At 42.2% G+C, this 70709-nt stretch overlaps 3 protein-coding genes across 4 annotated transcripts in view; 1 reads left to right on the top strand and 2 right to left on the bottom strand.

Moving 5' to 3' along the window:
* The window catches only part of LOC133568762 (guanine nucleotide exchange factor VAV3-like), a 121873-nt gene extending 119769 nt beyond the window's left edge, over positions 1-2104 (bottom strand). For both annotated transcript variants that reach the window (XM_061920890.1, XM_061920891.1), the window contains exon 1: positions 1767-2104. In XM_061920890.1, coding sequence (XP_061776874.1) covers positions 1767-1970 — 204 coding nt within the window. In that variant the 5' untranslated portion in view covers positions 1971-2104. The remainder of the gene's footprint in view (positions 1-1766) is intronic.
* Positions 2105-18378: 16274 nt separating this feature from the next.
* Positions 18379-39491, top strand: dcaf8 (DDB1 and CUL4 associated factor 8). The gene is made up of 13 exons (XM_061920893.1): positions 18379-18675; positions 20321-20392; positions 20464-20520; positions 25490-26145; positions 30334-30474; positions 30538-30632; positions 32674-32784; positions 32854-32984; positions 33054-33161; positions 33224-33354; positions 36615-36734; positions 37902-38018; positions 38134-39491. Exons 2-13 carry the CDS (start codon positions 20356-20358, stop codon positions 38239-38241), a joined length of 1812 nt encoding a protein of 603 aa, XP_061776877.1. The 5' UTR covers positions 18379-18675; positions 20321-20355; the 3' UTR covers positions 38242-39491.
* A 4197-nt stretch (positions 39492-43688) lies between these two features.
* ndc1 (NDC1 transmembrane nucleoporin) lies at positions 43689-70431 on the bottom strand. Its single transcript, XM_061920892.1, is given in 19 exon segments — positions 43689-43887; positions 43954-44114; positions 44189-44289; positions 45533-45596; positions 45675-45725; positions 49186-49298; positions 52752-53018; positions 53319-53447; positions 53450-53479; positions 55393-55474; positions 55552-55644; positions 57946-58078; positions 58157-58208; positions 62671-62779; positions 62864-62990; positions 63055-63229; positions 65586-65687; positions 65779-65899; positions 70256-70431. Coding segments are annotated over 19 exon segments (2010 nt in total). The 5' UTR covers positions 70292-70431; the 3' UTR covers positions 43689-43823.
* Between the last annotated feature and the right edge of the window lie 278 nt (positions 70432-70709).

The following is a 70709-nucleotide window of genomic DNA, read 5'->3' as shown; positions in this document are numbered from 1 at the left end:
TTGGGGCTGTTTTTCTGCTAAGGGGACAGGACGATTGATCCGTGTTAGGAAAGAATGAATGGGGCCATGTATCGTGAGATTTGGAGCCAAAACCTCCGTCCATCAGTGAGAGCTTTGAATGGTTGACCAAATACTTATTTTCCACCATAATTTGCAAATGAATGAATGAATGATATTTTTTTATATAGCGCATTTTCTCTAGTGACTCAAAGCGCTTTACATAGTGAAACCCAATATCTAAGTTACATTTAAACCAGTAGGTGGGTAAAGTGCCTTGCCCAAGGACACAACGCCAGTGACTAGGTTGGCGGAAGCAGGAATCGAACCTGCAACCCTCAAGTTGCTGGCACGGACGCTCTACCAACCGAGCTATACCGCCAAAATCAACAGGAAGTTGGCAATTACCCCTTCAAATCAAAAGTTTTGTAAAAACCCATCACCTTTTTTTAAACATTGTCTCCTCTGAGCGCGTTTGTTGTGTCGGCTTCAAATTAGCACAGGAGAGAGATTGAACCCTTCTGATTAAAAGTTGAGAAAAGAGTTATAATAACTGCTCCAGTTTTGATTTTACGAGCCTTCAAAGAACTGCTGCGCTGACGCTGCAGCTGTCTCAAGATGGCCGCTTAAAAGCAGGAAGCACCAGCGTGACCACAAAATGCAGAGAAGGTAGGTAATGTGCAGGTAAAGATATGTTGAATGGGTGAAAGAAGGAGGCAACAGCTTGACACCAGGATAAATAGAAGGTAGGTAATGTGCAGGTAAAGATATGTTGTTTGGGTCATGGCAGGAAGTACCAGCATGTATGGGTGAAAGAAAGAAGCACCAGTGTGATACCAGGATGCAGGGAAGGTAGGTAATGTGCAGGTAAAGATATGTTGAATGGGTAAAGGCAGGAAACACCAGCAAAAGTCGGTCTCGTCCATTAAATTTTCATAAATTAAATTTGTTTATGAAATTGTTATATCTACAATTCTTCCTAACAATATAAGCTTTTTAGCATTAAAGGAAACAACACGCCAGTCTTTCCTCGTCACCGTGGTTACAGTGAAACCAAGTGCTACATACGCTTTATCATAGTCTGGTACAGCAAAATAAAAATAAAAAACACATTCTTTGAGGTCACAAGAGCGCCCCTCAGCTATTTGAGAAGGACTGACTTAGTGGAAGAACTCTCAACATTGGCTGTATAATATATGATCACTGTGAGATTAAAAACAAACAAAACTAACTCTGAAAAAGAAACAAGCATTTTGTGATGATGTGTTTAAAAAGCTGCACAGTGATATGTTATTATCAACTCCTGGAATTTTTAGCAATCTAATAGAATCTAGGGTTGTAGGGTATATCGCAGGGGTCCGCAACCCGCGGCTCTTTGATCACTCTGATGTGGCTTAGCTGCATACTTGCCATTCTCTCCATGAGCTTCAACAGGTAATCACCTGAATTGGTTTTAACTTCAAAGGTGTGCTTGAAGCTCATCCTGAGAATGCCAAGAGTAAATAAATAAAGAAATTCTTTAAAATTACTACAATGTGAATTCCTGGATTTTTTTTTTACATTCTGTCTCTCACAGTTGAAGTGTACCTATGATGAACATTACAGACCTCTGTCATCATTTTAAGTGGGAGAACTTGCACAATCGCTGGCTGACTAAATACTTTTTTGCCCCACTGTATGCCATTCTTTAAAAGAGTACATAAACAAACTCGCATCTATTTGGAGGAGTTCTACATTCACACGTGTGGTGTTCTGGGTGCTGTTGGTACCTGGGACATCTGCGGCCGGAGGTTGATGGCCTTCAGGTCGAGGCTGCGGGCCCTCAGGTTGTTGAGCAGCTGACACAGCAGCACGCCGTCCCGCAGAGTCTGCGCCAGGTCGAAGGCGTGCGCCGAGTCCGCCGTGAGGCGATGGTTGACTGGCAACACCTTGCAGCCGATCAGCCACAGGGCGCACTGCCTCCAGTATTCCATGACGGTCCAGAAAACTAAATAACAAATCAAAAAAAAAAAAGTTTACAGTCCAGAATGTGGTGTCCACAACATGCTGAGAGCTTGGTGTCTTTGAAGGCAGCAGCAGCAGCGTTAATGCGGGGGGAGGAGGTGCACTTGTGCTTGATGTGGGTCAAAAGTGGGTAAAGCTTCCTGTGGCTGCTCAGTGCTTGGACCTCCCCCTTCTTCCTTTTGGTGACAGTTCAACACGTATGGTCCTCCCTCTCAAATGTGCTCTTCATAGCCATAACCAAATAGGTTTTCATTTGGAATTCTATTATTATTATCATCATTACTAGTAGAGGCGTCGCTGCTGAAATATTGATATTGGTACGATATCAGCAAAGTATCGGAAAACATGATTTTGCATGTACAAACCCTGTTTCCATATGAGTTGGGAAATTGTGTTAGATGTAAATATAAACAGAATACAATGATTTGCAAATCATTTTCAACCCATATTCAGTTGAATATTTGATGTTCAAACTCATAAACTTTTTTTTTTTTTGCAAATAATAATTAACCTAGAATGTCATGGCTGCAATACGTGCCAAAGTAGTTGGGTTTGGTTGGGTTGGGTTCGGTGTTGCTGTGTGAAAGGACACAGTTACGGCAATATCTCGCCTACGCTGGGTTCTGTGTGAAAAGATCAAAAGTGGACCATTTTTGTCGATATAAAGAGATGGCATCATCATGCATTGATTCAAGCAATTGCGGGATTCGGTGTTGCTGTATAAAAGGGCACAGTTACGGCAATATCTCGCCTACGCTGGGTTCTGTGTGAAAAGATCAAAAGTGGACCATTTTTGTCGCTATAAAGAGATGGCATCATCATGCATTGATTCAACCAATTGCGGGATTCGGTGTTGCTGTGTGAAAAGGCACAGTTACGGCAATCTCTCGCCTACGCTGGGTTCTGTGTGAAAAGATCAAAAGTGGACCATTTTTGTCGCTATAAAGAGATGGCCTCATCATGCATTGATTCAACCAATTACGGGATTCGGTGTTGCTGTGTGAAAGGGCACAGTTGCGGCAATATCTCGCCTACGCTGGGTTCTGTGTGAAAAGATCAAAAGTGGACCATTTTTGTCGCTATAAAGAGATGGCCTCATCATGCATTGATTCAACCAATTGCGGGATTTGGTGTTGCTGTGTAAAAGGGCACAGTTACGGCAATATCTCGCCTACGCTGGGTTCTGTGTGAAAAGATCAAAAGTGGACCATTTTTGTCGCTATAAAGAGATGGCATCATCATGCATTGATTCAACCAATTGCGGGATTCGGTGTTGCTGTGTAAAAGGGCACAGTTACGGCAATATCTCGCCTACGCTGGGTTCTGTGTGAAAAGATCAAAAGTGGACCATTTTTGTCGCTATAAAGAGATGGCATCATCATGCATTGATTCAAGCAATTGCGGGATTTGGTGTTGCTGTGTAAAAGGGCACAGTTACGGCAATATCTCGCCTACGCTGTGTTCTGTGTGAAAAGATCAAAAGTGGACCATTTTTGTCGCTATAAAGAGATGGCATCATCATGCATTGATTCAACCAATTGCGGGATTCGGTGTTGCTGTGTAAAAGGGCACAGTTACGGCAATATCTCGCCTACGCTGGGTTCTGTGTGAAAAGATCAAAAGTGGACCATTTTTGTCGCTATAAAGAGATGGCATCATCATGCATTGATTCAAGCAATTGCGGGATTTGGTGTTGCTGTGTAAAAGGGCACAGTTACGGCAATATCTCGCCTACGCTGTGTTCTGTGTGAAAAGATCAAAAGTGGACCATTTTTGTCGCTATAAAGAGATGGCATCATCATGCATTGATTCAACCAATTGCGGGATTCGGTGTTGCTGTGTAAAAGGGCACAGTTACGGCAATATCTCGCCTACGCTGGGTTCTGTGTGAAAAGATCAAAAGTGGACCATTTTTGTCGCTATAAAGAGATGGCATCATCATGCATTGATTCAACCAATTGCGGGATTCGGTGTTGCTGTGTAAAAGGGCACAGTTACGGCAATATCTCGCCTACGCTGGGTTCTGTGTGAAAAGATCAAAAGTGGACCATTTTTGTCGCTATAAAGAGATGGCATCATCATGCATTGATTCAACCAATTGCGGGATTTGGTGTTGCTGTGTAAAAGGGCACAGTTACGGCAATATCTCGCCTACGCTGGGTTCTGTGTGAAAAGATCAAAAGTGGACCATTTTTGTCGCTATAAAGAGATGGCATCATCATGCATTGATTCAAGCAATTGCGGGATTCGGTGTTGCTGTGTAAAAGGGCACAGTTACGGCAATCTCTCGCCTACGCTGGGTTCTGTGTGAAAAGATCAGAAGTGGACCATTTTTGTTGCTATAAAGAGATGGCATCATCATGCATTGATTCAACCAATTGCGGGATTCGGTGTTGCTGTGTGAAAGGGCACAGTTACGGCAATATCCCGCCTACGCTGGGTTCTGTGTGAAAAGATCAAAAGTGGACCATTTTTGTCGCTATAAAGAGATGGCATCATCATGCATTGATTCAAGCAATTGCGGGATTCGGTGTTGCTGTGTAAAAGGGCACAGTTACGGCAATCTCTCGCTTACGCTGGGTTCTGTGTGAAAAGATCAAAAGTGGACCATTTTTGTCGCTATAAAGAGATGGCATCATCATGCATTGATTCAACCAATTGCGGGATTCGGTGTTGCTGTGTAAAAGGGCACAGTTACGGCAATATCTCGCCTACGCTGGGTTCTGTGTGAAAAGATCAAAAGTGGAACATTTTTGTCGCTATAAAGAGATGGCATCATCATGCATTGATTCAACCAATTGCGGGATTCGGTGTTGCTGTGTAAAAGGACACAGTTACGGCAATATCCCGCCTACGCTCGGTTCTGTGTGAAAAGATCAAAAGTGGACCATTTTTGTCGCTATAAAGAGATGGCATCATCATGAATTGATTCAACCAATTGCGGGATTCGGTGTTGCTGTGTAAAAGGACACAGTTACGGCAATATCTCGCCTACGCTGGGTTCTGTGTAAAAAGATCAAAAGTGGACCATTTTTGTCGCTATAAAGAGATGGCATCATCATGCATTGATTCAACCAATTGCGGGATTCGGTGTTGCTGTGTGAAAGGGCACAGTTACGGCAATATCTCGCCTACGCTGGGTTCTGTGTGAAAAGATCAAAAGTGGACCATTTTTGTCGCTATAAAGAGATGGCATCATCATGCATTGATTCAACCAATTGCGGGATTTGGTGTTGCTGTGTAAAAGGGCACAGTTACGGCAATATCTCGCCTACGCTGGGTTCTGTGTGAAAAGATCAAAAGTGGACCATTTTTGTCGCTATAAAGAGATGGCATCATCATGCATTGATTCAACCAATTGCGGGATTCGGTGTCGCTGTGTAAAAGGGCACAGTTACGGCAATATCTCGCCTACGCTGGGTTCTGTGTGAAAAGATCAAAAGTGGACCATTTTTGTCGCTATAAAGAGATGGCATCATCATGCATTGATTCAACCAATTGCGGGATTCGGTGTTGCTGTGTGAAAGGGCACAGTTACGGCAATATCCCGCCTACGCTGGGTTCTGTGTGAAAAGATCAAAAGTGGACCATTTTTGTCGCTATAAAGAGATGGCATCATCATGCATTGATTCAACCAATTGCGGGATTCGGTGTTGCTGTGTGAAAGGGCACAGTTATGGCAATATCCCGCCTACGCTGGGTTCTGTGTGAAAAGATCAAAAGTGGACCATTTTTGTCGCTATAAAGAGATGGCATCATCATGCATTGATTCAACCAATTGCGGGATTCGGTGTTGCTGTGTAAAAGGGCACAGTTACGGCAATCTCTCGCTTACGCTGGGTTCTGTGTGAAAAGATCAAAAGTGGACCATTTTTGTCGCTATAAAGAGATGGCATCATCATGCATTGATTCAACCAATTGCGGGATTCGGTGTTGCTGTGTAAAAGGGCACAGTTACGGCAATATCTCGCCTACGCTGGGTTCTGTGTGAAAAGATCAAAAGTGGAACATTTTTGTCGCTATAAAGAGATGGCATCATCATGCATTGATTCAAGCAATTGCGGGATTCGGTGTTGCTGTGTAAAAGGACACAGTTACGGCAATATCCCGCCTACGCTCGGTTCTGTGTGAAAAGATCAAAAGTGGACCATTTTGTCGCTATAAAGAGATGGCCTCATCATGCATTGATTCAACCAATTGCGGGATTCGGTGTTGCTGTGTGAAAGGGAACGGTTACGGCAATATCTCGCCTACGCTGGGTTCTGTGTGAAAAGATCAAAAGTGGACCATTTTTGTCGCTATAAAGAGATGGCATCATCATGCATTGATTCAACCAATTGCGGGATTCGGTGTTGCTGTGTAAAAGGGCACAGTTACGGCAATATCTCGCCTACGCTGGGTTCTGTGTGAAAAGATCAAAAGTGGACCATTTTTGTCGCTATAAAGAGATGGCATCATCATGCATTGATTCAACCAATTGCGGGATTTGGTGTTGCTGTGTAAAAGGGCACAGTTACGGCAATATCTCGCCTACGCTGGGTTCTGTGTGAAAAGATCAAAAGTGGACCATTTTTGTCGCTATAAAGAGATGGCATCATCATGCATTGATTCAACCAATTGCGGGATTCGGTGTCGCTGTGTAAAAGGGCACAGTTACGGCAATATCTCGCCTACGCTGGGTTCTGTGTGAAAAGATCAAAAGTGGACCATTTTTGTCGCTATAAAGAGATGGCATCATCATGCATTGATTCAACCAATTGCGGGATTCGGTGTTGCTGTGTGAAAGGGCACAGTTACGGCAATATCCCGCCTACGCTGGGTTCTGTGTGAAAAGATCAAAAGTGGACCATTTTTGTCGCTATAAAGAGATGGCATCATCATGCATTGATTCAACCAATTGCGGGATTCGGTGTTGCTGTGTGAAAGGGCAGAGTTACGGCAATATCCCGCCTACGCTGGGTTCTGTGTGAAAAGATCAAAAGTGGACCATTTTTGTCGCTATAAAGAGATGGCATCATCATGCATTGATTCAACCAATTGCGGGATTCGGTGTTGCTGTGTAAAAGGACACAGTTACGGCAATATCTCACCTACGCTGGGTTCTGTGTGAAAAGATCAAAAGTGGACCATTTTTGTCGCTATAAAGAGATGGCATCATCATGCATTGATTCAACCAATTGCGGGATTCGGTGTTGCTGTGTAAAAGGGCACAGTTACGGCAATATCTCGCCTACGCTGGGTTCTGTGTGAAAAGATCAAAAGTGGACCATTTTTGTCGCTATAAAGAGATGGCATCATCATGCATTGATTCAAGCAATTGCGGGATTCGGTGTTGCTGTGTAAAAGGGCACAGTTACGGAAATCTCTCGCCTACGCTGGGTTCTGTGTGAAAAGATCAGAAGTGGACCATTTTTGTCGCTATAAAGAGATGGCATCATCATGCATTGATTCAACCAATTGCGGGATTCGGTGTTGCTGTGTAAAAGGGCACAGTTACGGCAATATCTCGCCTACGCTGGGTTCTGTGTGAAAAGATCAAAAGTGGACCATTTTTGTCGCTATAAAGAGATGGCATCATCATGCATTGATTCAACCAATTGCGGGATTTGGTGTTGCTGTGTAAAAGGGCACAGTTACGGCAATATCTCGCCTACGCTGGGTTCTGTGTGAAAAGATCAAAAGTGGACCATTTTTGTCGCTATAAAGAGATGGCATCATCATGCATTGATTCAAGCAATTGCGGGATTCGGTGTTGCTGTGTAAAAGGGCACAGTTACGGCAATCTCTCGCCTACGCTGGGTTCTGTGTGAAAAGATCAGAAGTGGACCATTTTTGTCGCTATAAAGAGATGGCATCATCATGCATTGATTCAACCAATTGCGGGATTCGGTGTTGCTGTGTAAAAGGGCACAGTTACGGCAATATCCCGCCTACGCTGGGTTCTGTGTGAAAAGATCAAAAGTGGACCATTTTTGTCGCTATAAAGAGATGGCATCATCATGCATTGATTCAAGCAATTGCGGGATTCGGTGTTGCTGTGTAAAAGGGCACAGTTACGGCAATCTCTCGCTTACGCTGGGTTCTGTGTGAAAAGATCAAAAGTGGACCATTTTTGTCGCTATAAAGAGATGGCATCATCATGCATTGATTCAACCAATTGCGGGATTCGGTGTTGCTGTGTAAAAGGGCACAGTTACGGCAATATCTCGCCTACGCTGGGTTCTGTGTGAAAAGATCAAAAGTGGAACATTTTTGTCGCTATAAAGAGATGGCATCATCATGCATTGATTCAACCAATTGCGGGATTCGGTGTTGCTGTGTAAAAGGACACAGTTACGGCAATATCCCGCCTACGCTCGGTTCTGTGTGAAAAGATCAAAAGTGGACCATTTTTGTCGCTATAAAGAGATGGCATCATCATGAATTGATTCAACCAATTGCGGGATTCGGTGTTGCTGTGTAAAAGGACACAGTTACGGCAATATCTCGCCTACGCTGGGTTCTGTGTAAAAAGATCAAAAGTGGACCATTTTTGTCGCTATAAAGAGATGGCATCATATTGCATTGATTCAACCAATTGCGGGATTCGGTGTTGCTGTGTGAAAGGGCACAGTTACGGCAATATCTCGCCTACGCTGGGTTCTGTGTGAAAAGATCAAAAGTGGACCATTTTTGTCGCTATAAAGAGATGGCATCATCATGCATTGATTCAACCAATTGCGGGATTTGGTGTTGCTGTGTAAAAGGGCACAGTTACGGCAATATCTCGCCTACGCTGGGTTCTGTGTGAAAAGATCAAAAGTGGACCATTTTTGTCGCTATAAAGAGATGGCATCATCATGCATTGATTCAACCAATTGCGGGATTCGGTGTCGCTGTGTAAAAGGGCACAGTTACGGCAATATCTCGCCTACGCTGGGTTCTGTGTGAAAAGATCAAAAGTGGACCATTTTTGTCGCTATAAAGAGATGGCATCATCATGCATTGATTCAACCAATTGCGGGATTCGGTGTTGCTGTGTGAAAGGGCACAGTTACGGCAATATCCCGCCTACGCTGGGTTCTGTGTGAAAAGATCAAAAGTGGACCATTTTTGTCGCTATAAAGAGATGGCATCATCATGCATTGATTCAACCAATTGCGGGATTCGGTGTTGCTGTGTGAAAGGGCACAGTTACGGCAATATCCCGCCTACGCTGGGTTCTGTGTGAAAAGATCAAAAGTGGACCATTTTTGTCGCTATAAAGAGATGGCATCATCATGCATTGATTCAACCAATTGCGGGATTCGGTGTTGCTGTGTAAAAGGGCACAGTTACGGCAATCTCTCGCTTACGCTGGGTTCTGTGTGAAAAGATCAAAAGTGGACCATTTTTGTCGCTATAAAGAGATGGCATCATCATGCATTGATTCAACCAATTGCGGGATTCGGTGTTGCTGTGTAAAAGGGCACAGTTACGGCAATATCTCGCCTACGCTGGGTTCTGTGTGAAAAGATCAAAAGTGGAACATTTTTGTCGCTATAAAGAGATGGCATCATCATGCATTGATTCAACCAATTGCGGGATTCGGTGTTGCTGTGTAAGAGGGCACAGTTACGGCAATATCCCGCCTACGCTCGGTTCTGTGTGAAAAGATCAAAAGTGGACCATTTTGTCGCTATAAAGAGATGGCATCATCATGAATTGATTCAACCAATTGCGGGATTCGGTGTTGCTGTGTAAAAGGACACAGTTACGGCAATATCTCGCCTACGCTGGGTTCTGTGTAAAAAGATCAAAAGTGGACCATTTTTGTCGCTATAAAGAGATGGCATCATCATGCATTGATTCAACCAATTGCGGGATTCGGTGTTGCTGTGTGAAAGGGCACAGTTACGGCAATATCTCGCCTACGCTGGGTTCTGTGTGAAAAGATCAAAAGTGGACCATTTTTGTCGCTATAAAGAGATGGCATCATCATGCATTGATTCAACCAATTGCGGGATTTGGTGTTGCTGTGTAAAAGGGCACAGTTACGGCAATATCTCGCCTACGCTGGGTTCTGTGTGAAAAGATCAAAAGTGGACCATTTTTGTCGCTATAAAGAGATGGCATCATCATGCATTGATTCAACCAATTGCGGGATTCGGTGTCGCTGTGTAAAAGGGCACAGTTACGGCAATATCTCGCCTACGATGGGTTCTGTGTGAAAAGATCAAAAGTGGACCATTTTTGTCGCTATAAAGAGATGGCATCATCATGCATTGATTCAACCAATTGCGGGATTCGGTGTTGCTGTGTGAAAGGGCACAGTTACGGCAATATCCCGCCTACGCTGGGTTCTGTGTGAAAAGATCAAAAGTGGACCATTTTTGTCGCTATAAAGAGATGGCATCATCATGCATTGATTCAACCAATTGCGGGATTCGGTGTTGCTGTGTGAAAGGGCAGAGTTACGGCAATATCCCGCCTACGCTGGGTTCTGTGTGAAAAGATCAAAAGTGGACCATTTTTGTCGCTATAAAGAGATGGCATCATCATGCATTGATTCAACCAATTGCGGGATTCGGTGTTGCTGTGTAAAAGGACACAGTTACGGCAATATCTCACCTACGCTGGGTTCTGTGTGAAAAGATCAAAAGTGGACCATTTTTGTCGCTATAAAGAGATGGCATCATCATGCATTGATTCAACCAATTGCGGGATTCGGTGTTGCTGTGTAAAAGGGCACAGTTACGGCAATATCTCGCCTACGCTGGGTTCTGTGTGAAAAGATCAAAAGTGGACCATTTTTGTCGCTATAAAGAGATGGCATCATCATGCATTGATTCAACCAATTGCGAGATTCGGTGTTGCTGTGTGAAAGGGCACAGTTACGGCAATCTCTCGCCTACGCTGGGTTCTGTGTGAAAAGATCAAAAGTGGACCATTTTTGTCGATATAAAGGGCTCATGTCGCTGATACAGAACAGCTACCAAGAAACAAGGTGGAAAAATGCCAACTTTACTTTAGTGGTGGAGTAAAATAGCCTGCTCAGTGGCCTTGTGGTTAGAGTAGGTTGGGAGTTCAAACCCCGGCCGAGACATACCAAAGACCGAGTCATACCGCCGACTTGGGGACGGTGTGGCGAAGTTGGAAAAGTGGCCGTGCCAGCTACCTGAGGGTTCTTGGTTCGATCCCCACCTTCTACCAACCTTGTCACGTCCGTTGTGTCCTTGAGCAAGACACTTCACCCTTGCTCCTGATTGCTCGTGGTTAGGGCCTTGCATGGCAGCTCCCGAATGTGGAAATAGTGTCAAAGCGCTTTGAGTACCTTGAAAGTAGAATAGCGCTATACAATCCATCCATTTCTACCGCTTATCCCTTTTTGGGGTCGCTGGAGCCTATCTCAGCCACATTCGGGCGGAAGGCGTGGTACACCCTGGACAAGTCGCCACCTCATCGCAGGGCTATACAAGTAAAACCCATTTACCATCCATTTTCTACCGCTTGTCCCTTTTGGGGTCGCAGGAGCCTATTTACTAATTACTATAAAAATGGGAGCCACTACCTCCCTGCTTGGTACTCAGCATCAATGGTCGGAATTGGGGGTTAAATCACCAAAAATGATTCCCGAGCGCTGCCACCGCTGCTGCTCACTGCTCCCCTCAACTCCCGGGGGTGTCGAATGCAGAGTAATTTCACCACAGTGCGACTATCAGTGCTACTTTGTTAGTTTCTTAATTAAAATGGAGGTCAGCATGCTTGAGTGATTGACATGTGGACCTGCCAATCAGTGTCAAGCAAGACGATGTGAGTCGTTGAAGTCCATTATAGTGAACTGACTGAAAATGTAATTGTTACAATTTACAAACACAGCTAATTCACGTCATGTTTTGCCTTTGACTTCAAGTCCAAGCAATGAAGGAAAGAAAAGAAGCAAGAAGGACAAACATCCTCCTTCAGTGGGATGATTAAGACCTTCACATAAACACAGGAAGGAAGCTGAGGTATCCCATCTTGTTTTGCACCAGATGAGACAAACCACATTTTATAGCATCACTGGACTGGAACATTGATAACAGTATTTGTTAGTTACTCGTATTAAGACAATGTGTTCCCTCTAAAACAAATGACTGTGTTATAATTAGTGGATGGTTAGTGACGATACATGCATCTAACTGTCTCGCTGTCAAAATGTGTCGTGTATAACTTTAATTTGTTCCTGCACGATGTAAATAAATGAAGTTATTTCAAGCATAAGATAATTAAACATTAGTTGACTATACATCAGTGACATTTTTCTTTCAATAGTTTGTCATTTCAAAATGCGAAATATATGGAAGAAAACAAAACAGAGCAAAAGTTGAAAGAAAACTGTTGTTATTTTTACTTTATTGTACCACTTCCTGTGTGAGTGTGAATGTTGTCTGTCTATTTGTGTTGGCCGTGATGAGGTGGCGACTTATCCAGGGTGTACGCCGCCTTCCGCCCGAATGCAGCTGAGATAGGCTCCAGCGACCCCAAAAAGGACAAGCGGCAAAAAAAATGGATGGATGGATGTACCTTTTCCTATGTGAATGTGAGTGTTGTCTATTTGTGCTGGCCCTGTGATGAGGTGGCGACTTGTCCAGGGTGTACGCCGCCTTCCGCCCGAATGCAGCTGAGATAGGCTCCAGCGACCCCAAAAAGGACAAGCGGTAGAAAAGGATGGATGGATGTACCACTTCCTGTGTGAATGTTGTCTATTTGTGTTGGCCCTGTGATGAGGGGTGACTTGTCCAGGGTGTACGCCGCCTTCCACCCAAATGCAGCTCAGATAGGCTCCAGCGACTCACCGCGACCACAAAAGGGACAAGCGGTACAAAATGGATGGATGGATGGATGGATGTATCATTTCCTGTGTGAATGTGAGTGTAAATGTTGTCTGTCTATCAGTGTTGGCCCTGTGATAAGGTGGCGACCTGTCCAGGGTGTACGCCGCATTCCGCCTGAATGCAGCTGAGATAAGTTCTCGCGACCCCAAAAGGGACAAGCGGTAGGAAATGGAAGGATGGATGTACCACTTCCTGTGTGAATGTTGTCTGTCTATGTGTTGGTCCTGTGATAAGGTGGCGACTTGTCCAGGGTGTACGCCGCATTCCGCCTGAATGCAGCTGAGATAAGTTCTCGCGACCCCAAAAGGGACAAGCGGTAGGAAATGGAAGGATGGATGTACCACTTCCTGTGTGAATGTTGTCTGTCTATGTGTTGGTCCTGTGATAAGGTGGCGACTTGTCCAGGGTGTTCATCCGCCTTCCGCCCGACTGCAGCTGAGATAAGCTCTCGCGACCCCAAAAGAGACAAGCGGTAGTAAATGGATGGATGGATGGATGTACCACTTCCTGTGTGAATGTTGTCTGTCTATCTGTGTTGGTCCTGTGATGGAGGTGGCGACTTGTCCAGGGTGTACCCCGCCTTCCGCCCAAATGCAGCTGAGAAAAACTCTTGCGACCCCAAAAGGGAAAAGCGGTAGGAAATGGATGGATGGATGTACCACTTCCTGTGTGAATGTTGTCTATCTGTGTTGGCCCCGTGATGAGGTGGGGACTTGTCCAGGGTGTACGCCGCCTTCTGCCCGGAAGCAGCTGAGATAAGCTCTCACGACCCCAAAAGGGACAAGCGGTAGGAAATGGATGGATGTACCACTTCCTGTGTGAATGTTGTCTATCTGTGTTGGCCCTGTGATGAGGTGGGGACTTGTCCAGGGTGTACGCCGCCTTCTGCCCGGAAGCAGCTGAGATAAGCTCTCACGACCCCAAAAAGGACAAGCGGTAGGAAATGGATGGATGGATGCCCCACTTCCTGTGTGAATGTTGTCTGTCTATCTGTGTTGGTCCTGTGATGGAGGTGGCGACTTGTCCAGTGTTCCTCCGCCTTCCCCCGACTGCAGCTGAGATAAGCTCTCGCGACCCCAAAAGAGACAAGCGGTAGGAAATGGATGGATGGATGTACCATTTCCTGTGTGAATGTTATCTGTTTATCTGTGTTGGTCCTGTGATGGAGGTGGCGACTTGTCCAGGGTGTACCCCGCCTTCCGCCCGAATGAAGCTGAGAAAAACTCTTGCGACCCCAAAAGGGAAAAGCGGTAAGAAATGGATGGATGGATGTACCACTTCCTGTGTGAATGTTGTCTGTCTATCTGTGTTGGCCCTGTGATGGAGGTGGCGACTTGTCCAGGGTGTACGCCGCCATCTGCCCGAAAGCAGCTGAGATAAGCTCTCGCGACCCCAAAAGGGATAAGCGGTAGAAAATGGATGGATGGATGGATGGATGCACCACTTCCTGTGTGAATGTTGTCTATCTGTGTTGGTCCTGTGATGGAGGTGGCGAATTGTCCAGGGTGTACTCCGCCTTCTGCCCAAAAGCAGCTGAGATAAGCTCTCGCTACCCCAAAGGGGACAAGCAGTAGAAAATGGATGGATGGATGTACCACTTCCTGTGTGAATGTTGTCTATCTGTGTTGGTCCTGTGATGGAGGTGGCGACTTGTCCAGGGTGTACACCGCCTTCCGCCCGAATGCAGCTCAGATAAGCTCTCGCGACCCCAAAAGGGACAAGCGGTAGGAAATGGATGGATGGATGTACCACTTCCTGTGTGAATGTTGTCTGTCTATCTGTGTTGGCCCTGTGATGAGGTGGCGAATTGTCCAGGGTGTACTCCGCCTTCTGCCCAAAAGCAGCTGAGATAAGCTCTCGCTACCCCAAAGGGGACAAGCAGTAGAAAATGGATGGATGGATGTACCACTTCCTGTGTGAATGTTGTCTATCTGTGTTGGCCCTGTGATGAGGTGGCGAATTGTCCAGGGTGTACTCCGCCTTCTGCCCAAAAGCAGCTGAGATAAGCTCTCGCTACCCCAAAGGGGACAAGCAGTAGAAAATGGATGGATGGATGTACCACTTCCTGTGTGAATGTTGTCTATCTGTGTTGGCCCTGTGATGAGGTGGCGAATTGTCCAGGGTGTACTCCGCCTTCCGCCCAAAAGCAGCTCAGATAAGCTCTCGCGACCCCAAAAGGGACAAGCGGTAGGAAATGGATGGATGGATGTACCACTTTGTAACTCCCTCCACATAGCACTGACACAATGGCTTTCTTGAACTGATTTATTGAAGGCTTTCTTTCCCTTCAATTCACCGTGAAAACTGTTAATAAAATAAAGCACGTTACAAACGTAAAAATAACATGCATAGCATGTGGCTCAAACATTTACCGAAGTAAAACACAAACAGAAATGACAAATACCTCATTGGCCTGCATGCTTCTTTTAGGAGGAAATGGTGATCTTCTGGCTGTCATAGCCCAAACGCTGAAAGTCCTTGTGACACGTTTTAGTCCTTGTAACCATCAGTCGCTCTCTTTCTCCCTTCTCATTGCAGCAAACAGTTTTTCCTCATACCCGGAAGTAGCTTCCTTATATCCGTTCACAGACCAATCGAGACACTTCAAAACAAACACATGCCCACAAACCCAACAAAAAGGCATGAAATTACATTTTTAACCATAGTAACTTGAATAAAGCCTTCTTATGAACTTTTATACATTTTGATTTAAATTCCCTTTTGTGAACTTAACTTATTCTGTTTTTAGAGAAATAAAACAAATTATAATTATTAGTCGCAACAGTTACACACTTCCTGTGTGAATGTTGTCTATCTGTGTTGGCCCTGTGATGAGGTGGCGACTTGTCCAGGGTGCACTCCGCCTTCCACCCGAATGCAGCTGAGATAAGCTCTCGCGACCCCAAAGGGGACAAGCAGTAGAAAATGGATGGATGGATGTACCACTTCCTGTGTGAATGTTGTCTGTCTATCTGTGTTGGTCCTGTGATGAGGTGGCGACTTGTCCAGGGTGTTCATCCGCATTCCGCCCGAATTCAGCTGAGATAGGCTCCAGCGACCCACCGCGACCACAAAAGGGACAAGTGGTAGAAAATGGATGGATGGATGTACCACTTCCTGTGTGAATGTTGTCTGTCTATCTGTGTTGGCCCTGTGATGAGGTGGCGACTTGTCCAGGGTGTACTCCGCCTTCTGCCCGAATGCAGCTGAGATAAGCTCTCGCTACCCCAAAGGGGACAAGCAGTAGAAAATGGATGGATGGATGTACCACTTCCTGTGTGAATGTTGTCTATCTGTGTTGGTCCTGTGATGGAGGTGGCGACTTGTCCAGGGTGTACGCCGCCTTCCGCCCGAATGTAGCTCAGATAAGCTCTCGCGACCCCAAAGGGGGCAAGCAATAGAAAATGGATGGATGGATGTACCACTTCCTGTGTGAATGTTGTCTATCTGTGTTGGTCCTGTGATAGGGTGGCGACTTGTCCAGGGTGTACTCCGCCTTCCGCCCGAATGCAGCTGAGATAAGCTCTCGCGACCCCAAAAGAGACAAGCGGTAGGAAATGGATGGATGGATGTACCACTTCCTGTGTGAATGTTGTCTGTCTATTTGTGTTGGTCCTGTGATGAGGTGGCGACTTGTCCAGGGTGTTCATCCGCATTCCGCCCGAATGCAGCTGAGATAAGCTCTCGTGACCCCAAAAGAGACAAGCGGTAGGAAATGGATGGATGGATGTACCACTTCTTGTGTGAATGTTGTCTGTCTATCTGTGTTGGTCCTGTGATGAGGTGGCGACTTGTCCAGGGTGTTCATCCGCATTCCGCCCGAATGCAGCTGAGATAAGCTCCAGCGACCCACCGCGACCACAAAAGGGACAAGTGGTAGAAAATGGATGGATGGATGTACCACTTCCTGTGTGAATGTTGTCTATCTGTGTTGGTCCTGTGATAAGGTGGCGACTTGTCCAGGGTGTACTCCGCCTTCCGCCCGAATGCAGCTGAGATAAGCTCTCGCGACCCCAAAAGGGACAAGCGTTAGAAAAGGAGGGATGGATGTACCACTTCCTGTGTGAATGTTGTCTGTCTATCTGTGTTGGCCCTGTGATGGAGGTGACGACTTGTCCAGGGTGTACTCTGCCTTCTGCCCGAAAGCAGCTGAGATAAGCTCTCGCTACCCCAAAGGGGACAAGCAGTAGAAAATGGATGGATAGATGCACCACTTCCTGTGTGAAATTTGTCTGTCTATGTGATGGCGCTGTGATGAGGTGGCGACTTGTCCAGGGTGTACACCGCCTTCCGCCCGAATGCAGCTGAGATAAGCTCTCGCGACCCCAAAAGAGACAAGCGGTAGGAAATGGATGGATGGATGTACCACTTCCTGTGTGAATGTTGTCTGTCTATTTGTGTTGGTCCTGTGATGAGGTGGCGACTTGTCCAGGGTGTTCATCCGCATTCCGCCCGAATGCAGCTGAGATAAGCTCTCGTGACCCCAAAAGAGACAAGCGGTAGGAAATGGATGGATGGATGTACCACTTCTTGTGTGAATGTTGTCTGTCTATCTGTGTTGGTCCTGTGATGAGGTGGCGACTTGTCCAGGGTGTTCATCCGCATTCCGCCCGAATGCAGCTGAGATAAGCTCCAGCGACCCACCGCGACCACAAAAGGGACAAGTGGTAGAAAATGGATGGATGGATGTACCACTTCCTGTGTGAATGTTGTCTATCTGTGTTGGTCCTGTGATAAGGTGGCGACTTGTCCAGGGTGTACTCCGCCTTCCGCCCGAATGCAGCTGAGATAAGCTCTCGCGACCCCAAAAGGGACAAGCGTTAGAAAAGGAGGGATGGATGTACCACTTCCTGTGTGAATGTTGTCTGTCTATCTGTGTTGGCCCTGTGATGGAGGTGACGACTTGTCCAGGGTGTACTCTGCCTTCTGCCCGAAAGCAGCTGAGATAAGCTCTCGCTACCCCAAAGGGGACAAGCAGTAGAAAATGGATGGATAGATGCACCACTTCCTGTGTGAAATTTGTCTGTCTATGTGATGGCGCTGTGATGAGGTGGCGACTTGTCCAGGGTGTACACCGCCTTCCGCCCGAATGCAGCTGAGATAAGCTCTCGCAACCCCAAAAGAGTCAAGCGGTAGGAAATGGATGGATGGATGTACCACTTCCGATATTGAGCACAACTAATGACGTCAATTAAAGCAGCAATACCTTAATTTTGTTCAATATTTGTAACTCTTTATATTTTAATCAATAATAGAGAAAATAAGAGAAGAGGACCAAAAGAAAAATAACTTAAATTACTACTTCCGGAGTTGAGAGCAACACTATGACGTCACCAGAAGCTTAGGGCACACTAAACAGAAGCTCAATTGTAGTTCCGTTTGTAAACAATCTCATTAAATTGTGACAATGTGGTCAGTGTAACGGTATGGAATATAGACTAAAAAAAGACAGTTAAGTATTTTAATATATTCTGCGCTGCTACTTCTGGGTTTGAAAAAACAAAAAAACTGGCGTCACTACGTCACCGGAAACGTGACCAAAAAAGGAAGCGGCGGCTCAGTTGGGTCAAAACATAAACAGAAGAAGCAACCTTGTTTCTTCTTCTTCTCGCCGCGGGGAAGCTTATGCTGGCCGTCAACAATGTGGCGTCTTCGCCTCTTTTTGTCACAGCCTGCCCGCTAGAGAGGCGTTTTGCTAGCAAGCGGTGACGAAAGCGAAGCCGCAAAAAAACAAAAAAAAAACCAGATTAGGACTCAGCTATAAGAAGTGCGGAGCGTCGGGCCTGCGAGGCGAGCTAGCCTGTTAGCCGCGCTAGCCTGCAGCGGAGCTACCGAACAGGTGTTTAACAACAACGAGTGACAGCTGTTGATATTTGTTAACCTTGCACATGCGATCTTGTCACGGTATCATCATGTCGGTATCACACCATTGTGCTGTTACTCTGCTGTGCTGAGTAGGTAGACAAGTGCACGACTCAACAAAACAAAAGTGGGCCATTTCGTCAGGCCTGCACGTCAGTTTGGAACCGAGTTGTTTTAGTTATGCCGTCACAAAGCGTCTCTAGGTGTAGTCTGCATTCAGCATGGTGGCCAGCTGACCTAACATGCCAGTCTTAAATGCAAAACGAAACATCCATCCATTTTCTTCCACTTGTCCGAGGCTGGGTCGCGGGGGCAGCAGCCTAAGCAGGGAAGCCCTGACTTCCCTCTCCCCAGCCAGCTCTTCCCGGGGGATCGCGAGGCGTTCCCAGGCCAGCCGGGAGAGATAGTCTTCCCACCGTGTCCTGGGTCTTCCTCGTGGCCTCCTACTGGTTGGAGGTGTTCGGGTGGCATCCTGACCAGATACCAGAACCACCTCTTCTGGCTTTTCTCGATGTGGAGGAGCAGCGGCTTTACTTTGAGTTCCTCTCGGATGGCAGAGCTTCTCACCCTATCTCTAAGGGAGAGACCCGCCACCCGGCGGAGGAAACTCATTTGGGCCACTTGTACCCGTGATCTTGTCCTTCCATGACCCAAAGCTCGTGACCATAGGTGAGTGTGGGAACGTAGATCGACCGGTAAATTGGCTGTCCAAAATCGGGACCTAGGATGGACCGCTCGCCTGTGTATCGGTTGGGGACATCTCTGCGCTGCTGATCCGCCTCCGCTTGGGATGGTTTCCTGCTGGCTCCACTTTGGATGGGACTCTCGCGACTATATTGGATTCACTTTGGACTTGATTCTCACGGTTACTTTAGATCCACTATGGATTGGACTTTCACAATATCATGTTAGATCCACTCGACATCCATTGCTTTTGGTCCCCTTTAGGGGCGGGGGGGTTGCCCACATATGTGGTCCTCTCCAAGGTTTCTCATAGTCATCATGGTCGACGTCCCACTGGGGTGAGTTTTTCCTTGCCCTTATGTGGGCCCTACCGAGGATGTCGTTGTGGTTTGTGCAGCCTTTTGAGACACTTGTGATTTAGGGCTATATAAACAAACATTGATTGATTGATAAATTGAGAGTTTTGCCTTCCGGCTCAGCTCCTTCTTCACCACAACGGATCGATACAGCGTCCGCATTACTGAAGACGCCGCACCGATCCGCCTGTCAATCTCACGATCCACTCTTCCCTCACTTGTGAACAAGACTCCTAGGTACTTTAACTCCTCCACTTGGGGCAGGGTCTCCTCCCCAACCTGGAGATGGCACTCCCTTTTCCATGGACTCAGACTTGGAGGTGCTGATTCTCATTCCGGTCGCTTCACACTCTGCTGCGAACAGATCCAGTGAGAGGTGAAGATCCCGGATAGATGAAGCCATCATCTGCAAAAAGCAGAGACCTAATCCCGCGGCCACCAAACCGGAACCCCTCAACGCCTTGACTGCGCCTAGAAATTCTGTCCATAAACAAAAACTGAACAATGTTAACTTTTAGAGTTGACCACTTTCAGTTTCAGTTTGTGCAAATGTCTATAAATCACCTTTTGTGTGTGTGACAGACTCACCTTGGTAGCGACACACCGAGACTTCATTGATGGCGGAAAACGATGGCAAAGCCAAATCGCTCAACGGTAACAGCAATCGGTTTATTTTTAGGGGGTCTTTATTCTGATAGGTGTGTGTTTTTTTTTTCTTCCCTTAGGGGCTTCTGGAGAGGAGGAAGACCAAAAGGAAGAGGGCGCTTGCAAAAGCAAAAAAGGTACCGTGGAAATTATTTTACCATCTTTTTACAGGTGCTGGGTGGGCATTGGTGATAGAATTTGCAACAAGGAAGGTCGGAAACACGGTAGAGCGGCAAGGTTAAAGGCCCATGAAAGCCACTACTAGCGACCACGCAGTCTGATAGTTTATATATCAATGACGAAATCTTAAAGGCCTACTGAAATGAGATGTTCTTATTTAAACGGGGATAGCAGGTCCATTCTATGTGTCATACTTGATCATTTCGCCATATTGCCATATTTTCTTAGTAGAGAACATCCACAATAAAAGTTGGCAACTTTTGGTCGCTAATAAAAAAGCCTTGCCTGTACTGGAAGTAGCAGACGATGTGCGCGCGACGTCACGGGTTGTGGAGCTCCTCACATCTGAACATTGTTTATAATCATAGCCAGCAGCAGCGAGAGCGATTCGGACCAAGAAAGCGACAATTCCCCCATTATTTGAGCGAGGATGAAAGATTCGTGGATGAGGAAATTTAGAGTAAAGGACTAGGGAAAAAAAAGTAAAAAAAAAAAAAAAAAAGGTGATTGCAGTGGGAGCGATTCAGATGGCGTAGTGGGTAGAGCGGCCATACCAGAAACCTGAGGGTTGCAGGTTCGCTTCCCATCTATTAACATCCAAATCGCTGCCGTTGTGTCATTGGGCAGGACACTTCTCCCTTGCCCCCGGTGCCGCTCACACTGGTGAATGAATGATGAATGAATGATAGGTGGCGGTCGGAGGGGCCGTAGGCGCAAACTGGCAGCCACGCTTCCGTCAGTCTACAGATGTAGCTTACCACCACCAGGTGTGAATGAATGATGGGTTCCCACTTCTCTGTGAGCGCTTTGAGTCTCTAACAATAGAAAAGCACGATATAAATTTAATCCTTTATTATTATTATTTGTTATTATTAGACACATATACTAGGATAATTCTGGAAAATCCCTTATCTGCTTCTTGTGTTACTAGTGTTTAAGTGATTATCTTTGCGGTTGCCCTCAGCAACACAAACACAGCCGGTGTTTCCTGTTTATATTCCCGAAAGATGACGTGAAGCTTTACTATGGAACAGAGCGGTCAAGCGAACATGGTTCCCTACCACATTTTCGGTGAGAAAATGGTGGTAATAAGTCGGCTCTTACCGTAGACATGAACGGAGCTTGCGTCGTTCTTCGTGCACCTGTCAAAGAGGCAGCTGTGGACTCTCTTGCCTCCTCCGACCAGCCACCCCTGAACGTGGGATGCTTCCACCTTGGAGGAGAGGGGGAAAAAGCTCAGCCCGGGCCGAACGGCTGCCTTCGCTTCGCCTCGTCGGGAAACATGGTTTCCCTCAGAAACACTGGCGGTCACCACACCCCTACGACTTTCAGGTACGACCATATAATCTCATTAAAACACTAGTAAAACAATAAGCAGATAAGGGATTTTCCAGAATTATCCTAATAAATGTGTCTAATAACATCTGAATCGCTCCCACTGCCCTCGTCTTTTTTTTTCCAAGTCCTTCACTCTCACTATCCTCATCCACGAATCTTTCATCCTCGCTGAAATTAATGGAGAAATCGTCGCTTTCTCGGTCCGAATCGCTCTCGCTGCTGGTGGCCATGATTTTAAACAATGTTCAGATGTGAGGAGCTCCACAACCCGTGACGTCACGCGCACATCGTCTGCTACTTCCGGTACAGGCAAGGCTTTTTTATTTGCGACCAAAAGTTGTGAACTTTATCGTCGATGTTCTCTACTAAATCCTTTCAGCAAAAAATATGGCAATATCGCAAAATGATCAAGTATGACACATAGAATGGACCTGCTATCCCCGTTTAAATAAGAGAATCTCATTTCAGTAGGCCTTTAAAGGTTATGTTTGCAAATTCTAGGTTAAAATAGCACAAAATCTCACATATTTTTGTGGCCGAAGGACTCGTCATTTAAGTAGAAGACACGCATGCTATGATCTCGATTCATCCAACATTAGCGTTGTTGCCCTATGGGAAACCAGGTAACACGTGGCACACTGACAAAGCTTAACCTATTGTTACTATAACAATGTACAAGGTTACTATAGTTGGCTTCCCTTTCTGCCCCTCTATTTATCTGCTTTTCTTTGTATTTCAAGTTATCATTAAATATTTGTATTGTTGATAATAGAGGTAATTATTGTTATTATTCGTTATCAATAATGCTATTTCTATTGGTATTTGTATTGCTCTGTGTAGTGCACCGTATTTTTCGGTTTATAAGTTGCAGTTTTTTTCATATACTCCGGAGCGACTTATGTGAAATTATTTACACATTACTGTAAAATATTAAATAATATTATGTATCTCATTCGCAGAAGAGACAAAGAAAATGTCAGCAATCGTCTCACACACACGTCAACCAATAAGAATTCGGCGGGGGAGGGTCATGGCAGAAGTGCATTGTGGGTCATGGGATGCTAACTGCTATATGCTACTGCCGTAGCTATTAAAATGGATAATTTCAAAGTTGGCGGCAACTTATAAATACTGAGAAGGGCTGAACAAAAATGTCACCGAAAAGGAAATCATGTACTGCAGATTACAAGCTGGACGTAGTGAAATATGCAGCAGGAAACGACAAGAGTAAGCCGCGCATACCTTTGGAGTCGGCGGAGTTTAGAAGCGACATCGAGGAAGAAGATTTCATGGGATTTATGGATTAGGAGTGACAGTTTGGTAAAGGTATAGCATGTTCTATATGTTATAGTTATTTGAATGACTTACCATAATATGTTATGTTAACATAGCAGGCACCTTCTCAGTTGGTTATTTATGCCTCATATAACGTACACTTATTCAGCCTGTTGTTCACTATTCTTTATTTTGAATTGCCTTTCAAATGTCTATTCTTGGTGTTGGATTTTATCTAATACATTTCCCCCAAAAATGCGACTTATACTCCAGTGTGACGTATATATGTTTTTTTCCTTCTTTATTATGCATTATCTGCCGGTGCGACTTATACTCGGGAGCGATTTATAATCCGAAAAATAAGGTAATAATGCTTTTTGTCATTTCGGTATTTCACTAATGTTGAGGCTTGTGCAGCCCTTTGTGACACTCGTGATTTAGGGCTATATAAGTAAAGATGGATGGATTGATTGATGCTTTGCTATCACTTTTACCATCATATTTGTATATATTCTATTTGGTGATGTTGTTCTATTGTTATTGTTGTTGTCTCTTGTTTTATCCCTTATCCTCGTTTCTTGTACATGTCCTATTTCCTGATGTTGTTCTGTTGTTGTCTCTCTCTTATCCCCTAGTTGTCCCCGCAATTTCTCCCTTTGTCTGCGCCAAATAATAATATGAATCCATTTATTGATGCTTTGCTATCACTTTTACCATCATATTTGTACATATCCTATTTGGTGATGTTGTTCTATTGTTATTGTTGTTGTCTCTTGTTTTATCCCTTATCCTCGTTTCTTGTACATGTACGTGGCAGAGGGGTTAGTGCGTCTGCCTCACAATACGAAGGTCCTGCAGTCCTGGGTTCAATCCCAGGCTCGGGATCTTTCTGTGTGGAGTTTGCATGTTCTCCCCGTGAATGCGTGGGTTCCCTCTGGGTACTCCGGCTTCCTCCCACCTCCAAAGACATGCACCTGGGGATAGGTTGATTGGGAACACTAAATTGGCCCTAGTGTGTGAATGTGAGTGTGAATGTTGTCTGTCTATCTGTGTTGGCCCTGCGATGAGGGGGGGACTTGTCCAGGGTGTACCCCGCCTTCCACCCGATTGTAGCTGAGATAGGCGCCAGCGCCCCCCGCAACCCCGAAAGGGAATAAGCGGTAGAAAATGGATGGATGGCATTTAATAAAGTCAAATACAAATAAGGCATCAAGAGAAGTATCTCACACCTTTTTTTGTAAAGTACATTTGTACAGTAATCCTCTTTGTCCCCACAATTTCCCCCTCTGTCTTCCTCCCCTTCTACTCCGGCCCGGCTGCACCAAATAATAATATAATAAAGTCAAATACAAATGAGGCAACAAGAGAAGTATCCCACACCTTTCTTTTGTAAAGTACATTTGTACAGCCGATATGGGCATCTATATCAACTATATCAGTGGTTCTCAACCTTTTTTCAGTGATGTACCCCCTGGAAACATGTTTTTAATTCAAGTACCTCCTAATCAGAGCAAAGCATTTTTGGTTGAGAAAAACAGAAGAAGTTAAATACAGCACTATGTCATCAGTTTCTGATTTATTAAATTGTAAAACAGTGCAAAATATTTGTAGTGGTCTTTCTTGAACTATTTGGAAAAGAATGTATAATAATAACTAAAAACTTGTTGAAAAATAAACATGTGATTCAATTATAAATAAAGATTTCTACACATGGAAGTAATCATCAACTTAAAGTGCCCTCTTTGGGGATTGTAATAGAGATCCATCTGGATTCATCAACTTAATTCTAAACATTTCTTCACAAAAAAAGAAATCTTTAACATCAATATTTATGGAACATATCCACAAAAAATCTAGCTGTCAAGACTGAATATTGCATTGTTGTATTTTTTTTCACAGTTTATGAACTTACATTCATATTTTGTTGAAGTATTATTCAATGAATATATTTATAAATGATTTTTGAATTGTTGCTATTTTTAGTTATTTAAAAAAAATCTTACGTACCCCTTGGCATACCTTCAAATACCCCCACTGAACTATATGATTAGCCCGAGTAGCTGGACAGGACAAAAAAAATTAAATAAGTAAAAGTGTGGTGATAACCATAGACCTTGAAGTCGGGCTTACTATTATGCAGGGAAGTGTTTACTACAACATTGTAGAAGCAAGAATGATTAAAGAACAAAGTTAAAAGACTCACTGTAGTGCGTGTTTGTCACTGGGAAGATTCACACATCGGAACTCTTGAATCCATTTTCTTAGATGCAGCATTAACACCTTACTGTCGTATTGTTGGTGTACCCTAAAAAGACACAGGAGAAGCATCGGGAGACAAGAAGAAAGTGCCGGGGAAAAGTGAGCTGAAGGCAAACCAAGACACCGAGGTGGAGGACGATGAAGAAGACACAGACAGCATGGACGGCAGCGGTCTCTACTCGCTGACCGAGGACGGCCAGCGAGAGAGCGAAGGAGACGGACGAGACGGGTCGAAGGAGAAGGAAGGCGGGAGACGGGCCGCCCGGAAGAGGAACAGACCTTGTAGCGGAAGCAACAACAACAACTCCTCCTCCAGCTCGGATGAGGACGAAGAAGACGAGCAGAAAGACGAAGAAGAAGACGAGGAGGAGGAGGATGACAACGAGGCGATAGAGGCGTGGCTTGGCGCCGAGCTGAAAGACCTGCGCGGGCCCGTGTGGCGCGCCATCCCGTCGCTACGCTCCAGGGAGATCGGCCGGGAGGCGCAGCAGTTCGTGAGGCGGGTGTGCGGTGCCCGCGGCTTGGTGCAGAGGCTGGAGTTGCAGGGCCGGCTGGAGAGGCACTCGGGGTGCGTCAACACGCTGCACTTCAACCTGTCGGGCACGCGCCTCGCGTCCGGCAGTGATGACCTCAGAGTGGTCATCTGGGACTGGGCCATCAGGCGCGCCGAGCTGGAGTTCGACAGCGGACACAAAAGCAACGTCTTTCAGGTGAGAGATGTTCTCTGCAGTCAATGTCTCAAAAGCAAGCCAATATTTAAAGCTGCTGCAATTAAAATGAAACCATCATAATCAGAACGTTTTCCTTTTGGAACATGCAGTGCACTAATACAAACATGAACTGATATATTTCCACTTGAAGAAGTCGTAATGTTGAAAAAGAACTCACTGTGACTCCCATTTGTCGCGGCCTGCCACAAATTCACTTGGGCCGTTATTAATTAATTATCCATTCTTGCATCCATCTTCTTCCGTTTATCCGAGGTCGGGTCGCGGGGGAAGCAGCCTAAACAGGGAAGCCCAGACTTCCCTCTCCCCAGCCACTTCGTCCAGGTCTTCCCGGGGGATCCCGAGGCGTTCCCAGGACAGCCGGGAGACATAGTCTTTCCAACGTGTCCTGGGTCTTCCCCGTGGCCTCCTACCGGCTGGACGTGCCCTAAACACCTCCCTAGGGAGGCGTTCGGGTGGCATCCTGACCAGATGCCCGAACCACCTCATCTGGTTCCTCTCGATGTGGAGGAGCAGCGGCTTTACTTTGAGTTCCTCCCGGATGGCAGAGCTTCTCACCCTATCTCTAAGGGAGAAACCCACCACCTGGCGGAGGAAACTCATTTTGGCCACTTGTACCCGTGATCTTGTCATTTCAGTCATAACCCAAAGCTCATGACCATAGGTGAGGATGGGAACGTAGATCGACCGGTAAATTGAGAGCTTTGCCTTCCGGCTCAGCTCCTTCTTCACCACAACTGATCCATACAGCGTCCACATTACTGAAGACGCCGCACCGATCCGCCTGTTGATCTCACGATCCACTCTTCCCTCACTCGTGAACAAGACTCCAAGATACTTGAGCTCGTCCACTTGGAGCAAGATCTCCTCCCCGACCCGGAGATGGCCCTCCACCCTGTTCCGGGCGAGAACCATGGAGTGAGGATCCTGGCCAGATGAAGCCATCAGGACCACATCATCTGCAAAAAAAAGAAATATTATTAATTAACAATACATAAAACATTATGTATTGTATTTGCAGTTGTTTTGTCTATTATCATAATAGTTAGGTTGATGCGGATCATTTTTAATACGTTACCTTACTGTTACATGACAAGCCTCAGCTATTTTGTGTGTATGCAAGCAACCCCCGCCTCCACCCACAGAGACAAAGATAGCATAAACTGACAAGAGGTTTAACACAAGTGTATTTCATTCCGCCATAGATAACTTGAAAGGTTATCGGCAAACTTCCATCTACTTTCAGGAAACGTCGGGAATGGGATAACAAACCAGTGGCCACTTTTTAAGGCTTTGTGGAAGTCTGTGCTTTTCTTGTCTTTATTGATACATTTTCCATTACACATGAGGTGTCCAAAATATGGCCGTTTTTTTTTTTATGGTTAGTTATAATGTAACAAGAAAAAGATTACAATATTGTTTTTGTGTTTCCTTAACTTTTTGATATTATTTTCTACTGACATATTTGCTATTCTGTACACTCGTATTTGTTTATTTTTTACCCGGTTAAGTGTGTTTGAGTTGTGTGAAATTGCTCTATAAATAAAATTAGGGATGTCCGATGATATCGGACTGCCGATATTATCGGATGATAAATGATTTAAAATGAAATATCAGAAATTATCGGTTTCGGTTTCAAAATTATTTGTATCTGTTTCAAAAAGTAAAATGTATGACTGTCTAAAACACAGCTGTATGCAGTGGTACACGGACGTAGGGAGAAGTACAGAGTGCCAATGAACCTTACAGGCACTGCCTTAGTGTGCCGGCTAAATTAAATAATGTATACTGCTTTTCACTCACAAGTGAATGCCACGCATACTTGGTCAACAGTCATACAGGTCATACTGAGGGTGGCCGTATAAAGAACTTTAACACTGTAATATGCGCCACACTGTGAACCCACGCCAAACAAGAATGACAAAACACATTTCAGGAGAACATCCGCACCGTAACACAACACAACCAGTACCCAGAACCCCTTTCTGCACTAACTCTTCCAGGACGCTACAATATACACCCCCGCTACTCCCTATCCCCCACTTCAACCTCCTCATGCTCTCTGAGGGAGAGCATGTCCCAAATTCCAAGCTGCTGTTTTGAGGCATGTTAAAAAAATTATGCACTTTGTGACTTCAATAATAAATATGGCAGTGCCATGTTGGATTTTTTTTCCATAACTTGAGTTGATTTATTTTTGGAAAACCTTTTTACATTGTTTAATGGATCCAGCGGGGCATCACAACAAAATCAGGCATGATAATGTGTTAATTCCACAACTGTATGTATCGGTTTATATTGGAATCGGTAATCAAGAGTTGGACGATATCGGAATATCGGATATCGGCAAAAAAGCCGTTATTTGACATCTCTAATTGGAACGGTATTTATCGGGCCAATGTGACGAATTATGACATTACACCGATACATCTGGTTATATAAAAAACAGCTATGGACGGCGTGGCGCAGTGGAAGAGTGGCCGTGCGCAAACCGAGGGTCAGTGGTTCAAATCCCACCTAGAACCAACCTCGTCACGTCCGTTGTGTCCTGAGCAAGACACTTCACCCTTGCTCCTGATGGGTGCTGGTTGGCGCCTTGCATGGCAGCTCCCTCCATCAGTGTGTGAATGTGTGTGTGAATGGGTAAATGTGGAAGTAGTGTCAAAGCGCTTTGAGTACCTTGAAGGTAGAAAAGCGCTATACAAGTACAACCCATTTATCATTTATCTATGATAACAAGTTTAAAAAATGCTCCAATGAGGCGGGATTACTCATACTGGGCTATAGGTAGGTTAGGGTGGGGGAAATAAACTTCTCCTGAGTTAATTGTAAACAACCATGGCGTCAATCGGGTGGAACTTCTTTAGTTTCAGAGGAGGACTTTACACATGCTATTTGCACCAAATGTTCTGCAAACAATCCGCAGGGAGGGTAAAACATTGCGCATCAGAACATCAACTTTGTTCGCTACTACGGTGTTTTGAAAACCTACAACAACGCCCGCTGCTAAAGAAGCTGCCACAAAGAAAGGTAGGCACGAATTACAGTTAAATGTAAAAAAAATAAATACTCAATCATCAGTATCAGTCTTAAGAAGCAGGAAGTTATTTGTATAGGCTTGAAAAAAAATATTGTGCATCCCCTAATAACTCAAAATAACACATCGATTTGCCTTTTGAATATATTTATAAGGTTTTTTTTAGCCTTTTAAAAAAGCATGTGTTATAGCCATTTATGCAACTCAGACAATGACATCATCTTGGCCCACACCGACACAAATAGATTGCAGTTCTGTAGGAAACACAAATCCATCCATCCATTTCCTACTGCTTATTCCCTTTTGCGGTCTCGGGGGGCGCTGGCGTCTATCTTAGCTACAATCGGGCGGAAGGCGGGGTACACCCTGGACAAGTCGCCGCCTCCATCACAGGACCAACACAGATAGACAGACAACATTCACACTCACATTCTCACACGGGCCAATTTAGTGTTGCCAATCAACCTATCCCCAGGTGCATGTCTTTGGAGGTGGGAGGAAGCCGGAGTACCCACGCATTCACGGGGAGAACATGCAAACTCCACACAGAAAGATCCCGAGCCTGGGATTGAACCCAGGACTGCAGGACCTTCGTATTGTGAGGCAGACGCACTAACCCCTCTTCCACCGTGAACACAAATCATAATAATATAATAATGGTAAATAACACAAGATCGTATCAAATGTGACTATCATTGGCAACTTCAATTGGTTTAACTTGACGTGTTCTTATGTCAAAAGAAAATGACATTATCTCCACATTTTGTGAGTGTTTTATTCTTTAGTTCAGGTGTTTATTTTTCGGCCAAAAGTACAACTATTAATTATAGAAAGACTTTAATAGATAACAGGAAATACTTGAATATTTGATCATTAGAATACATTATTAACTATTTCACCCAAACATTAAAATAAAAGGCAGGGAAGCCTGACTAAATGCTTCACATTCAAAGGTCAGCCCACAGATTGTTGTGGAACAATATGAACAAGAAAAGCAGTTTTAACGTACTGGACAGGAGTGTGCAAACATGCAAGCTTGATGAACCTCATTCCATCCACTTACCACTATTCAGTGTTGTGGCTTTGACTATATTGCTGATGAGGTGTTTGGGTGTGTCACTATGCACCCACAGGCTAAGTTCCTGCCCCACAGCGGTGACTCCACCTTGGCCATGTGCGCCCGAGACGGTCAGATCCGGGTGGCCGAACTCTCAGCAACACAGCGCTGCAAGAACACCAAGAGAGTGGCGCAGCACAAAGGCGCCGCGCACAAGGTGAGTGTCTTACACGCCATTTCGCACTATGACGTTTCTCACCGTTGTCTTGTTTTATTCCAGCTGGCCCTTGAGCCTGACTCTCCCTGCTCCTTCCTATCAGCGGGAGAAGACGCCGTGGTGTTTGGAATTGACCTAAGGCTCGACCGGCCCGCCAAGTGAGCGCAAATTTTGTTACATTTCGTTTAACACATTTTAGCTCAAAGCCAAATGCGATACTGCCGTCTGGTGTAATGAGCAAACACCCGGCTCACTGCAATATGTCCGATTATGACGACACCGTATGCACCAGTTAGGGCTGGGCGATATGACCTTTTTTTAATATCTCGATATTTTTAGGCCATGTCACGATACACGATATATATCTCCATACTTTGCCTTAGCCTTGTATTAACACTTGATGCATATAATCACAGCAGTATGATGACTCTATGTGTCTACATTCAAACATTCTTCTTCATACTGCATTCATATATGCTACTTTTAAACTTTCATGCAGAGAGGGAAATCACAACTAAGTCAATTTAGCAAAACTGTATTTATTAAAGGGGAACATTATCACAATTTCAAAAGGGTTAAAAACAATAAAAATCAGTTCCCAGTGGCTTGTTCTATTTTTTGAAGTTTTTAAAAAAAATTTACCGGTCTCGGAATATCCCTAAATAAAGCTTTAAAGTGCCTTATTTTCGCTCTCTGCGAAGACACTGTTGTGACGTCACACAGTGCTGCCAACGTAAACAAACAATGGGAATACCACAGCAAGATATAGCGACATTAGCTCGGATTCAAACTCGGATTTCAGCGACTTAAGCGATTCAACAGATTACGCATGTATTAAAACAGATGGTTGGTGTATGAAAGTATTGAAGAAGAAACTGAAGCTATTGAGCGAATTCATAGTCATAGCATGGCCGAATAGCTGCGTTAGCATCGCCGGTAAAATGTGCGGACCAAACGATCAGGACTTTCGCATCTTTTGACACTGGAGCAACTTAAATTCGTCGATTGGTAAGTGTTTTTTTCGCATTAAATGAGATTGGAAGGAAACGTAATATAGTTGCAAATGCATCTACAGGATATCCATACATCTCTGTACCATGTCTGCTTTAGCACCTTACGGTAAATAGCAAGTTAGCATCGATTAGCGTAGCATGTTAGCATCGATTAGCTGGCAGTCAACATCAACAAAACTCACCTTTGTGATTTCATTGACTATAGTTGCAAATGCATCTGCAGGTTATCCATACATCTCTGTGCCATGTCTGCCTTAGCATCGCCGGTAAAATGTGGGGACACTCTGGCACATTCAATGGGGGTCTGGCGGCAGACACTTTGGCATCTTCGGGCCAGTGGTGCAACTTGAATCCCTCCCTGTTAGTGTTGTTACACCCTCCGACAACACACCGTCGAGGCATGATGTCTCCAAGGTTCCAAAAAATAGACAAAAAAACAGAAAATAACAGAGCTGTGACCCGGTGTTTGTAATGTGTTGAAAATGAAAATGGCGGCTGTGTTACCTCGGCGACGTCACATTCTGACGTCATCGCCTCCAGCGCGATAAACAGAAAGGCGTTTAATTTGCCAAAATTCACCCATTTAGAGTTCGGAAATCGGTTAAAAAAATAGATGGTCTTTTTTCTGCACCATCAAGGTATATATTGACACTTGCATAGGTCTGCTGATAATGTTCCCCTTTAAACAGTTACTAAGCAGTTGATAGTATTTGTTCTGTGTCGTGTTTGTGTCTCCTTTCAATTGCTCTGTTTATTGCAGTTCTGAGTGTTGCTGGGTTAGGTTTGGTTTTGGAATTGGATTGCATTGTTATGCTATAGCTGTGTATTGTTTTGTTGGATTGATAAAAAAAATTTGATATTTTTAAAAATGAGAATCGATTCTGAATCACGCAACATGAGAATCGCGATTCAAATTCGAATCGATTTTTTTCCCATACCCCTAATATATATATATATATATATATATACACACACACACACACACCCCCGCTAACCCAACCCTGCCCCCCAGCTCCTGAATTCGGAGGTCTCAAGGTTGGCAGGTATGAGTAACAGTAGCACTGGTATCCGTGGTATCAGTAGCAGTATAGGCCCGATGACCTTATGTCCAAACACTTTTGTCCATATCTGCTATTATGAAAGATGTTTTTGCTGACAGGGTGTTTTTTATTGCTTTGTGTGGCAGTAAGCTGGTGGTGGTGAAGGAGGGTGACAAAAAGGTGGGCCTCTACACCATCTTTGTCAACCCAGCCAAGACGCACCAATTTGCTGTGGGCGGGAGGGACCAATATGTCAGGTATGCATCATGATCATGATGATGATGATGGCTCGAGACTTCATGTTGGTGTTATTACTGGCTCTGTAGGATTTACGACCAGAGGAAGATCAACGAGAACGACAATAATGGCGTGCTGAAAAAGTTCTGCCCTTCCCACCTGGTGTCGAGCGAGTCCAAAACAAACATCACCTGTCTGGTGTACAGCCACGACGGCTCAGGTGCGCACAATTCAAACAAGGAAAGTTTTGACGGCTTGAAAATGTTTCAAATCTGCCGCGTGCGTGCAGAGCTGCTGGCCAGTTACAACGATGAGGACATCTACCTGTTCGACTCCAACCACAGCGACGGCGCAGACTACTGCCGGAGATTTAAGGGACACCGCAACAACGCCACAGGTGGGACAAGCCCCGTTGACTTTTAGACCATCGAGAGAAACTCCTTCACGTCTTTCTGGCAGTGAAGGGCGTCAACTTCTACGGGCCAAGCAGCGAGTTTGTGGTCAGCGGGAGCGACTGCGGACACATCTACCTGTGGGACAAACATTCAGCTCGCATCGTCCAATTCATGGAGGGGGACATCGGGGGTGTGGTGAGTAGCACCTGTGTCAATAATTCAAATGTAATTTTCCTGTAATTGTTTAAAAGTACTTTTAGTAAGCTTTACAGTAGAGATGTCCGATAATATCAGCCTGTCGATATAATCGGCCGATAAATGCTTTAAAATGTGATATCGGAAATTATCGGTATCTGTTTCAAAAAGTAAAATGTATGACTTTTTAAAACCCGTAGGTACACGGACATAGGGAGAAGTAAAAAGCACCAATAAACCTTAAAGGCACTGCCTTTGCGTGCCGACCCAATCACATAATATCTACGACTTATCTCACACACACACACAAATAAATGCCACGCATACTTGGTCAACAGCCACACAGGTCACACTGAGGGTGGCCGTATAGACAACTTTAACACTGTTACAAATATGCGCCACACTGTGAACCCACACCTAACAAGAATGACAAACACATTTCGGGAGAACATCCGCACCGTAACACAAAAACACAACAGAACAAATGCCCAGAACCCCTTGCAGCACTAACTATTCCGGGACGCTACAATATACACCCGCCCACCTCAACCTCAGCATGCTCTCTCAGGGAGAGCATATCCCAAATTCCAAGCTGCTGTTTTGAGGTATGTAAAAAAATAAATAATAATGCACTTTGTGACTTTAATAATAAATATGGCAGTTGGCATTTTTTCCCATAACTTGGGTTGATTTATTTTGGAAAACCTTGTTACATTGTATAATGCATCCAACAAAATTAGGCATAATAATGTGTTAATTCCACGACTGTATATATCGGTATCGGTTGATATCGGTAATTAAGAGTTGGACAATATCGGATATGGGCAAAAAACCCATTATCAGACATCTCTGCTTTACAGGGATCACGCCGTTTTGTGTGTGCGTGTGTGGCTTTAATGCAAATGAGCTGTAATTCTCTAAGAAGTGCACTTACCCACTTTTAACATACACACTGTAACTGCACTCATCCCACATAACAGATGTCATGTCACATTACAACAACATAAACATTGTCAGCCACACTAGCATGTGAGCTACATGCTAACAGTGCATTTTAACAGCTACATCATGTTAGGTTAGCTTAATTACTGAGGAAAAAAAATAATGCTCAAACTTACAAATCCTACATCTGTAACCGACTGACAAATAGGTGGCATACCTCCAAAATCATTTTTAAGGGGGTCCTACTATGAAAAACGGTCCGTGTACATTCCTTTTTATCTATTTCCAATTCTTAAATGCAAATCAAAATACTAATTTCAAGCCATTTTTTAGTATTTTCATTTCTGAAACAAAAATTGGACAACTATCGTAGAAATGTCCGACAATGGCTTTTTTGCCGATATCCCGATATCAACCGATATATACAGTTGTGGAGTTAACAGGTTGTGATGCCCTGCTGGATGCATCAAACAATGTAATAAGCATGTAACTACAGTCCGCCGCTAAATCTGTAAGTGCAATTTAAAACTCTACTATGCAAAGCGAAAGCCATTTATCAACAACACCCAGAAACGCTGCCAGCTTCGCTGGGCCCGAGCTCATCTAAGATGGACTGATGGAAAGTAGGAAAGTGTTCTGTGGTCTGACGAGTCCACATTTCAAATTGTTTTTGGAAACTGTGTACGTATTGTCTTCCAAAACAAAGAGGAAAAGAACCATAGGTGCAAAGTTCATAAGCCAGCATTTTTGATGGTATGGGGATGTATTAGTGCCCAAGGCATGGGTAACTTACACATCTGTGAAGGCACCATTAATGCTGAAAGGTACATACAGGTTTTGGAGCAACATATATTGTCATCCAGGCAATGTTATGGATGCCCCTGCTTATTTCAGTAAGACAATGCCAAGCCACGTGTTAAAACAGCATGACTTCATAGTAAAAGAGTGCAGGTACTAGACTGGTTTGCATGTAGTCCCATTGAAAATGTGTGGCGTATTATGAAGCCTAAAACAACTAAAACTATACATCAAGCAAGAACGGGAAATAATTCCACCTGAAAAGCTTCAAAAATGTGTCTCCTCAGTTCCCAAATGTTTACTGAGTGTTGTTAAAAGGAAAGGCCATGTAACACAGTGGTAAAAATGCCCCAGTGCCAACTTTTTTTACAATGTGTTGCTGCCATTACATTTTAGGTTAATAATCATTTGCAACAAAAAAAAAAATTAGTTTTTCAGTTTGAACATTAAATATCTTGTCTTTGCGGTCTATTCAATTAAATATAAGTTGAAAAGAATTACCAAATCATTGTATTCTGTTTTTATTTACCATTTACACAACGTGGCAGCTTTACTGGTTTTGGGATTTGTAGAAAAAAAAAATGCGTCTTTCAAAGTTTTAGCAAAGCATGCTTTTTTTTTTATGCAAATTGGTGGGCGTATACATTTATTATCTAGCCAGTGGCGGGTTTGAAGCTATATCGTGTCCGGAAGGATGTCAATGTCATGAAAAGCCTCTACTTCAAAAGCGAGCAAAAGAGTTAAGTTCTTGTGTGTTGCTACTAAAAAGGCTCTTCTTAGTGCAGTGGTTCTCAAATGGGGGTACTTGAAGGTATGCTAAGGGGTATGTGAGATTTTTTAAAAATATATTTTTTTAAAATAACAACAATTCCAAAATCCTTTATAAATATATTTATTGAATAATCAACAAAATATGAATGTAAGTTCATAAACTGAAAAGAAATGCAACAATGCAATATTCAGTGTTGACAGCTAGATTTTTTGTGGACATTTTCCATAAATATTGATGTTAAAGATTTATTTTTTTGTGGAGAAATATTTAGAATTAAGTTGATGAATCCAGATGGATCTCTATTACAATCCCCAAAGAGGGCACTTTAAGTTGATTACTTCTATGTGGAGAAATCTTTATTTATAATTGAATCGCTTGTTTATTTTTCAACAAGTTTTTAGCTATTTTCATATCTTTTTTTCCAAATAGTTCAAGAAAGACCACTACAAATAAACAATATTTCGCACTGTTATACAATTTAATAAATCAGAAACTGATGACATAGTGCTGTATTTTACTTCTTTATCTCTTTTTTTCAACCCAAAATGCTTTGCTCTGATTAGGGGGTACTTGAATTAAAAAAAAAATGTTCACAGGGGGTACATCACTGAAAAAAGGTTGAGAACCACTGCTCTAGTGACATGTTACTGTTAAAAGAGCACTTATGACAGCACATCGCTGCAAAAAAAGGGGACCTAAAATGATTCCACAAGGGTTTGAAGGTAACTTATGTACTCATGTGGCATAGGTGAACTGCTTGGAGCCTCATCCCCACCTGCCTGGAATGGCCACCAGCGGCCTGGATCACGACATCAAACTATGGGCGCCTACCGCCGAGACCCCCACTGGACTGAAGGGCCTCAAAGAGGTAAGCGACCCATTTCTAATTGTCACTTTCAAAGGCCTACTGAAAGCCACTACTAGCGACCACGCAGTCTGATAGTTTATATATCAATGATGAAATATTAACATTGCAACACATGCCAATACGGCCTTTTTAGTTTACTAAATTGTAATTTAAATTTCGCACAAAGTATCCTGCTGAAAACGTCGTGGTATGATGACGCGTGCGCGTGACGTCACGGATTGTAGCGGACATTTTGATCCAGCACCGATCACAGCTATAAGTGGTCTGCGTTAATCGCATAATTACACAGTATTCTGGACATCTGTGTTGCTGAATCTTTTGCAATTTGTTCAATTAATAATGGCGACGTCAAATAAGAAAGATGTAGGTGGGAAGCGGTGTATTTTGGCCACCTTTAGCAACACAAACACAGCCGGTGTTTCCTTGTTTACATTCGGCTCTTACCGTAGACATGAGCGGAGAGTTTGCGTCGTTCCTCCTGCAGCTGTGGACTCTCTTGCCTCCTCCTACCGACCGTCGGATGCTTACACCGTGGTGGGGGGAAAAAAAATCTCAGCCCGACTACCTTGCCTCGTCAAGAAACTGGGCCTCTCTCGGAGACACTGGCGGTCGCCACACCCCTCCGACTTTCAGGTACCACCATATAGTCTCACTAAAACCCTAGTAACACAATTAGCAGAGAAGGGATTTTCCAGAATTATCCTAGTAAATGTGTCTAATAACATCTGAATCGCTCCCACTGCCCTTGTCTTTTTTTTCTTCTTTTTTCTAATCCTTCACTGTCACTTTCCTCATCCACAAATCTTTCATCTTCGCTCAAATTAATGGGGAAATCGTCGCTTTCTCGGTCCGAATCGCTCTCGCTGCTGGTGGCCATGATTGTAAACAATGTTCAGATGTGAGGAGCGCCACAACCCGTGACATCACACGCACATCGTCTGCTACTTCCGGTACAGGCAAGGCTTTTTTATTAGCGACCAAAAGTTGCGAACTTTATCGTGGATGTTCTCTACTAAATCCTTTTAGCAAAAATATGTCAATATGGCGAAATGATGAAGTATGACACATAGAATGGACCTGCTATCCCCGTGTAAATAAGAAAATCTCATTTCAGTAGGCCTTTAAGCAGACCACAATAAACGGTATGTCTTTTTAACGCACCTGAAGGTGATGAAGAAGAACAAGCGGGAGCGTGATGAGGACAGCGTGCGGCACGGCGATCAGTACGACACGCAGCTGCTGTGGTTCCTCATGAGGCACATGAGGAACAGGCGGCCCCCCAGGGTAACTACAATAAAACAACCACATGATCAAACTTTCATCCATACACAAACATAAGAACCTTTGTATTATGCCAACGCTTGAATTTGGATCTGATTGTACCTAATATTGTGACCAGACCCGCCGCGAGGGCGCCGACGCCGACACCGACGAGTCCTGGAGCTCGCCGGACAGTTCGGACGAAGAGGAGGGGGGTCAGGATCACGTACAGTGCATGTCGTCCTGAACCCCAATCCACGGTCACTGTCCTGTGGGAAAACATGTAGCTCCCCAAAAATGGAAATATGGAATTACATGCTTTGCAATGGAGTGACGATGCATCTACACACACACACTTTATTGCCCTTGTATTAACACACACACACACACACACACACACACACACACACACGCAGCCTTCTGCTGCCCAGGGAGGGAGAACCAGTCTCCAAATTTGTCGTCCAAAAAGGCCGCAAACATGTATGATGATACCTGCTTCTCACTGGCGTTTTTTTTTTTCTTCTTCTGGCACGTACACATTTCAGACATAGCGAGAGGTGCAGCGCCATAGTGAAATCCCCCTTTTCTTTCCGACCTGAAACGACCTCTTGTACCCTACACCAGCACGTAGACCCGCCCCTTCTTGATCATACACCTTTTTTTTGGGCCACGCCCACCCCACAATTGAAGCACGTTGAATCAGGGATCTTGTAGTTCAGCACAAATGTGCAAAGTGATTTTTTGTTGTTGCTTTTTTTTGTGGGCTAGGTGCTGATTTTTGCATCTTTTTGTTGCACTTGAGCCTTTCTGACGAGACTCGGAAGGAAGGAAGTCTTATTTTGTTGCTTCCAGTTGCCCTTCCTTCTCATCCCTCTATCCTGGACAGGAAACCCATTCTTAATCGTGGAGCTTTTTTTTTTTTTTGTTCATTGGTTTTGTTCCTCTGCAGAATTAGAACCAAATCATGCGGTTTGCTGGCACCCACAATCTTTAGTCCAAAAGAGGGAAGGTGGTTGTTTAGGGGGGGGGGCTTGAAGAAGTGTGCTCGCCCGTTCTTTGTTGTGTGAGAGCGATGAAGACAAGCTTTTTTTTCTCGTTTTTCGAGAACTCCAGTTATGTAGTTTAAATTTAATTGTACATAATATAAATATGAAAACTGTAAAAAAATAAAAATAAAAAGGATTAAAAGATGCTGTTTAATTCTAAAAAGCAAAAATAAGATGTCAAAATCAGTTTGATTGGTCGCAGAGGTTTATATTCGATACAAAGACAAAACACTTTTAAGAAAAATAACTTGATGCACCTTTTCACCTCCTTTGACTGTTTTATTACAGTATTAAGCGTTAAATGGTTCTTGTGGAAAGCAAACTAAAGTTATTTGGTCAATCTTTTTTCCCTACAACCACCACGCAACGCAGTCCATTACAACATAACTACTGGTTCAGTTGGAAATATGTTCAAATATTTGTGCAATAAAAAAAAATACAGTACTCTTGATCCTGCTTCTTGTCCTGGTCGCAATTATTCTATTGGTTTAAACATTTTAGTTTCAAATGTTTTATGTCCTTTATAGGGAGGATTCACAATACAGTCTGTTGATTGGTTCCCGGCCTGAGTGGGGATTAACCATAAATTAAACAAAGACATGCACCTGGGGATAAGTTGATTGGCAACACTAAATGGTCCCTAGCGTTTGAATGTTGTCCGTCTATCGGTGTTGGCATTGCGATGAGGTGGCGACTTGTCCAGGGTGTACACCGCCTTCCGCCCAAATGTAGCTGAGATAGGCACCAACTAAATTCGATGGATGGATGAATATTTTCATAGCTATAGCATACAATCCTGTCTACAGCCCTCTAAACAGATTTAAAAAATTAGGCCTTTACACTCATTTAATACATTATAATAGACTTAAGACTTACTGTACTGACTTTTAGAACCGTGATCTCTTGGCCACTTGTAGTTCATTTAGCCATTTGTATGCTTGAAAATGCTTAGTTTAGGCCAAAAATAAATAGAATATGCTTTAAAACCAAGCTGCTAGGGGTGTAACGGTACACAAAAATTTTGGTTCGGTACGTACCTCAATTTAGAGGTCACGGTTCAGTGCATTTTCGGTACAGTAAGAAAACAACAAAATATACATTTTTGGGGTATTTATTTACCAAATTTGCAACTCCAAAAATATTTTTCTTAGTGGAATATTTGATGTGAAGTAATGGGAACCTTGGATAGGTCAATAATTCTTAATAACAATGATTTTGATTCAATATGTTTTGACAGTTTAAAAAAAAAATAACAGCTTTGTTTTATTAGTCAACATTGCAACTTTTTCTAAATTACATTTGCCCTTTTAAGCTTTTTTATTTCACTTTTAATAGTATTATTACCGTGGGCCTTTAAAACATTAACTGTGGGCACCCCAGCTATAGATAATGAAAAAATCAAATCTGATAAATATATGGGTAAAAAGCAGAGCCTGGCGACGCATGCGCGTTTATCATAACTCTCTCACTCTCTCTGTCTCTGCCCCTCCCTCACGAATGCAGCTGCTTGCACAATTTGTTTGGTTTTTAACCCCTTCTTAACCCTGAACGTTCATTGAAAATACACGCAACCCTAACTTTAAATGCCGGACATTTGAGGCATTTAAGAAACTCCACCCGGACAGCCCCGCAAAAGAGGACATATCCGCTGAAAAGTGGAGGTATGGTCAGTCTATCGTAGCCCGGTCGCTGCTAGCATGCCGTGTGTTGAGCCTCGGTGAGCATTGTTTACACAACGTGCAGTACGCTACTTAATATGTCCGTGTCAAAACTCGTTCGATACACCTCCGAACCGGATCGAAACCCCTGTACCGAAACGGTTCAATACGAATACACGTACCGTTACACCCCTACAAGCTGCAGACTCAAAGCGTGATGTAGCGAGGTGCGACTGTAGTCCATAAACACCACTGGGATGAACTAAAACAGGCCTGGGCAATTATTTTGACTCGGGTGCCACATTTAGAAAAAAAAATGTGTGTGGGGGCCGTTATATCTATTTTTATGAACACTAATACAAAACCTCACAATAATGTGTGATTGAATGCTAAAAAACGTTATGACAGACCACCTTAAAAAACATAATTATACATTTTTCTATGAAGGTTAAAACGCTGAATATTGACAAAATATGAACATAACACCCCCTTTCGATCGAAACATTTTACAATCAAGGGAAACGCAACAATATGTTGAGGTTCATTTAGCCTACTGACGTGTATTTATAAATGGTTGATTTATATAGGATAGTAAGGTAGTGTGTTACCTGACAAGTTTCGGCTACCTTGCTTCTGCAGCCTTCATCAGAGGTGTCACGTGATGTTAGTGTGAGGTTGTCTGTGCGTGTTATACCAGGGGACGCCGCCATCCGGATGGTACAATCCATATAACGTCACAGACAAGGCTGCAGAAGCAAGGTAGCCGAAACTTGTCAGGTACAACACTTTACCTTACTAGCCTATATAAATTAACCATTTATAAAAAATGCAACAAACAGTGAAATATGAACGCAAAGGGTACAAAATAAACCCGTCTACAATCTGATATTGCTGATAAATCACTAAACTTTAGAACTTTGTTGCGAAAATCTCCATCAGTGTCTGTGGAAACACTACCCACCCACACTGCTTGGTGCCTAGTCTGAGCTGCTGTGACTCTACATTACCATAGTAACTAATTAGATGACCATAGTACAAACCCCGTTTCCATATGAGTTAGGAAATTGTGTTAGATGTAAATATAAACGCAATACAATGATTTGCAAATCATTTTCAACCCATATTCAGTTGAATATGCTACAAAGACAACATATTTGATGTTCAAACTGATAAACTTTTTTTTTTTTGCAAATCATTAACTTTAGAATTTGATGCCAGCTACACATGACAAAGAAGTTGGGAAAGGTGGCAATAAACACTGATAAAGTAGAGGAATGCTCATCAAACACTTATTTGGAACATCCCACAGGTGTGCAGGCTAATTGGGAACAGGTGGGTGCCATGATTGGGTATAAAAACAGCTTCCCAAAAAATGCTCAGTCTTTCACAAGAAAGGATGGGGCGAGGTACACCCCTTTGTCCACAACTGCGTGAGCAAACAGTTTAAGAACAATGTTTCTCAAAGTGCAATTGCAAGAAATTTAGGGATGTCAACATAAACGGTCCATAATATCATGAAAAGGTTCAGAGAATCTTGAGAAATCACTCCACGTAAGCGGCATGGCCGGAAACCAACATTGAATGACCGTGACCTTCAATCCCTCAGACGGCACTGTATCAAAAACTGACATCAATCCCTAAAGGATATCATCACATGCGCTCAGGAACACTTCAGAAAACCACTGTCACTAAATACTGCTCGTCGCTACATCTGTTAGTGCAAGTTAAAGCTCTACTATACAAAGCGAAAACCATTTATCAACAACATCCAGAAACGCCACAGGCTTCTCTGGGCCCGAGATCATCTAAGATGGACTGATGCAAAATAGAAAAGTGTTCTGACGAGTCCACATTTCAAATTTTTTGGGGAAATATTCGACATTGTGTCATCCGGACCAAAGGGGAAGCGAACCATCCAGACTGTTATGGACGCAAAGTTGAAAAGCCAGCATCTGTGATGGTATGGGGGTGCATTAGTGCCCAAGGCATGGGTAACTTACACATCTGTGAAGGCACCATTAATGCTGAAAGGTACATACAGGTTTTGGAACAACATATGCTGCCATCTAAGCGCCGTCTTTTTCATGGACGCCCCTGCTTATTTCAGCAAGACAATGCCAAGCCACATTCAGCACGTGTTACAACAGCGTGGCTTCGTAAAAAAAGAGTGCGGGTACTTTCCTGGCCCGCCTGCAGTCCAGACCTGTCTCCCATGGAAAATGTGTGGCGCATTATGAAGCGTAAAATACGACAACAGAGATTGAAGCTCTACATAAAACAAGAATGGGAAGAATTCCACTTTCAAAGCTTCAACAATTAGTTTCCTCAGTTCCCAAACGTTTATTGAGTGTTGTTAAAAGAAAAGGTGATGTAACACAGTGGTGAACATGCCCCTTCCCAACTACTTTGGCACGTGTTGCAGCCATGAAATTCCAAGTTAATTATTATTTGCAAAAAAAAAAAAAGTTTATGAGCTTGAACATCAAATATGTTGTCTTTGTAGCATATTCAACTGAATATGGGTTGAAAAGGATTTGCAAATCATTGTATTCTGTTTATATTTACATCTAACACAATTTCCCAACTCATATGGAAATGGGGTTTGTTACTGGTATATCATCCATAAGTGCAGATTCCAACCATTGAAACACTTTGTATAGTTGAAGACTTACAGTCGGTAAAAACATGACTGCACATCATAATGGCAGCTACACTTTCCATCTTAAAGATCTAAAAAAATTATTTGGGAATGTCCGGCGGGCCAGATTGAAAAGCTCAACAGGCCGCATGTGGCCTCCGGGCCTTAATTTGCCCAGGTCTGAACTAGAAGGGAGATTGGAAGTAAACCAGCAGGTCCTCGTGCTTAACAAGTGGAAAAATTCCCAGAGTCAAAAATATCCCAACCTCTTGAAGTTCAAACTGCAAAAGGGAGAAACAACTCCCATGTTTTCTCCCCTCAGTTACTTACGTGAGCAGCAACCAAACCAAGGTATTCTTGACATTTTTATTTAAACAAGAGTGCAATAAGAAAGAAAAAAAAGCTATTATGTACAAGCAGGCGTCTGACCTGTGAGTGTTCGTTCTTTTTCTGTTGCGTACAAATAAAAAGCCCCGCTCCTAAAAACTCATTCTTTGTAGTCGAGAAAGTGCTGCAGTCTCTTGCGGTGCTCTGTGGACATGTGGACAGCACTGAGGAAGCAAAAACAACACGGTGAAGGCCTAATAATGTAAAAGACAGTCCCCTGCCACACCTACTTTAAGTGATCTCCGAAGGTGGTGGTTATTCGGTAAATGGCTGTCTTGAGCGTGGCCCTGAGAGCGAAACGCAGAGTCTTGTAGGCCGAGTCACCCATGCTGCCCGTGGTCCTCACGGGTTTTGTGGAGGCGTGAGGCAGCTTGAAGTGTCGGTCAACCGCCTGGTAGAATAAGAGCAGGTGTCGGTACAATGCAGTGAGACAAACTACAAATAATAAACAAGAGTACAAGCGACCTCTTGAAGGAGCAGCAAGCAGCTGAGGATGCTGGGCAAGGTCGTCTGGACTACTCCAAAGTGGTCCTCGGAAAAGGAGGCTTGGACCAGGTAGGACAGTCCTGCAAGTCAGAAGTTTCATAACCATGCTGAGACCGTAGAGCAGGGGTCACCAACGCGGTGCCCGCGGGCACCAGGTGAGTCGCCCGCTGGCCTGTTCTAAAAATAGCTCAAATAGCAGCACTTACCAGTGAGCTGCTTCTATTTTTTTTATTTTTTTTTAATTACTAGCAAGCTGGTCTCGCTTTGCTCGACATTTTTAATTAATAAAACTCAAATAGAATTTGAAAATCCAAGAAAATATTTTAAAGACTTGTTTAAATAAATTCATTTATTTTTTTACTTTGCTTCTTATAACTTTCAGAAAGACAATTTTAGAGAAAAATTACAATCTTAAAAATTATTTTAGGATTTTTAAACACATATACCTTTTTACCTTTTAAATTCCTTCCTCTTCTTTCCTGACAATTTAAATCAATGTTCAGATAAATTTATTGTTTTTATTGTAAAGAATAATAAATACATTTTAATTTCATTCTTCATTTCGGCTTCTGTTTTTTCGACAAAGAATATTTGTGAAATAGTTCTTCAAACTTATTATGATAAAAATAAAAAATAAAATTATTCTGACAAATCTAAAAAATCTGTAGAATCAAATTTAAATCTTGTTTCAAAGTCTTTTGAATTTCTTTTAAAATTTTTGTTCTGGAAAATCTAGAAGAAATAATGATTTGTCTTATTCAGAAATATAGCTTGGTCCAATTTGTTATATATTCTAACAAAGTGCAGATTGGATTTTAACCTATTTAGAACATGTCATCAAAATTCTAAAATTAATCTTAATCAGGAAAAATTACTAATAATGCTCCATAAATTATTTTTTTAATTTTTTCAAAAAGATTCGAAAGCTAGTTTTTCTCTTCATTTTTTCGGTTGAATTTTGAATTTTAAAGAGTCGAAATTGAAGATAAACTATGTTTAAAAATGTAATTTTCATTTTTTTCGTGTTTTCTCCTCTTTTAAACCGTTCAATTAAGGTTTTTTTTTTCATCATTTATTCTCTACAAAAAAACTTCCGTAAAAGGAAAAAAAATGTACGACGGAATGACAGACGGAAATACCAATTTTTTTATATATATAGATTTATTTATTAAAGGTAAATTGAGCAAATTGGCTATTTCTGGCATTTTATTTAAGTATGTATCAAACTGGTAGCCCTTCGCATTAATCAGTACCCAAGAAGTAGCTCCTGGTTTCAAAAAAAGTTGGTGACCCCTGCCGTAGAGGAAATGAGCATCTTTTTACCTTCTAAAGCCCAGATGTGGGCCTGGCTGTCAGCAAAAAGTGCTTCACTGGAAGCCTCTGGAAGCTGGGTAATAAAATAAAAACATGCATGTGAACTGTTGAATTGCAGTCTAACTTAGCAGGGACTAAGTAGTGGACTCACCTTGTTGAACAAATACGCTATGAGCACCCGCTTTGACAGGAAGCTTTTAACCTGAAGAAGAACAAAATGTTAGAATTTAAGTGAAAACATAACTTCTTTTAAGTGATCAGCATTTACCCTTGTCTAATGTTCATGTTATGTTAAAATACTGAACAGATGTTTACCTTATCCCAATAAACATCTGTTCAGTATTTTAACATAAAGGTCTTTGATTGCGAGGCATTAAAAGCCACATAACACAACAAGTCCATCAGACCCACAAACGCTGTCTGAGTAACAATATGAACGTTACACAAGGGTTAAGGGTGTTTACCTATGCAAATTACGGAATTAAGGGTGTTTACATATGCATATTGGGGAAATAAGGGCGTGTTTATATGCAAATTATGACGGACATGCACACGCTAAGCATTTTGCATTCAGCAACTTAAGAACAGCAGGTGAGAACAATTTGGGCCTTTAAGAACACGTCATGAATTTGAATGGACTCTTAGGAAATTACTTATCTTTACCTTATACCAATAAACATCTGTTCAGTATTTTAACATAAAATTGTTTGATTGTGAGGCATTAAAAGCCACAAATTTCAACGGGTCTATCAGACCCACAAACGCTGGCTGAATAACAAAGATATGTACGTCGCACGGAAAATTACTCTGCCAGTTTCTGCATCCCACAGGGATTCTTCTTTTGTGTTTCTGCACCTGCGGTTCCCACACAAGGTTGCAACATTGTTTGTCAACACTGTCTGCTCTCATTTTCTCGCACATTTGACCCTCTGATGTTGTGTGTACCTATACTCTTTCCTTCTCTTGTCTCGGCCTGCTCTGTGTGTGTGTGTGGTACACAGAACAACAATTTCCACACTTCTATTAGTGGACCCGGACATCTTAAATGTAATAGAAATGTGTAGGGGGGTGTATAGTGTGTGGTCAATAAATATGTATTCTGATATATGTTCTTCACAGAAAAATGAGCCAAAGTCAGTGAGTCTCAGTTTGAAAAATTATTTGTATCATTTTTCTTTTAATAAAAAATGAAAATGGGTCCCACAGACCCGGACACCACACAAGGGTTAAAACAATAACAATAAAACATTGTTTTGTTAATGTAAAAATAATTGATTTATTTGGTGCTGAATAAATACCAGTTTAGTTCCTCAAATAATTGTCTCTGCCAACCCCTGGCAATAAACATATTTTTTTCAAAGTAATGATGAACATTAATTTATTCATCATTTGTATGTCTTTTGCATTGTTTTCTGCATGTAAAACAATACCTATTTTATAAAAAAATATATTTTTGGGTGCCTGAAATGGATTAATTGGACGTATATTTTGTGAAAAATGTTCTTGGTTTTCCAATGCCGTAAGCATACATATGATTTTGTAGTGTGGAATGTTAGAAAAGGTTGTATCAAGTGAAACTGGTCAAACAAAACAATAGTACATATGAAAAACACTAACCTATTTATTATCAACATCTATAATAGACTTCTTTCTTTCTTTCGTTTATTTTGAACATCAACACACTTACAGCATAATACGTCACACAATTAAATATCATTTCACTTTACATCATGTCCGAAAAGGAGTAGGAAGAAGCAAAGCTTATTTAATCCATATTGTATACATATATTTACTGACTTTTTTATAGCAAAATGACATCTGTGAATGAGTAATTCAACAGTTTTGTAATATATAATTAAGTCAGTCATTATGAATATACTGAGATGAAGTATATGTTCTTTTCAATAAGGTTGAAAGTATTTCTCATGATTCTTCTTTGTACTTTGTAAGCACTATTAATTTGAACAACCTCTTAAACTGGATCATAACAGTACAATGTTTAACTTCTTTACTTAATCCATTCCATAAATTAATTCCACATACTGATATTCTAAAGGTTGTAAGTGTTGTATGTGCATACATATGTTTTGAATCAGATTTTCCTCTAAGGTCATATTTCTCCTCTTTAGTTGAGAAGAATTGTACATTTTTTGGACTTATTCTGAGTTTTAATTGTTTTTAGCGACACCTGGTGGTCGCAATAATTCATTACATGAGAGTACGTTGAATGATGCAGACATGTTTGTTTAGGATATTTTCTAACACGAGACATGTTGGAAACATTGTATGTGAAAGTAATATGTTATATTTGATACTTGTTTGTATTGACAAATTTGTTTTAGACTGCAATATTGTTCATTGAAGGCCTTTTTTTTTTACACCTGTCTAGCTTGTGTGCTATTGTGTGATTAACTGTTGTGTAGCTGCTAGCCCAGGGGTAGGGAACCTAGGGCTCTCGAGCCAGATGTGGCTCTTTTGATGACTGCATCTGGCTCTCAGATAAATCTTAGCTGACATTGCTTAACACGATAAGCAATTAATAATTACGCTGGTAATCACAGATTTGATTGATTGATTGGAACTTTTATTAGTAGATTGCACAGTACAGTACATATTCTGTACAATTGACCACTAAATGGTAACACCCCAATAAGTTTTCCAACTCGTTTAAATCGGGGTCCACGTTAATTCATAGTAAGTGTTAAAAAAATATATATAAAACATTCTCATGCATTTTAATCCATCCATCCTTTTTCTAACCCACCTGTTCAAGAAGTCGCATTAAGAAGTATTTTATTTATTATTGGTTAACTTCAGAATAACAATGTTTTTAAAAAGAATAAGAGACTTATTATACACAAAAAAATGTTGGTCTTACTTAAAAATTCACACATTTAGTTGTATTCCGTGCTAAAAAATATTATATGGCTCCCACACAAATACATTTTAAAAAATTTGGCTTTCATGGCTCTCTCAGCCAAAAAGGTTCCCGACCCCTGTGCTAGCCTATCATGTTTACCTTTTGTAAATGTCTTGACTAAAATACAAGAAAATACTAACTTGTGTGCTTATTGGCGAACATCTCGATGTTAACTGGTTGTCCAGCTTTTGCACAAATAAACACGCTACAGGACTGCTTGTATTGGATTGATTGAGTGATTGAAACTTTTATTAGTAGATTTCACAGTTCAGTACATATTCTGTACAATTGACCACTAAATGGTAACACCCAAAGAAGTTTTTCAACTTGTTCAAGTCGGGGTCCACGTAAATCAATTCATGGAGCACGTAGTTAGGAGATTTTACAAGCAAGCTAATACGTTTTGACGATATCACACTGATATCAATATCAGTATTTTGCTGCTTACTTGTAAAAATTTTTTTTTTTTTTATATACAAAATCAAAAATGTTTGTATAACATGTCTGCTTGATAATAAACGCCTGGAACTCTCAATAGTTGAATAAATACACTTACCCTTGACACTATTTTAGGAAATAATGTAATAAAATAGGGACGATAAAAGGTAATGAAGTCAGCGAAGACCGTAACCGTATCAGTACGGTATTGTAATGTTTTGCAGATACATCCTACTTCAGCCCAAAGGCAAAGTTCCGTTTAGGACAACATTATTCTGATTCAGCACGCCAACATTGCAAGTACCTGCTCTTTTCGCTTGTGAAGGAACTGGGCCAGAAGACTTGGTTTGTAGGCGCCCTGCTTGTGACAGGGCAGGGGGGAGGGCGAAAGCAGCAAGCTGCCATTGGACTGTGAATCTGGAACAAGACAATGACACAATATTAAAATAATATGTAAGAAAGCAGAAATATGAACGCTACTGCTGGGCGATATGGCAAAAAAATTATCACAATTTTTTCCCATATCCAATCGCCATTAATATCACTATTTTTTTCTTTAATTAAAGTGGATTGTCCAGTGCAGGATTATACCGAGTAGCCTTGCATTCTTACTATCTACTACAGCAGTATCTTGGTAAAATACATTTAATAATAATAATAGATTAGATTTTTTATCTTTGTTTTTCTATTATAAGATACTCAAAGCGCTCATAGAGAACTGGGAACCCATCATTCACATCTGTTGGTGGTAATCTACATTTGTGGCCACAGCTGCCGTGGGGTAGATTAACGGAAGCGAGGCTTCACCAGTTTGCGCCTAGAGCCCCTCCGACATTTCCACCGTGTTTGATAAAGGCAATATATGTTAACTGTCATTTTGTTCATATCTATACTTGTGTTTACTAGAGGTGTAACAGTACAGGTATTCCACGCTACAGTCTGTACCTGGTTTTAGAGCCATGTTTTTTGCTTCTTTTGCCCCTTTTTTCCTCCTATTTATTTAGTTTTTGTGCTTGACATCACAAACATTCTGCAGTAAACAAAGTATAATTGGTATAGGGATTACTAAAAGACTTATTCGAAGTTAACATTTACGTAACAACAATTTTAGTAAATTATTAGTTTTATTCTTTAATTACTTGTATACATCAGTGCAGGGCAAACAACAAGCGGTGATTCACATTGGAGTTTTTAACTCTATTTTTGCATCTTATATTGAATGAAAGTACATTAAAGTGCAGTTTGATTTTGAGGTACTGTAAAATAATGTGTACCAACACATAAAACAAATGGTAAATGGGTTGTACTTGTATAGCACTTTTCTACCTTCAAGGTACTCAGAGCGCTTTGACACTACTTCCACATTCACCCATTCACACACACATTCACACACTGATGGAGGGAGCTGCCATGCAAGGCGCTAACCAGCACCCATCAGGAGCAAGGGTGAAGTGTCTTGCTCAGGACACAACGGACGTGACGAGGTTGGTAGTTCAATTACTATGTCAGGAACAAAATATATACATATTTTTTATCCACAAACAAAAAGAACTAAGTGTCTGTCTGCAGTTTTTATTGTTTAATACAGGTAGGGCTGGACGATATATCCATATACTCGACATAACGCGGGTTTGTCTTCTGTGCGATATAAAAAATCAATCAATCAATCAATCAATGTTTATTTATATAGCCCCAAATCACAAATGTCTCAAAGGACTGCACAAACCATTACGACTACGACATCCTCAGAAGAACCCACAAAAGGGCAAGGAAAACTCACACCCAGTGGGCAGGGAGAATTCACACCCAGTGGGATGCCAGTGACAATGCTGACTATGAGAAACCTTGGAGAGGACCTCAGATGTGGGCAACTCCCCCCCTCTAGTGGACCGAAAGCAATGGATGTGGAGCGGGTCTAACATGATACTGTGAAAGTTCAATCCATAGTGGCTCCAACACAGCCGCGAGAGTTCAAAATGACTACATCAAGATATTCGAGTATACGTTCTCACCCAATTGCTTTTAGCTGCGGGCATTACACTAAAGGCTCTTCTCACCATTTCTTGTCTTTCCTTCTCACAGACAAGCGCACCTTCTTACATACATCATATACTGTCGCGTCATACGCCCTAGCATGAGAGGTAGCAGCATGGGTAACGTTAGCTGTGATGCTAGCAGAGTGCTGCGAGTGGTAATACAAGAAAGAAGGTGCCAATCTGGTAACAAATGAAGGAAGAATTAATTCCTAAGAAAAACAGCTTGGGGTCCATCGTCTGGCAGTGGTTTGGCTTCAAACGGAAATATATCGAAAAAGTATGCGGCAAAAGTGTTGCTACAAAAAGGAGCACATACTGCTAATTCGTAGCATCATTTGAAAAGTCCCTCGATAGAGAATGAAGAGTGCTTGAAACTCCATGTCAACATCTCCGTTCAGTGCCAAACCCACAAAATGCCAATGCAACCATTTCCAGATCGTATTCGAAAGTCAACAACAGAATTTAATAACTTCCGTAGTAACCTACCACATAGCAAAGAACATACTCTATTTATTATTGTTACGCAGCTCATTTTTATTTGACAGTTATTGAAATATCTTGTGTGACATCATGCACAAAAGTGCGTTCTGTACAAAAAGCGCACTTTAATTTAGTGTTGTTTTGATATGTCATCTTAGTGACATCATGCACAAAATTGCACTAATAGCTTGTTTTAAAATGTCTCTGAAAATCTTGCACTTTCTGATTTGAAATGACATGAATTTGTGCCACTGCTTGATAACTGTTTAATAAATACACTTTTGGTCAAATAACTTGTTTTGATTTCCCTGTCTGCATGAAAGTTTAAAATTAATGCAGTACGAACAAGAATGTTTTAATGTAGACACATAGAGTCATCATACTGCTGTGATTACTGTATATGCATCAAGTGTTCATTCAAGGCTAAGGCAAAACATGGAGATTGATATCGTGTATCGTGACATGGCCTAAAATATCGAGATATACGTAAATAAAAGGCCATATCGCCCAGCCCTAAGTACAGGTATACTGGTACTATTACGCTTTTTACTCCAACATCCGGGACATTTTTTTTTTGTACCGTACATGTTGCATGACTGGATGGAATCTTTGCAGACACAAACAAAAAGCCTTGATTAAAAAATATTTAGATATAAAATTGCGTTTTGATTAAATTAGTGGGTGTGTTTATTCTCCCAGTCTGGACCAATACAGTCACACAGACAAGTGCCTACAAATCCGCATTCGAGGCAAGATTACTAGTGAGTTGCAGCAGATAGTGAAACTAAAGTCACTGCTCCTTATAAATGTTTTTGTTTCAACTTTTACGCTAGTGTTAGCCATATTTCTTTATTTTGTTCTTCAGGGCAGCACCTACAGCTGTGTAAGGGGACGAGGCACAAGATCACGGTCAACAAAAGGCAGAATGTTCTATGCAGGATTATAAATAAATGGGTTGTACTTGTATAGCGCTTTTCTACCTTCAAGGTACTCAAAGCGCTTTTGACATTACTTCCACATTTACCCATTCACACACACATTCACACACTGATGGAGGGAGCTGCCATGCAAGGCGCCAACCAGCACCCATCAGGAGCAAGGGTGAAGTGTCTTGCTCAGGACACAACGGACGTGACGAGGTTGGTACTAGGTGGGATTTGAACCAGGGACCCTCGGGTTGCACACGGCCACTCTCCCACTGCGCCACGCCGTCCCATTATCCCATGCATTGTTGCTTCCCTGTTTACCACTGCAGTAACTTCTGACAGACTTTTCGCCATGTTTGATCGAGCAAACACCTTGATCAAACTTAAAATAATCGGAATCATATAATCGCCCAGCCACTGCTGCTCACCTGTGGATGTAGACCACAGCTTTGGGGCCCTCCTCATGATGTGGGGACTCTGTACAGTGCCGTGCCACGGTGATCCTTGATCCACGTAAGCAGTGAGACGACGCAGGCTGGGTGACGTGAAGGGACTGTCCATGTGAGGAGGGGTGAAGGGGGCAGTTAGAGGGCTCTGCGCCAGGTCGATGGCGGAGCGGCCGGCGACAGACGTGGGCATCTTGGCCAGGAAGGTGGTGGGATGCGAACTCATCAGATCCTCCAGGTCAGAAGATACTTTAATAAGAAGCATTTCAGATCCTTTAATTGCCTTATTATGAACATCTAACTGTAACTACTTAGTGACCACTTCATTAGATACAACAGCTCAATCTAATAATGCCCTTACAAAGATAATACTGCAATGTTTGAAGGTGTTTCTTTAACCATATGTTTAATGTAGCCTGCATTGGCGTAAAAAGGCTGTGTTTAAGATTCTGACCTCGAGTAAAACATGCGCAAATGTACCTATTGTTGTGGCCAGTGCGTCAAATGGGAACAAAAACTTCAACTGTAAAAATATAAAACATGAACTACCCATGGACGTCTCTGACGAGGACTTTTCGCTCCCCGTGGACAGCGACTTGGCCCTGCCATTTGTGGCCACGCTGTCGTGATACGTCACCAGTCGCTGTGTCAAGTCAGCCAGCAGCGACAAACACTCCTGCTGATGGTGTTCCAGTTGTGAGGATGACCACCTGAAAGAGGGAGTTTGAGATAGCCTTCAAATCTTGTTATGCTCACACTAGGGCTGGGCAATATGGCTTTTTAATATCTCGATATTTTTAGGCTATGTCACGATACACGATATATATCTCCATATTTTGCCTTAGCCTTGTATTAACACTTGATGCATATAATCACAGCAGTATGAGGATTCTATGTGTCTACATTAAAACATTCTTGTTTATACTGCATTAATATATGCTTATTTTAAAGGCCTACTGAAAGCCACTACTAGCGACCACGCAGTCTGATAGTTTATATATCAATGATGAAATATTAACATTGCACACATGCCAATACGGCCGGTTTAGTTTACTAAATTACAATTTTAAATTTCCCGCAGTTTCTTGTTGAAAACGTCGCGGAATGATGACTATGTTTGTGACGTTATTGCTTGGAGAGGACATATTAGCTCAGCACCACTTACGGCTAAAAGTAGTCTCTTTTCATCGCATAATTACACAGTAATTTGGACATATGTGTTGCTGAATCTTTTGCAATTTGTTCAATTAATAATGGAGACTATAAAGAACAATGCTGTTGGTGGAAAGCGATGTATTGCAGCTGTCTTTAGCACCGAGACACAGCCGGTGTTTCTTTGTTTGTTGTGAAACTTTAACACAGAGCCGTCAAGCGAACATGTTTCTCTATGTCAACCAGCATGTTTTTGGATAGGAAAATTGTGATATATATCTTACAAGGTACATCAGTGGATTATGCGTCCTGCTGTAGCTGTCAAAAAAGGCAGCTGTGAGCTTGGCTCCTTGGCTTCTCTCTGAGACACTGGCATGTTCACCACAGCCATCCGACTTTGAGGTACGTCTTTACAATCTCACTAAAACACTATTAAAACAATAAGCAGATAAGGGATCTTCCAGAGTTATCCTTTCATCCTCGCTCAAATTAATGGGGAAATTGTCGCTTTTTTATTTAGCATTTTAATTTAGCTTTTATTTTCTTTCATTTCACTTTGTTGTCTGTGAAGCACTTTGAGCCTGCCTTGTGTATGAAAAGTGCAATACAAATAAAGTTACCTTGCCTTTTCAAAGATGACATATAAAAACAATACTAAATTAAAGTGCACTTTTCGTACAGAACGCCATTACAATAGTTTAAAACAAAGAAAGTGCACTTTTGTGCATGATGTCACAAGATATTTCAATAACTGGCAAATAAAAATTAGCTGCATAATAGGAAATTAAATAGTGTATGTCCTTTTTTATGTGGTAGGTTCCTGCGGACGTTATCTCCCTCTGTTGTTGACTATTTTTTTCATACGGTGTTGATCTGAAAATGGTTGTCTCGGCATTTTGTTGGTGTGGCACCAAACGGAGATGTTGACATGTGGAGTTTCAAACACTCTTCATTCTCTGGCGGGTGCCTTTTCAAATGATGCTACATATTAGCAGTAATGCTACTTTTTGTAGCAACACTTTTGCCCCACAATTGACATATTACGGTTGTCTGTTCAACATCTTCCCGCTTGAAGCCAAACCACCGCCAGACGATGGTCGCCCTGCTTTTTTTCTTGGGAATTCATTCTTCATTTGTTAGAAAATTTGCGCCTTCTTTCTCTCGTATTATCACTCTCGCACCACAGTTAACGTCACCAATGCAGTTACCTCTATGATCCGCGAGGGCGTATACGTATGTGACGGTGCGCTTGTTTTACATCTCTGTGAGAAGGGGAGACAGGAAAGAGTGGGAAACGCATGCAGTGTAATGTCCGCAGCTAAGAGCAACTGTGTGAGAATGTCTACTCGAATATCACGATAGTCATTTTCTATATCGCACAGAGACAAACCCGTGATATATCGAGCATATCGATATATATCGCCCAGCCCTACCTCACGCCACACACAACATTGAAAGAAAAAAAACAAACCTGGCTGACTCAGGCTGAACACCTCACAGCGACGCGACGGCGAGTGCTGAGAGAGTAATGCCAAGTCCTGCAGGGCTAGGAACTTTTTAGGAGATAACTTGTTAGGTGAGATTCAGTAGGATGCACATTTAAACCTGCAGGAGGAAGCTGATTGACTACCTTTAAGATGGCTGGCTGGGGGTCGCTCAGAACTTTGGGAAGACATTGATGCAGGTCCTCGGTGAAAGACGACTGCAAAGGAAAGCTGTATCCCTGCATGTAAGAGTTAAGATAACAAGTGAGTTATATTTATATTGATTTGATGTGTTTTATTCAGATTGAATGTGCCATAAAAGCATACTGCTAACACATATTTACATATAACATGTATATTACATTTAAATATAACATGAGCGGACCAGCCAGGACACCTCATGTTCACTATTATGTTAGAGCCACTTTGGACTGGACTGTCACTATTATGTTAGATCCACTATGGAGTGGACTCTCACTATTATGCTAGATCCACTATGGAGTAGACTCTCACTATTATGTTAGATCCACTATGGAGTGGACTCTCACTATTATGTTAGATCCACTATGGAGTGGACTCTCACTATTATGTTAGATCCACAATGGACTGGACTCTCACACTATTATGTTAGATCCATTATGGACTGGACTCTCACTATTATGTTAGATCCATTATGGACTGGACTCTCACACTATTATGTTAGATCCACTATGGACTGGACTCTCACTATTATGTTGGATCCACTATGGACTGGACTCTCACACTATTATGTTAGATCCACTATGGACTGGACTCTCACACTATTATGTTAGATCCACCATGGACTGGACTCTCACTATTATGTTAGATCCACTATGGACTGGACTCTCACTATTATGTTAGATCCACTATGGACTGGACTTTCACAATATTATGTTAGATCCACTATGGACTGGACTCTCACACTATTATGTTAGATCCACTATGGACTGGACTCTCACACTGTTATGTTAGATCCACTATGGACTGGACTCTCACACTATTATGTTGGATCCACTATGGACTGGACTCTCACTATTATGTTAGATCCACTATGGACTGGACTCTCACTATTATGTTAGATCCACTATGGACTGGACTTTCACAATATTATGTTAGATCCACTATGGACTGGACTCTCACACTATTATGTTAGATCCACTATGGACTGGACTCTCACACTATTATGTTAGATCCACTATGGACTGGACTCTCACACTGTTATGTTAGATCCACTATGGACTGGACTCTCACACTATTATGTTGGATCCACTATGGACTGGACTCTCACTATTATGTTAGATCCACTATGGACTGGACTCTCACTATTATGTTAGATCCACTATGGACTGGACTCTCACTATTATGTTAGATCCACTATGGACAGGACTCACACTATTATGTTAGATCCACTATGGACTGGACTCTCACTATTATGTTAGATCCACTATGGACTGGATTCTCACTATTATGTTAAATCCACTATGGACTGGACTCTCACTATTATGTTAGATCCACTATGTACTGGACTCTCATTAATATGTTAGATCCACTATAGACTGGACTTTCACAATATTATGTTAGATCCACTATGGACTGGACTCTCACTATCATGTTAAATCAACTATGGACTGGACTTTTACAATATTATGTTAGATCCACTACGGACTGGACTCTCACAATATTATGTTAGATCCACTATGGACTGGACTTTCACAATATTATGTTAGATCCACTATGGACTGGACTCTCATTATTATGTTAGATCCACTATGGACTGGACTTTCATAATATTATGTTAGATCCACTATAGACTGGACTCTCATTATTATGTTGGATCCACTATGGACTGGACTTTCACACTATTATGTTAGATCCACTATGGACTGGACCCTCACTATAATGTTACATCCACTATGGACTGGACTTTCACAATATTATGTTAGATCCACTATAGACTGGACTCTCATTATTATGTTAGATCCACTATGGACTGGACTTTCACAATATTATGTTAGATCCACTATGGACTGGACTTTCACAATATTATGTTAGATCCACTATGGACTGGACTCTCACTATTATGTTAGATCCACTATGGACTGGACTCTCATTATTATGTTAGATCACCTATGGACTGGACTTTCACAATATTATGCTAGACCCACTCGACGTCCATTGCGGGGGGCGGTTCTCTCCAAGGTTTCTCATAGTCGTGAGTTTTTCCTTGCCCTTATGTGGGTTCTGAAACAAGGATCTCATTGTGGCTTTTGCAGCCCTTTGAGACACTTGTGATTTAGGGTTATATAAATATACATTGATTGATTGATTGAAGATTCCTTAATAAATGACTAATTAATGTCAACTAAAAACTCCTGGCAGATTTACCACGTTCTTACAAGCAGTAAAAAAATTGGATGGATGGTTTCTAATTAATACAGATGTGAGACAACACCAACACTGCCCTCTAGTGTCTACATAACGAAGCAAGCCTATCATACAGTTAGTAGAAAAAAAAACACCTCGGTGACAAAGATCCTGAAGAGGAGCAGGGTGATGTTCCAGCTGAAGAGCAGGAAGGTGGCACTGAGCCAGAGGTGGTAGAGCATTGACAAGTCCAAAAGTCCCGCGACAGTGTCCAGACGATGAGCGGAGCTTGAGGGGTAGACAAGAACGTTAATGTGTAAACACGGTGAGGGCGGAGACACTCAAGCTTTAAGTCCAATGACTGACCTGTCAATGTGTAGATTAAATGTTTTACAGATCCATTCTCTTGGAATATAACCTGTGAATACAAAGCATAAAGAGAGTGAGCTCTGTAAGCCTTAATAAAATCTAAACAAAAAAAAAAAGAAAGAAAAGTAAATACCGTATTTCCTTGAATAGCCGCCGGGGCGCTAATTAATTTAAAACCTCTTCTCACTCCTACGCTTATTCAAGGCATGCGGTAAAAGTAAGCAGGCGCCAATATTTTAAAACCTCTTCTCATCCCTGCGCTTTCCAATGGCATGCAGTAAAAAATTGAGTGTGATACAAAAATAAATTAACAAAAAATTATTCTGCGGCTGCAACCCGGTGGTTGGGGACCATTGCTCTAGAACAGTGGTCCCCAACCTTTTTGTATCCCGCGGACCGGTCAACGCTTAATCATTTGTCCTGCGGTCCGGGGGGGGTGTCCTTTTTTTTTTTACTTTTTTTTTTTTTCGTCTTTGTCATGAAAAAGGGATGTTTTTGTCATGAAAAGGGGAGTTTTTTGTAGTTGGTGCACTATTTGTAAGTGTATATTGTGTTTTTTATGTTGATTTAATTATTTAAAAAAACAAAAACTTTTTTTTATGAAAAATTATTCTGCGGCCTGGTATCAATCAGGCCACGGACCGGTGGTTGGGGACCACTGCTCTAGAACATGTCAACACGCTATCTGCGTGCCGGTAGAACGCATGCATTTCGCAGCTTCTCATACGAGGTTGCAATGCATACTTGGTCAACAGCCATACCGTTTACACTGATGGTTGTGATATAAACAACTTTAAAACTCTTACTAATATGCGCCACACTCTGTGAACCCTAACCAAAGAAGAATAACAAACACATTTCTGGAGAACATTGGCTCTGTAACACATTATAAACGCAACATAAGAATTACCCAGAATTCCAAAAAATCTATGACTCTTGGCTATATTATACACGCGCCCCCAACCCCGCCCACCTCAACCGACGCATGGCGAGGGGGGGTTTGGTGCTAGCGGGTGTTTTATATCAAAACCATTAGTGTGATCTGTATGGCTGTGGAACAAGACCCCTGGTTTACACGCAGTAAAAGCAAAAAAAATACTCCTCCACCATTTTGAAAATGACGGCAGGGGAAGCGTCACACGTGACGTCACGAATTTGACCCAGCGGTAAAAGTAAGCATGCGCTAATAAATCTGGGGAGCGAGTTTTACCCGGCAGTAATTCAAGGCAGGCGCATATTACATGCCTGGTGGCTATTCAAGAAAATACAGTAAATCAAAATCAGTTCGATGACAAAGGTAAATTGCACTTTTTTAAATGTTGCCTATCATTCACAATTCCTATTCAAGACAAAAACATGTTTTTCTCTTTTTTCATGCATTGTAATTTGTACTAGTCGGCTAACAACATAACTAGGGGGACTCATCCGTTAGCGCCGTTAAAGCCCCCCCATTAAAATGTCGTCAATACTTCATGTTAAATTGGAGATTTTTAAAGCCCTTTATAGGCAGAATAGATCGAATGTCCATAACCTGCATTGTTAGCCATTTCTTGCTGGAGATTATTTATTAGTTAAAAGTAGGGCTGGGCGATATTACCTTTTTTAATATCTCAATATTTTTTTGCCATATCACGATGCACAATATATATCTCGATATTTTGCCTTAGCCTTCAATGAACACTTGATGCATATAATCACAGCAGTATGATGACTCTATGTGTCTACATGAAAACATTCTTCTTCATACTGCATTAATATATGCTACTTTTAAACTTTCATGCAGAGAGGGAAATCACAACTAAGTCAATTTAGCAAAACTGTATTTATTTTACAGTTTTTAAGCACTGGCACAAACATTCATGTCATTTCCAAAACAGAAAGTGCAAGATTGTCAGACATTTTAAAACAAGCTATTAGTGCACTTTTGTGCATGATGTCACTAAGATGACACATCAAAACAAAACTAAATTAAAGTGCACTTGTTGTACACAACGCCACTACAATAGTTTAAAACATAGTGCACTATTGTGCATAATGTCACACAAGATATTTCAATAACTGTCAAAGAAAAATGAGCTGCATTATAGGAAATCAAATCGCTATGTGGTAGGTTTAGCTGACGTTATCTCCTTATGTTGTTGACTATTTTTTTCATAGGCTGCTGATGTGGAAATGGTTGCCTCGGCATTTTGTTGGTTTGACACCGAATGGAGAGGTTGACATGCGGAGTAAACACTCTTCATTCTCTAGCAGGTGACTTTTCAAAAGATGCTACAAATTAGCAGTTATGCTACTATTTGTAGCAACGCTTTTGCCCCACACTTGACAAATTACGGTTGTCTGTTTGACATATTCCCACTTGAAGCCAAACCACCGCCAGATGATGGACCCCCTGCTGTTTTTCTTGGGAATTAATTTTTCCTTCTGTTGTTACAAGATTTGCACCTTCTTTCTCTCGTATTACCGCTTGCACCACAGCTAACGTTACCTTTCTGCTCCGCGAGGGCGTATACGTGTATGACGTGACAGTATGTTACGTATGTAAGAAGGTGCGCTTGTTGTCTGTGAGAAGGAGACACAAGAAGGAGTGGGAAGAGCCTGTAGTGCAGGGGTCACCAACGCGGTGCCCGCGGGCACCAGGTAGCCGGTAAGGACCAGATGAGTCGCCCGCTGGCCTGTTCAGTGAGCTGCCTCTATTTTTTTTCATTTACTAGCAAGCTGGTCTCGCTTTGCTAGACATTTTTAATTCTAAGAGAGACAAAACTCAAATTTTGAAAATCCAAGAAAATATTTCAAAGACTTGGTCTTCACTTGTCTAAATAAATGCATTTATTTTTTTTAACTTTCCTTCTTATAACTTTCTGAAAAAAAAAATTGAGAAAAAATACAACCTTAAAAATGATTTTAGGATTTTTAAAAACATACTTTTTACCTTCCTCTTTTTTCCTGACAATTTAAATCAATGTTCAAGTAATTTCTTTTTTTTATTGTAAATAATAATGAATACATTTTATATTAATTTTTCATTTTAGATTCTGTTTTTTCGACGAAGAATATATGTGAAATAGTTCTTCAAACTTATGATTAAAATTCAAAAAAATTATTCTGGCAAATCTAGAAAATCTGTAGAATTAAATTTAAATCTTATTTCAAAGTCTTTTGAATTTGTTTTAAAATTTTTGTTCTGGAAAATCTAGAAGAAATAATGATTTGTCTTTGTTAGAAATATAGCTTGGTCCAATTTGTTATATATTCCAACAAAGTGCAGATTGGATTTTAACCTATTTAAAACATGTCATCAAAATTCTGAAATTAATCTTAATCAGGAAAAATTACTTATGATGTTCCATAAATTATTTTTAAAAATATTTCAAAAAGATTCGAAATAGCTAGTTTTTCTCTTCATTTTTTTCAATTGAATTTTGAATTTTAAAGTGTCGAAATTGAAGATAAACTATGTTTCAAAATGTAATTTTAATTTTTTTCCTGTTTTCTCCTCTTTTAAACCGTTCAATTAAGTGTTTTTTACATAATTTATTCTCTACAAAAAACCTTCAGTAAAATTAACAAAAATGTACAGACCGAAATACCCATTTTTCCATATGTATAGAGATTTATTTATGAAAAGATAAATTGAGTGTGTATCAAACTGGTAGCCCTTTGCATTAATCAGTACCCAAGAAGTAGCTCTTGGTTTCAAAAAGGTTGGTGACCCCTGCTGTAGTGTAATGCCCGCAGCTAAAAGCAACTGCGTGAGAACGTATACCTGGATATCACGATACAGTCATTTTCCTAATCGCACAGAGAGAAACCCGCAATATATCGAGTACCGTATTTTTCGGAATATAAATCACAGTTTTTTCCACAGTTTGGCCGGGGGTGCGACTTATACTCAGGAGCGACTTATGTGTGAAATTATTAACATATTACCGTAAAATATCAAATAATATTATTCAGCTCATTCACATAAGAGACTAGACGTATAAGATTTCATCGGATTTAGCAATTGGGATTGACAGATTGTTTGGTAAAGGTATAGCATGTTCTATATGTTATACTTATTTAAATGACTTACCATAATATGTTACGTTAACATACCAGGCACCTTCTCAGTTAGTTATTTATGCCTCATATAACGTACACTTATTCAGTCTGTTGTTCACTATTCTTTATTTATTTTAAATTGCCTTTCAAATTTCTATTCTTGGTGTTGGGTTTTATCAAATACATTTCCACCAAAAATGCGACTTATATATGTTTTTTTCCTTCTTTATTATGCATTTTCAGCAGGTGCGACTTATACTCCGGGGCGACTTATACTCTGAAAAATACGGTATATCGATATATCACCCAGCCCAAGTTAGAATGCACACAAAAAAGAAAGAGATATATGTGCTTGTCTCACATAGATTGTGAATGATAGGCAACATTTCAAAGTAAAGTGTATTTACTTTATACTCAGTTTCTGTGTGTGTGTGTGTGTGTGCGTGTGTACAGGAAGGCAAACTTACCCAAAAAGAAGTACACTATTATGTAGTTCCTTACGGAGTACAGTGCTTGAGTGGCGCTGCATTTGACCACCAGTGACAAGGACCCCTTAAAGTGAAGATACTTGTATTGCTAAGGTGGGAGAGATAGAAAGTGTGTTCAAAATTGTTCAACAAACCAGATTGTGAAAGGTAAACACACTTTGACACGACGCACCTGAACGGTGTGGAAAGAGACATAGTTGACGTTGTGGATCATGCCAAACAGGCTGTGTGAAAAGCCAACAAAGGCTCCCGCGAGCAAGAGGACGAGGTGATACTCGTTCAAACACATCTGAGAAACACTGTGCAGACAAATATTGGCGACGTGTTAGCATAATGAACTTCTCTCGCAGTCCGTCAGCTTACCCCTCACTGTTGGCGCACGGATATCCCGCCATCTCGTATCTGCCCCCGATGGTGCCGGTGCAACACCAGGCAACAATGATACCCATGACACAGTGGATTAGGGAGTTGACCACGTGACGAGGGTGAAGCAGCTGAGCTAAAAGGGAAATTTTGGAACAGGCGATGGTCGGGACCACTAAGGGGAAGCAGACCAAATACTGTATTAGAGCACAATAACCAGGTTTAAACTCCAATCGGACTCTTCTGTGTGGAGTTTACATGTGCTCCGCTTGTATGCATGCGTTTATTTCGTCTTCCCCAAAATATCCATGTTAGGCTGATTGGAATCTGTAAATTGTCCATACATGTACAGTGATGGTCAAAAGTTTAGGTACACTTGTGAAGGACATAATGCCATGAGTTTCCAATAATTTCTACAACTCTTATTTTTTGGTGATAGACTAATTGGAGCACATACTTGTTGGTCACAAAAAAACATTCATGAAGTTTGGTTCTTTTATGAATTTATTCTGGGTCTAATGAAAATGTGGCCAAATCTGCTGGGTCAAAAGTATACATACAGCAATGTTAATATTTGTTTATATGTCCCTTGGCAAGTTTCACTGCAATAGGGCACTTTTAGTAGCAATCCACAATTTTCTGGAAAGCTTCTAATGTAATTTTTGACCACTCGTCTTGACAAAATTGGTGCAGTTCAGCTAAATTTGTTGGTTTTCTGACAAGGACTTGTTTCTTCAGCATTGTCCAGACGTTTTAAATCAAGACTTTGAGAAGGCCATTCTAATACCTTAATTCTATCCTTTAGTCATTACTTTAACACTTTTGACGTGTGTTTGGGGTCATTGTCCTGTTGGAACACCCAACTGCGCTGATGATTTTAGGTTTTCCTGAAGAATTTGGAGGTACCGTATTTTCCGCACTATAAAGGCGCACCTAAAAACCTCAAATTTTCTCAAAAGCTGACAGTGCGCCTTGTATATGGAGCAATACTGAGCCACAATAAGTGGTAGAAATAGATGGATGGATGGATGGTCTCTCGCAGCTGCCAACTTTATTTTCCCTCGTAGATGAAGCGCGCGGTGCATGCTGGGATATATGACTGCGGGAGGCGTGCCGTTTGTGTGTTTATGTAAAGACCCCAAAATTGCTCCTATTAGGAGACACGCTTACGACGCAGAATTTCAACTCAAGGCGATCGGTCACACAGTAGAACACGTGAATAGAGCAGCAGCGAGAGAATTTAACATTAACAGCAGCGACGCTGACCTTTTTGATGACGACTTTGATGTTGGATGCCGTATTCACCCAACTGTTTGATTCGAACACTGAAGAAGAAGAAATTGAGGGATTCGTGAATGAGGAATAACTTAATAAAGTGAGCTTTACAGGTTTATTTTGTGTGTTGTGTTGTGTGACATTATCGTTTGAGCAACGTTTAGTTATTGATATATTATCGCTTTGCACTATTTCGAGTGTTACTATATTGTGATTGCACTAATGTTTGATTTACCGTAACAGTATCAGACTGTTTTTTACGTGTTTATTGATTCGGGGAAAATAATAAAACAGCTGTTTATTCATTTTGGGAGTGAACTGAGTTGTCAGAACGCTGGTTTGCGATTTATCAATAAAGTTTGACTGACCTAGCTGACTGTTTTGTTGACATTGCCTTTAGCGCAGCTCCATCTAAAGGATGCATAACGTAACCCCAGCCTCTACTGTAGCATCTATTCTATGCGCCTTATAATGCGCACGCCTTATATATGAACAAAGTTTTAAAATAGGCCATTCATTGAAGGTGCGCCTAATAATTCGGTGCCCTTTATAGTGCGGAAAATACGGCAATCCCCCTTTTTTATCGTCCCATTTACTCTCTGTAAAGCACCAGTTGCATAGGCAGCAAAACAGGCCCAGAGCATAATACGACCACCAGTTGTAGAAATGATTGGAAACTCAAGACAGCCTTGACACGATGTTTTTCACAAGTGTATGTAGACTTTTGACCATGACTGTAGATGTGAGCATGAATGGTTGTTAGTCTATACTGTGTGCCATGTGATTTACTGGAGAACAGTCCGGCATGTAAGGAAGATAAGCACTACAGAATATGATAGAATGAGTATAATACATCAACAAAAAAATCCATCCATCCCTCATCTACTGCTTGTCCCTTTTGGGGTCATGGGGGGGTGCTGGAGCCTATTTCAGCTGCATTCGGTCAGAAGGCGGTGTACACCCTGGACTCATCACAGGGCCAACACAGATAGACAGACAACATTCACTAGGGCCAATTTAGTGTTGCCAATCAACCTATCCCCAGGTGCATGTTTTTGGCTGTGGGAGGAAGCCGGAGTACCCGGAGGGAACCCACGCAGTCACAGGGAGAACATGCAAACTCCACACCGAAAGTTCCCGAGCCCGGGATTGAACTCAGGACTCATTGGGAGATATTTGTTTTTGAAAACTCAGTAAAACAGTGAGATTACAGAGGCAATACTAAATGTATACTAGCAGATTTGAACTCTACTCACCTGTATAATACTCATAGATCAGGAAGCCAACCATGATGGTGACAGCACAAAGCAAGACAAAGGAGAAAATTGCACTTGTGCTTGTCAAGATGGACACACATTCTGTCAGAAGGGGGAAAACAAGACATTTAGTTTCAATGGAGACTGGAATATCAATAATTGAATGGGGGAACTATGAAGGATGCTGACTTACCTGATATGGTCTGGAGTGGGAGAAGAAGACTGAATCTACTGAGGATGATAAAAACTGCAGCGGTGGACGGCAACAACAGGACAGCCCAGGCGACACTGGCCGCAGCCCTCCAGCATATCACCTGATATGAAATATGAACATTTCTTAACTGTAAGATCTAAGAACCACTGGTTACCATGACTTGATCAACGTGGACCCCGACTTAAACAAGTTGAGAAACCTTATTCGGGTGTTACCATTTAGTGGTCAATTGTACGGAATATGTATTTTATGGACAGAATTTCTAGGCGCAGTCAAGGCGTGGAGGGAATCTGGTTTTAGTGGCTGCAGGATTAGGTCTCTGCTTTTTGTAGATGATGTGGTCCTGATGGCTTCATCTGGCCAAGATCTTATGCTCTCACTGGATGGATTCGCAGCAGAGTGTGAAGCGACCGGGATGAGAATCAGCACCTCCAAGTACGAGTCCATGGTTCTCGCCCGTAAAAAGGGTGGAGTGCCATCTCCGGGTTGGGGAGGAGACCCTGCCCCGAGTGGAGGAGTTCAAGTCTTGTTCACGACAGAGGGAAGAGTGGATCGTGAGATCGACAGGCGGATCAGTGCGGCGTCTTCAGTAATGCGGACAATGTATCGATCCGTTGTGTTGAAGAAGGAGCTGAGTCGGAAGGCAAAGCTCTCAATTTACCAGTCGATCTACGTTTCCATCCTCACCTATGGTCATGAGCTTTGGCGTATGACCGAAAGGACTACATCAGCGGCCAACTTGAGTTTCCTCCGCAGGGCATACTTGCCAACACTCCCGATTTTCCCGGGAAACTCCCGAATTTCAGTGCCCCTCCTGAAAATCTCCCGGGGCAACCATTCTCCCAAATTTCTCCCGACTTCCACCCGGACAACAATACTGGGGGCGTCCCTTAAAGGCTCTGCCTTTGGCGTCCGCTTTTCCTCCATACAAACAGCGTGCCAGCCCAGTCACATAATATTAGCGGCTTTCGTACACACATAAGCGAATGCAATGCATACTTGGCCAACAACCATACAGGTCACACTGAGGGTGACCGTATAAACAAGGTTAACACTGTTACAAATATGCGCCACGCTGCGAACCCACACCAAACAAGAATGACAAACACATTTCAGGAGAACATCCGCACCGCAACACAACATAAACACAACAGAACAAATACCCAGAAACCCTTGCAGCACTAACTCTGCCAGGACGCTACAAAATACACCCCCGCTACCACCAAACCCCCCCATCTTCCGAATTCGGAGGTTTTAAGGTTGGCAAGTATGCCGCTGGGTGGCGGGGCTCTCCCCTAGAGATAGGGTAAGAAGCTTTGTCATCCGGGAGGAGCTCAAAGTAAGGCTGCTGCTCCTCCTCGAGAGGAGCCAGATTAGGTGGTTCAGGCATCTGCTCAGGATGCCACCCAAACGCCTCCCTAGGGAGGTGGTCAGAACGCATCCGACCGGTAAGAGGCCACAGGAAAGACCCAGGACACGTTGGGAAAACTATGTCTCCCGGCTGGCCTGGGAACGCCTCGGGATTCCCTGGGAAGAGCTGGACGAAGTGACTGTGGAGATGGAAGTCTGGGCTTCCATGCTTAGGCTGCTGCCCCCACGACCCGACCTCGGATAAGCGGAAGAAGATGGAAGGATGGATCTCCTGTGTACGCAAAAGTTTCTCGTGCGCACGAGATATGTAATACGTGCGGATGGTTTGAGGTGTGTGTGAAAATGCCAGTTCAGGAGGCTACGGGGAAGACCCAGGACACGTTGGGTAGACTATGTCTCCCGGTTGGCCTGAAAACACCTCAGGTTCCCCCTGGAAGAGCTGGACAAAGTGGTTAGGGAGAAGGAAGTTTGGCTTCTCTGCTTAGGCTGCTGCCCCCGCGACCCGACCTCGAATAAGCGGAAGAAAATGGATGGATGGATGTGTTAGATGTAAATACAAACGGAATACAATGATTTGCAAATCATTTTCAACCCATATTCAGTTGAATAGAGACTAAGCCGTAGAAAATGGATGGATGGATGCTAAAAAGACAACATATTTGATGTTAAAACTGATAAACATTTTTGTTTTTTTGCAAATAATCATTAACTTTACAATTCCATGCCAGCAACGCGTGACAAAGAAGTTGGGAAAGGTGGCAATAAATACTGATAAAGTTGAGGAATGCTCATCAAACGCTTATTTGGAACATCCCACAGGTGTGCAGGCTAATTGGGAACAGGTGGGTGCCATGATTGGGTATAAAAACAGCTTCCCAAAAAATGCTCAGTCTTTCACAAGAAAGGATGGGGCAAGGTACACCCCTTTGTCCACAACTGCGTGAGCAAATAGTCAAACAGTTTAAGAACAACGTTTCTCAAAGTGCAATTGCAAGAAATTTAGGGATTTCAACATCTACGGTCCATAATATCATCAAAATGTTCCAAGAATTTGGAGAAATCACTCCACGTAAGCGGCATGGCCGGAAACCAACATTGAATGACCGTGACCTTCGATCCCTCAGACGGCACAGTATCAAAAACCCACATCAATCTCTAAAAGATATCACGATATGGGCTCAGGAACACTTCAGAAAACCACTGTCACTAAATACAGTTCAACCCTACATCTGTAAGTGCAAGTTAAAGTTTTACTATGCAAAGCGAAAACCATTTATCAACAACATCCAGAAACGCCGCCGGCTTCTCTAAGATGGACTGATGCAAAGTGGAAAAGTGTTCTGTGGTCTGACGAGTCCACATTTCAAATTGTTTTTGGAAATATTCGACATTGTGTCATCCGGACCAAAGGGGAAGCGAACCATCCAGACTGTTATTGACGCAAAGTCCAAAAGCCAGCATCTGTGATGGTATGGGGGTGCATTAGTGCCCAAGGCATGGGTAACTTACACATCTGTGAAGGCACCATTAATGCTGAAAGATACATACAGGTTTTGGAACAACATATGCTGCCATCTAAGCGCCGTCTTTTTCATGGACGCCCCTGCTTATTTCAGCAAGACAATGCCAAGTCACATTCAGCATGTGTTACAACAGCGTGGCTTCGTAAAAAAAAAAAATGTGCAGGTACTTTCCTGGCCCGCCTGCAGTCCAGACCTGTCTCCCATGGAAAATGTGTGGCGCATTATGCAGCGTAAAATACGACAGCGGAGACCCCGGACTGTTGAAGGACTGAAGCTCTACATAAAACAAGAATGGGAAAGAATTCCACTTTCAAAGCTTCAACAATTAGTTTACTCAGTTCCCAAACATTCATTGAATTTTGTTAAAAGAAAAGGTGATGTAACACAGTGGTGAACATGCCCTTTCCCAACTACTTTGGCACGTGCTGCAGCCATGAAATTCTAAGTTGATAATTATTTGTAAAAAAAAATAAAGTTTATGAGTTTGAACATCAAATATGTTGTCTTTGTAGTGCATTCAACTGAATATGGGTTAAAAATGATTTGCAAATCATTGTAGTCAGTTTATATTTACATCCAACACAATTTCCCAACTCATATGGAACGGATTTGTACTAATAAAAGTTCCAAACAATTGTTTTCAATAGGTGTATGATATCAAACTCCTAGTTCAGAAGGGTTGAATGTGTATTACATTTGTATAAAAGCAAATGCCATTGCATATATATAAACATAAGCACCCATGTAAATATGAACTAACGGGGCTATGAATGAGGCAGCTGCGACTCTCTTGTCTCCTCCGTGGCTTCCCTCAGAGACACTGGCGGTCACCACACCACTCCGACTTTCAGCTATGACTATATAATCTCACTAAAACACTAGTAACACAATAAGCAGATAAGGGATTTTCCAGAATTATCCTAGTAAATGTGTCTAATAACATCTGAATCGCTCCTCCTGCCATTTTTCCCCCTTCTTCTAGTCCTTCACTCTCACTATCCTCATTCACAAATCTTTCATCCTTGCTCAAATTAATGGGAAAATCGTCGCTTTCTCGGTCCGAATCGCTCTTGCTGCTAGTGGCCATGATTGTAAACAATGTGAGGAGCGCCATAACCCGTGACGTCACGCGCACATCGTCTGCTACTTCCGGTACAGGCATGGCTTTTTTAATAGCGACCAAAAGTTGTGAACTTTATCGTCGATGTTCTCTATTAGATCGTTTCAGCAAAAATATGGCAATATCGCGAAATGATCAAGTGTGACCCTTAGAATGGACCTGCTAACCCCGTTTAAATAAGACAATCTCATTTCAGTAGGCCTTTAAACAAGTTGAAACACTTATTCGAGTTCTACCATTTATTGGTGAATTGTACGGAATATGTACTTTACTGTGCAATCTACAAATAAAGGTTTTAATCAACAAAAGGCTGGAAAGTAGACTAACTGGCACAAACTAACGTAAACAACAAGGCTAACGTTAGCATGCTAGCCGGCGCCGTGTATATTAACTAAATATATTAACAAAAAAAAGTGGGCTGTTAGAAGACAAATAGACTCACCTTGCGAACAAACCAACAACTTTTATGGGAAAACATGAGTGTTGCGGCGGAGAGCTGAAGTATTTATTTGGGCGTCGCGGCTGTCAAAAAGTAAAAAACCACTCAAATGTCAATGCCGCGCCACATTCATTCATAGGACCTCCGGAAGGACCCCTCGGCATCGGTAGGGGTGTCTTATTTACTGCCTGTTTATAAATAATAAAAAAAGAAAACATCCATACCAGGGGTCACCAACCTTTTTGAAAGCAAGAGCTACTTCTTGAGTACTGATTAATGCAAAGGGCTACCAGTTTGATACACACTTAAATAAATTGCCAGAAATAGCCAATTTGCTCAATTTACCTTTAATAAATAAAAAAATATATATATATTAAAAAATGGGTTTTTCTGTCTGTCATTCCGTCGTACATTTTTTTTCCTTCTACGTAAGGTTTTTTGTAGAGAATAAATGATG

This window comes from Nerophis ophidion, linkage group LG14, assembly GCF_033978795.1.
Source record: "Nerophis ophidion isolate RoL-2023_Sa linkage group LG14, RoL_Noph_v1.0, whole genome shotgun sequence".
Classification (NCBI taxonomy): Eukaryota; Metazoa; Chordata; class Actinopteri; order Syngnathiformes; family Syngnathidae; genus Nerophis; species Nerophis ophidion.
Note: the sequence above shows the minus strand (reverse complement) of the source record. Positions and strands in the feature narration are given on the sequence as shown.

Bases quoted from the DNA above. Each gene is read 5' to 3' on its own strand.
- dcaf8 (XM_061920893.1), top strand. From the start codon at position 20,356: ATGGCGGAAAACGATGGCAAAGCCAAATCGCTCAACG. The intron at 30,475-30,537 runs GTGAGTGTCTTA...GTTTTATTCCAG, and splicing joins ACAAAGGCGCCGCGCACAAG to CTGGCCCTTGAGCCTGACTC. The intron at 30,633-32,673 runs GTGAGCGCAAAT...TTTGTGTGGCAG, and splicing joins AGGCTCGACCGGCCCGCCAA to TAAGCTGGTGGTGGTGAAGG.